Source organism: Dreissena polymorpha, chromosome 7 (assembly GCF_020536995.1).
Source record: "Dreissena polymorpha isolate Duluth1 chromosome 7, UMN_Dpol_1.0, whole genome shotgun sequence".
NCBI lineage: Eukaryota > Metazoa > Mollusca > Bivalvia > Myida > Dreissenidae > Dreissena > Dreissena polymorpha.
This window is the reverse complement of record NC_068361.1, coordinates 83,372,434-83,444,522: the sequence shown is the minus strand read 5'-3', so window position 1 is coordinate 83,444,522 and position 72,089 is coordinate 83,372,434. Positions and strand designations below refer to the sequence as shown.

The 72,089-nt window shown below is 35.7% G+C and overlaps 4 protein-coding genes and 3 long non-coding RNA genes across 7 annotated transcripts; 3 read left to right on the top strand and 4 right to left on the bottom strand.

The window, feature by feature from the left end:
- Positions 1-11,194: 11,194 nt before the first annotated feature.
- LOC127839884 (uncharacterized) lies at positions 11,195-11,710 on the bottom strand. Its single transcript, XM_052368274.1, has one exon. It carries the CDS (start codon positions 11,708-11,710, stop codon positions 11,195-11,197), a length of 516 nt encoding a protein of 171 aa, XP_052224234.1.
- An 8,533-nt stretch (positions 11,711-20,243) lies between these two features.
- LOC127838102 (uncharacterized) lies at positions 20,244-23,359 on the top strand. The gene is made up of 3 exons (XR_008029664.1): positions 20,244-20,308; positions 20,679-20,800; positions 23,242-23,359. It is a non-coding gene; the product is annotated as an uncharacterized LOC127838102 (long non-coding RNA).
- A 3,449-nt stretch (positions 23,360-26,808) lies between these two features.
- LOC127839883 (polycystic kidney disease protein 1-like 3) lies at positions 26,809-27,615 on the bottom strand. The gene has a single exon (XM_052368273.1). It carries the CDS (start codon positions 27,613-27,615, stop codon positions 26,809-26,811), a length of 807 nt encoding a protein of 268 aa, XP_052224233.1.
- Positions 27,616-31,573: 3,958 nt separating this feature from the next.
- On the top strand, positions 31,574-50,752 carry LOC127839882 (sacsin-like). The gene is made up of 5 exons (XM_052368272.1): positions 31,574-31,612; positions 31,928-32,075; positions 33,746-35,284; positions 45,587-45,748; positions 50,667-50,752. Exons 1-5 carry the CDS (start codon positions 31,574-31,576, stop codon positions 50,750-50,752), a joined length of 1,974 nt encoding a protein of 657 aa, XP_052224232.1.
- Positions 50,753-51,683: 931 nt separating this feature from the next.
- LOC127839880 (sacsin-like) lies at positions 51,684-66,691 on the top strand. The gene is made up of 3 exons (XM_052368271.1): positions 51,684-55,137; positions 66,352-66,468; positions 66,677-66,691. Exons 1-3 carry the CDS (start codon positions 52,159-52,161, stop codon positions 66,689-66,691), a joined length of 3,111 nt encoding a protein of 1,036 aa, XP_052224231.1. The 5' UTR covers positions 51,684-52,158.
- On the bottom strand, positions 55,951-64,093 carry LOC127838098 (uncharacterized). The gene is made up of 3 exons (XR_008029659.1): positions 64,028-64,093; positions 56,441-56,509; positions 55,951-56,106 (listed from the first exon to the last, which is right to left on the bottom strand). It is a non-coding gene; the product is annotated as an uncharacterized LOC127838098 (long non-coding RNA).
- LOC127838105 (uncharacterized) lies at positions 65,215-65,723 on the bottom strand. Its single transcript, XR_008029668.1, has 2 exons — positions 65,650-65,723; positions 65,215-65,315 (listed from the first exon to the last, which is right to left on the bottom strand). It is a non-coding gene; the product is annotated as an uncharacterized LOC127838105 (long non-coding RNA).
- Positions 66,692-72,089: the final 5,398 nt, after the last annotated feature.

Below are 72,089 nucleotides of genomic sequence, written 5' to 3'. Positions count from 1 at the left end.
CGATTTACTATCTCAGATTATCAACAATTAAACTAGATGAGTTTATAAAATTAACATACAAACATGAATACCTTACATTTGAAGAATATGAAGAAATTGTGGCCTAGACATAGTTCTCACACTTTTAATGGGTAACCGTTGTCATGTGTATCTAAATAATGATAATATCGTTTGTGAGCAAAGATAAAACAATGAAAACTTAAATATAAATCGAAATCAGTTTGCTGAAGGAAAACGATGTTCACCGTTTAGACATAATCGGTAGATTACATCTAATTATTTGGAGTTCTTTCCCCTAGATGTAATTTTCCCCTATGACGTCAATTTATGAACGATGCATTTCCCAGCAAAAAATGTCTTTGTATTGAACAATTAAAGCAAATCAGTTTGTAAACATCGTAAGAGTTCAACAATCGCAATGATATTGTAACAAAGTTGGCTAGTTTTCAATGTCGCTTCTGGGGATCTAACCCGCAGCACAACCTTCTGCAATCAAAGACGACACTCTACCACTAGGCTTTTAGCAAGATTCTGAAATTTTTCGATCCCTCGTCAGAGCAACCAAACCAAAAATTAAGTGAAATATTGCCGACTCGGTATTATTGAGTCAGTTCATGAGAGATAATGGTAGATGCAACATCTCTCACGACCCCTAGCATCGCCTTAAGCAGTATTCAATTCTCAACAAGAAAGTGCTGGAGTCATTAATCCCGAAGGACCAAAAAAAAACTTGATTAATGTTCGAAATAAAATCATTTGATTAATGACAATACTAGTATTTGAGCCAGGTCACAGAGAAAGGGCAGTCTAATCAGTATCCAATTAAACTATTTGTTATTGTCAGAAAATCGCTTTTAAGCAAACAGCTTTCAAGCGACTGCAGGCTGATCTGGATCTTAACTGGCCACAATCGCCTTAATGTCTCTTTAACTGTGACACAGTTCATTTGACTTAAAAATGATATTTAATACTAAAATAGAAAGAAGAAATAATACAAATAGTACAGCTGCTATACCAATGATTCCTGCACTTTTGAGTGGAAGCATGAAACTTGGCACAATTATTCTTTGACCCATTACAAACAAATCTTGATATGGATCCAGATCAGCAGCCACCCAGGAAGGCTGTGGTCAACGATTTTCAAAATGGCCGCCAAAATGGCCGCCATTCCAACTTTATTCCAAAATATCACCATAACTAGTCGTTTAAAGTGCATTGTATGTGATGAAGACTTATAGTAAATTATATACTGTCTATCCAGCAATGACCTTGAGATGACCTTGATGTAAATTGTCAAGGTCAAATATCTCATTTCACTTTTTATAATGGGTTGAACATGTAAATATGTTTTTTTTCTTTATTTGCCCATGTTTTGACAGGAAAAAGTATGCATTACCGTTAATATGATTCTGTTTGATCGCGTAAACATACACATAATTGATGCACTGCTATATGGGGGATTATACAGGGCATTGTCAAAAATAACAAGGTCAAGTTGAAAAGTATGCCAGCCTAACTGATGTTAGTTATAAAACATGATTTCATCCAATTGGCAATATCATTTTGGTGGATGTGCGATGAAAAAAGGCATGTTATTCCGGGAAGCAACGGCCTTCACAGAAACAGAGAGCTGTACACTTAAGGCTGGCCTTGCTACACTTGCACAGTTCCCATGCAAGCTTTCTTACATCCACAGTGAATAAGCTCATAGCACATATCTTGGGCTTGTCCTAGGGTAGTCCACCTTGGCTTCCACGTACCCGTGCCTGGTTCCCCCAGAGCGACGGGCTTGGTAGTGTTTGATTTGCCTGTAGAGCTTTCCCCCAAACATGGCCTCCTTGGTACACCGCTCGCAGTGTTGAGTGAGAGCTGATTGTGTTGGTGGAATACTCTCCAGTGCCTTTGATCTTCTTGAGAAAAGATGTCCCCGAGCGTCGTTAACTGCCATCAGATCACTTGTCCTGTCGTACATCAGTATGACTAATCTCTCACAGAGATTGAGATTATTACCGGTCATTCCTATGGGTGCGTCAGATAGTTCCAGGAACATATTGGTTATATCTGGGTATACGTCCCATGTGTACCAAGCTGATTTTACCCCGACCACAAAAGAAAGAGGTAACATCGCATCCTGTCAATTCATGGAAAATAGACATTGACCTACATTTCATTGGACCTAGTGAGTTGGCAATCTCATGTACTGCTATGTAACGTTGGTGTTTGCCAACACCAAACAACATCCATATTTCAGAGTCTGGAATTCTGTGGAAATTAGATAAAATAATGACTAAGACATCTGTATCTGACGCAGTGATCATAATTCTCCTGTGACCTGATAGGGCCGCATCATACAGGTGAAGTACCATCCTTGTATCAGCCTCCTCATGAGTGCATGGCTCAATGATTGTATTTGCTATCCTTGGAGGGGCACATAAAACCTGTTCACCTGAAGTGCAATAGATTTCTTTTCCATCTTCCGAAAGAGTCAATGACTGCTGAGCGAGAAACTGAAAAAGTTCCGTTTTGTTCTCGTCAACTCGAAGAAACGACTGCTAATTGTTGGGTACACGGTTTGAAGAGGTGACACGTCGTCTTGAGCCATGTCCTCTTCTTTCTCTGGTGGCTGATTTAAGACTATCTGCAATGTATCGGTCCCAGATTAAATCCAATCTTTTTACATGGATAAGTCTTTCTGAGAGATGTGACAAAAACACATTGTAAGCATAGTCCTGAAATGTTTTTGAACCTCTAGGTTGTAACATTTGAACCAACATCGCCCCGTCTAGAATGTTAACCGCAACTCTTGGGGTTGTTTCTAAACGGCGTGAATGTGATTCTAGTACACTAAGAAGATCAGCCTTTGTTCCTGATCTCATTTCCCCATTTTTGGCAAAAAGTGGATATGGTTGGTTTTCATACTTGAAAAACTCATCCAGGTTTCCTTCCCGAGACTGGCATGCAATATACAGCCTGGAAAAAGGGCACAGTCATCTTTTAATATTGCAAGTTGGGGTTTTGTCTTGTTTGACACCTTTGTAAATTGGAACAATGCCAATTTGTTTCTCTTGATGGGCTCGCTTATAGGAACAGATCTTTTGATGAATCGTTCATCTTGAAACCTATAGTACTGCTCCTTACCGAGTTGCAGAGCTTGCTTAACAGAATCCACTACAACTTTATCCATGATATCTTTTGTATCAATAGTAAGAAGGTTCCCACTGTCCTCTGTAAAAGGGTAACCCATGTCTGTGATTATTGATACGAGACCAGCATTTTTTTTAAACTTTGCCTGAACAGCAGGAGTCTGTTTATGTTGTTTCTGAAATACATTTTCCGTAATTTGATGACCTTCACATTCCTCAATCATTCTTGACATTTCCGGACCAGCCACCATCCATCGTGTCAGAGCGGATGGATTGTCGGTCAGACCAACAGCCCCACCATCACCTTTAACTACAGCATTACATTGTTCATGTGCCTGATCAAGGGCCATAGCTGAAAACGGGCGAGTAGTCTTATAGGCTACGAAATCCCCAGATAAAAACTCCTGATACACTGCTGGCAGAGTGACTGACAAAGAGCTCATGTCCCTAATAGGAACAGACAACCATCTGGCATAGTTGGTGTGGTCTAAGCTAAATACCCATGGAATCAGTTGTATCAGAGACTCAACATATTTGGTAAAGTTTCCACTTCGTATCGAGTTAATTAAGCTGAATATACATAGCTCAAGTTCAAGTACATGTGACCAATACAGAAACTGTGGTTGCTCAGATTTCATTTTGGTACACCAATCTAAAAAATCCAGTACAGCTTCATCTTCTGTAGTCACCTGTTTGTAGTGATCATATGCTTGATTTCTTAAGATGAACAAAGCAGCCGCTGTGACCTGAAGAGCATGCCTTGTCCTCGTCAGATGTGTAACCTTGATAAATGAGTCCGCCACCCCACTAGTTGCAATTTCTGCCGTGCATATGGCTGTAGTCCACCCGCTACACTCTAACCAATTCCCCAGGGTCTTGAATGCTGCCATTTCAATATGGAGTCCACCCGACATTATGACAAATTTATCTTCACCGTGGGTATAAGGGAAGTTCCACTGAATTGATTTTGCCATAGCAAATAATGGTTGATCCATGGTGATAACGGGAACTTGACCCGGGTTCAGCAGTTGTATGGTGTTGCTGATAACATTCATAGAATGCTTTATCATTGCGATGGAATGTGCACAATCAAGAAAGAGAGGCATGAGGGTGACAGTTGTTTTCATATTATTAAATGGCATTTGTTTAGAAGCATGATATGCACCCCATAGTCATCTATGTCCAGCTCAGGTTTGTCCAACAAATGTTTTAGGTTATTCAGCCATTCATACTCCTTCAGTATCAAAGGATCTTTTTCAGGAACTTCGGAACGTACAGCTGGACCAACTATGTGCGGAACAATTTGCTCCTTCTGTGAAATAATAGTAGGTCGAACGTTGGTGTATCTATCTGGCAAAGCTGTAATCTTCTTTCCAGCAATCAGTCTTTCATCAATTACAGGGTTAAATCTTGGTGCACCTTCAAACCCCAATTTTGGGTGCTGCATAATAGAAATGCTTGTTCCATGAAATGAATCCATAGAAGTTGTACTGCTAGGATTATGGTCAATGTTATCCACCGCTGCTGTAGTAAATAAATGGTTAGAAAGCTTTGGTGGGCACACAATCCCATCTTCCTCATACTTGGCGCATACACTGTTTGCAACACCTGTGGAAATGGACAGCAAACGGTCATACGATATGCATAAGCCATTATCGTACAATGTGTCTATCAGAGTCCGCTTTCTTGTCTCACCATGAACTTTAAGAGCAAGATAGATTGGAAGTGGGGTCTCGCGATCCTTACTATGACGACGAAAAGCACCAGTCCCACTAGATTTTAGGCTATTGAAAACAATAAGATGTGATATGGCAATAGAGGCACATGACTGTGTATGTTCACCTTCAGAGTGGTCTTTAATATTGGGACCATCAAGAATCATACTTATCGAAGCTGCTAGAGTTTGAGGAGCAGATTTGATTTGGCAGTCTTCTGAAAAATTGCCAGTGAATTGTTGCTTTTGCTGAAACACATCACGCCGCACTATTTTGGTAACTTTGATTAGGAGCAGAGCCTCCGAGTCAAAATCTTGTTCTGATACCTGTTTCAGGACTGATCCAACGTCTTTATCGAATGCAAGTATGACTCTACCCTTTTCAGTGTATTCTCTCAGACTAGGCAAAGCCGACAATAGACGATTTTTAAGCCTTGTAGTGTGCACCTCAGTTACACCTTTTAGCCCTAGTTCATTCAGCCGGATGCAGTACATCTTGTTAAGAAAAGACATATGAAAGACTGGTAGTTTAAGGCCTTCACTGTTTTCTATACAATGTTCCATGTACGATACAAGATCTGCAAATGCCAAACCATGCATTGAGCTTTCTTTCGAACTTTGCGCTGTTTCTTTTGCAGCTTATTGTCCGCGTCTGTAAAGTGCAGAAAGACATTTTTTGTGGTATTGGGCTTCAATAGCAACCATGTCACCAACTGAAAGTTTAGCCAAAAGTTGTGTATCTTGAAGCTCTATAGCATAGTTTCTCACGTTGAAGTCAAGTTCAAAGGTAGAGGCTCTATGGAGGCCATCAAGTCCTGCTGGCTCATTACAGAAAATGCAATTGCTCACAGTTGATTTCAGAAGACTCGCCCTTATGTACTTTTCAGATATAAATTCGGTTGAATCTTCAATCTTCCTTTTACGAAGTCTTTCTACTTTCTCATTACTTATTTTATCTTTACACGACTTATGCCATGATGCACGATTTTTCAGCATAGTGTTTCCTATTCCAGTCCCATCATCTAATAGCTGAATGTCTATATTAAATGGCAAACAATTAAAATCATTGAAGTGCTTTAGGTTTTCAGACACATAACTATACCCAGCCCCGATGTCTTTTCTTAATGAGTTAGCGGGGCATTAAAGAGGCTGGTTGTTATGTTCTTGACATAAAATACACAATTTCCAGTTAAAATATTGATGTGAGGCACTGGCTTCCGTACGATCGTGTTCATTCTGTGAGTTGCTTGCCATTCTAAAAGTAAGTCTTTTTCGATCTGTCCCTACTTTACATATAATATTAGTATAATATTTTTAATATTACAATAACCCTTGGAAATTTGTAGTGAACCTTTCAACATAGGTTGAATAATTCGTTCGTATAAAGCAAATCAGAATTGACCTATATTGCTACTTTTCACTGAGAGGACACTATTTATAGTATATTCCGCTAATATTGATCTTCATTTACGTCAGATGTACGTCATAGTCATATCCTCTCTTGCTGATAAATATTTTGGGATGGTGTGTGTGCTTTTAAATACACAAGAACATGATATCATTTTTGAGGGAAAATAAAAAATGTAGGAAAATGACAGTCTCATTTGGTGTGCACAATGTTGCTGTTTTCATGATGTTTCCAAATGCTAGTACTATTATTTCAATCTATACCCATTTGAAAGACCAAAAAGGAGTGGGGATAATGGTCCACACATAGTTAACTCCTATCTGGTTTGGTTTAATAGCCAAATAAGGTCAATTTTGATTTCAGGTTTTATACAACCGCCATTTTGGCGGCCATTTTTAAAATGCCCGCCACAAGCGCCACAGATACATGCCGACCTGGATCCATATCCAAAATTGTTCAGGATAGATTGGAGCATAAGTGTGCCAAATTTCATGCTTCCACTAAAAATTGCAGGATTCGATGAAAAATTTGACCGAGGCAGCTGCACTAAAACCCGTAATATGAGTAAAGACTTTGTAATCAATGTTTTCAGGACAGCTTGGTGATCTGCAAATCCCATGTGATATGTTGATATCGGGTATCATAGTCATTCAATAAGTCGCAAAATGCTCGAATACAATTTACAAAGCAAAATGTGACTTAAATTGATAAATAAAAATACCAGTTTTGCCGTGTCAAGCTGTCAAGATCCAGAAAGTCCTGCATTCACATCGAATGTATCCTTCGAATTCAATCCATTGTTGACATTAGCGGAGATTTAGTTAATAAATAACTCATATATCCTAAATGACAGTTTCTAAATAGCCAAACAAGCCGATGTATGCTGTAAGTAAGTTTTGACACGAGTGTGAAGATTCTCTCATGGGCGTGGCCAATGTTGTATGACCTTGAGCGGTCCGTCTAAAATGCGTATATGACTCATATCCGCGGATATGAACGAAAAGTGCGAATATGAACGAATATAGGCAATATTTATGCGTTTTTTTAGTTCTGTTATGAACAAATCACTGTTGAGTTAAAAATTCACAATATGTGATAAATATGTTAAGACTGCCTCAAAATAGAGCAATTTAATAAAAGCGGTGGTCTGACTGGTCGTTCATATACGCGGATATTAATTTGGAGTTACTGAAATTAAAATGCCAATGAAAAACGCTTTTAAATTCATTCGATCGTAACATTACACATTAGCGACGTGTTTTTTTTTGGTCACAGAACGATGTTCATATAACAAAAGTAAAGGAAAATACATTTTAAAAGCCATTATCTGTTCAGTCATATCCGCCGATATGAGTCATATACGCATTTTAGTCGTAACCTATGTTGAGGCATGAACGACAACTCTGCTGGAGAATGTTACCAATGCTAATCAGCGAGATATGCCGATTAGAAAATCGACACTATATCAATCGGACTGGCTCGGTCTTTTACATAGCTCGCCATTGTGAATAATTTTTCCATGGTGTGATAACTTAGACGATGCTGAAGCAGCATCGTCAAAAAGTACGAGCGGTTACGGTGGGTTTCATGCAAAAATCCCTTAATTTAACGAGTTTATCATGGTTCGAATACCTAGATGAATGCTTTATAATCGTACCCTTGTCAATTGCAAAATCCACGAAGGAAACAAACAATATTTATTATACATGTAGTTGTATTAGTTATGGATCATATTGCATATGTTTTTATACAATGTTGACATCATGTTTGCTATATTGTATCAAATGAAGTTTGACTTTTTCTTATTCGTGAACGTGTCCTCTTTGAACATTGGTAAACAATATATTTTAAGGACTCACATTGGGAAGAAGGGTCATAATCAGGCTATTTTCTGAAATGCCCTTTTAGTTTCGTTTTTGAACGTTTCGACAGGATGATGTTTTGTCAATTTGATATTAATAACATTCGTTGTGATCTGCTAGAGAAATCTTATTTACTAGGTAATGCTGTCTTAACAATTGGTTTAATTATTATTGCAAATTAGCTTAGCATTGCAATTTTAATTGTTTAGTATTGATATGCAGCTAAACATAGTTTGGTTTAAAACGTTTTCAGGTGAATATCCAATACACTACAAGTCGAGTGGGGCGTTTAATTCAGCACAACATCGTGTAACTTATAAACATACTTGAAATTGGCGATTTTCTCGCGGTTGTTTGAGTATATAATTTTAATGCATATCAATTTTGGCTCAATGATAGTCCAATACATACTGTAACGTATAACTTAATGTGTTTATAATCAGCATCTCTTTAGCAAACTGTACCAATTTGTTTTGTAATACGCCATTCTCAATTTAATAGCTTCTTGTTAATATTGATTTCTACCGATGCTATCGATGCATCAATTTCCGGAGCCCTAATAAAGTTCTAGAAATTGCATAGTGTTATTACATACGTACCTGTTGACCAATATATAATTTCTTTGAAAAGGGCAACCTATGTAACTATAAGCGAATGAAAATCGTTTCATACTATTAACGTGAAGTTAATGCACATGTTCGGGTACCGCAATCAATCGAAATATTTTAACTACTAGTCTTAGTCAGTAAGGATAACAGGACCCTTGTATAAATTAATATTAACCGTACAACTACATGTATGCTAATAGTCAAATCAGTCAACTACAGCGATTAAATCATTAACGTGCTGATGATGAATACATACTTTTGACAGTTACTGCATCGACCTTAAACAATACTAAACGAATTATTCGTTGGAAATATTTTAAAACCCTTACGTGGTGATTGTGAAACTAAATTTTCACAGCTATTGTAATGACTTACATTATTGACCAAAGGCCAAAGTATTGTTCTATTTAAGTCGAAGATATATACCTTCTTAGACACTTCATTGTCCAATAAATTAATATTTGAAACTAATTTATCGCAAATCAATCATTTGCAATCATTAAACCAATTATAAGTAATGCAATTATACTTGTTTCAATAGTCTTTTGCTAACCGTTGATTATGCGATACACGGTCTGTTAAAAACGTAAAGCACTTTGATCACAACATAACGACATGTTCATTCCACTAGAGAGACATTGCTTCTTGTCACTGGAATGTGTAGTGAAATGCTGCGGACATAAAAAACGGTACCGGATTTATTTTTAGCAAATTAATGGTGGATAAGAAGGATATAGTGACCGCAATTAATTAATTATATCGATTTGTATTCATACATTTATTAGTTGATTATACAACATTTCAGACGTTGCACTAAAAAGGTCATCTGTCAAACGTCGCCATCTTGTACAAATAATTGTGCAGTTAAATATTGGGACAAAGTTAAAACTGCGCTCATCCTTTGGTTGTTTTTAACATCACTGTTTGCTTGTTTTATCGAATCAATCAGAAAGGCCGAAAACGTGACTTTGGCCTCACTTAAAGGTTACGTGCATATACCTTATAATTTTTATATTATGAATGTTCATGTTTTAGCTTGCCAATTCGGGTATAATGGTCTGGGCAATGGGGTTAAATTTTTATTATACCTTTTCGAGTATACATATCTATGGAGGTAAAACATTTGTGTCATCGCAAATGTATTCTTGCAACACTGCTATTGTATGTGCGTCTGGTTGGAGCAATTAATGAAAGTAGAACTATTGCTCGTACCGGTATGTATTGTTTTCCATTTGTAACATTTCAATCAAGAGTGTTGTTGACAAAGTGTTGTTATACAACCGTAAAGTGTTGGATACTAATGTTTGCATGTTTATATTTTAAATTTTAATGTAAGTTTTTATTGGTGCTTTGATTGTTTAGCTCTTTTGATAATGTTTATTTTGGTAGAAAAACTGTAAACGTAATTCAATATCCAATGTAATGCATTGTTTTGGTGATTACAAAAACTCACAAATATTTTCTTTTTGATACCTCATTCATGCAACATTCACTAGGCTTTCGTCTAGACTCTTACAAAGCTAAATAATTACAGTTTCAGATCTCCGGTTGAGATCTTTAACTGTTCAATTCATGTGTCTGCAATTAACTGACTAGATTGCTTTCAATCATTATCGACCACTGTTATAAATACGTAGAGAAAGTTGAAAACGTATTTGAAAACGCATTGTATTTGATAACGATAATCGATTTCTGTAATTGCACTTGCTTACAAGTTAAACGTCACCATGCATTAACAAGAGGTAACTCATTACTCAATGTATTTTTCAAAAGTCAAAGTATTGAGTATAACGCAACACGAACATAAAATACGTAAAAATTTCGATCCACAATTTAGGTATTACAAAAAAATGTCTGGATTTGTATTTTTTGAACTTGCAAAACAAAGTTAAAGGCTTTTCAATTGGTTGAATGGGCACGCAACGCATCATCAGTTGGTCTATTATGAGCCACCTATACATAAAAGAGGACTTGAAAAAAGAAATAAGCAGAATCAAGCATTACAAATGAAAACCGGGTATTAAAATACATTTAAACCGGCCTTCTTGACCTCGTTCTTTTTAGTAATAAACGTGAATTCTTTTTCGTCATTCTGAAGTGTACGTCATATTCACTCTTACAAGCAATACAACAGCTGCCTAATGGTTATGATGTTAATGCGGTATATATATACACGTGGAATTGAGTTATTGCGTACGAGTAAATATTATGCGAAATATATTTTATCTAAGGGTCGCCTTTTCGGTCTCGTTTTTTAAATAAAATACAATTATGATAATATTAAACATGTGTTTTTTAAATATTGGTCCTGCCCAATAGAAAACATGTCAAATCTTGATTTTATGGGTGTATAAACTTCCTTGTTTTATTAATGTGGTTAACAACAACAAGTTAGACGTATAATATAGAACTAAGGCAATCAAGTTGTTTGTTCCCACTAAAACCGCCAAACAAGTAGTCTACGTAGGTAGGTCATTGGACGTAGGTAGGTCATTGGACGTAGGTAGGTCATTGGACGTAGGTAGGTCATTGGACGTAGGTAGGTCATTGGACGTAGGTAGGTCATTGGACGTAGGTAGGTCATTGGACGTAGGTAGGTCATTGGACGTAGGTAGGTCATTGGACGTAGGTAGGTCATTGGACGTAGGTAGGTCATTGGACGTAGGTAGGTCATTGGACGTAGGTAGGTCATTGGACGTAGGTAGGTCATTGGACGTAGGTAGGTCATTGGACGTAGGTAGGTCATTGGACGTAGGTAGGTCATTGGACGTAGGTAGGTCATTGGACGTAGGTAGGTCATTGGACGTAGGTAGGTCATTGGACGTAGGTAGGTCATTGGACGTAGGTAGGTCATTGGACGTAGGTAGGTCATTGGACGTAGGTAGGTCTGCGTAGTAGGTCATTGGACGTAGGTAGGTCATTGGACGTAGGTAGGTCATTGGACGTAGGTAGGTCATTGGACGTAGGTAGGTCATTGGACGTAGGTAGGTCATTGGACTGTCTTTGTCGTTAATCTTCTTAACAATATTTAATTACGCGCAAAAATCTTCGTAATTTCTATTTAACATTCTGTATGTTCTTCGGTTAATTTCATGTAAATTTAGCAAATATGATACAATTTAGCAACGATTTTCCCAAACTAAGTAGTCATTAAGTGATTTGAGCAAATATGATCAACTACTCAACCTGATATCCGAAAGAAAAAGTTATGGGTTAGCCCCGCAAACTTTGGGCTGGTAGGGTGAGTGGACAAAAATGCAACTTTGGTACGCCTTATCACATACACCATACATAACATACAAAGGCTGTGCTAAAGTATAATGTAAAGCATATCAGTTTGTGCATTACTTCAAGACGAGCTACATTAACAATTATTTTCGATCGTCTTAAATGCGCATACCGAGGTCTCACACAATTACATTTCCAAATATAAGATCAACTTTATTTTGAATTTATTGAATGGTTGTTTTAAACATAAGTCTCGTTTATACACAAGATCACCAAAATATGTATTTTTCATAAATATGAACAATTGTCCTGCAGACACTTCGCGGTCGCGGAAAGAAGTAGTAGTTACAGTTGTACGATCGATATTAATAAATTGTACATATCGATTGAGAAACTATAGAGTGGTATACTATTCATTGAATTTGCTAATAAATTGTTCATTTCGATTTAGGTTCTATAGTGTGGTAAAATATTCATAAAATTTCCAAATTGTTAAAGAATGAGTTTGTTGCAACTATAGGAGTGTAAGCAAATGCTCGTGGTATTTATAATGCGACAGTAATCCAAGTGTTAATTGACACCGAAGAGTTAAACGAAAATGTAAATTCTTAACTTTATTGGTGAAATAAAAAAAGGTGTTTGAAAATTCAAAAGTGTTAAAATTTCCTATCTACTTTTATTAGTTATAGTGTGTATATCGTTATGTCACATATTTTCGCAATAAACTTTCGATTTCACATCGCGAAATTTTATTACCGAATATACTGAAAATATGAACTTTTTTCAAGTAATGTCATATACCAGTCGTGATATTTTAATCAATATAAACTAATAATTGTAAAACAAATACGGTATTTTGGAACTTTCTTTCTTCGTCATTCGTGGTTGACGGTCCCTTAAATGGTAGAGTAATGTATATATCGTCAAAATGAATAACATACATTTGGTTTAGAGTGAAATTTTAAACTGCGTTGTATCTTAAAGTGTGAATGTTTCGTAAGTGTAGAAATGCATATATATACGCTACTTAAATCTGCGTGAACAATATTATTATCTTTCTTCTACGCACTGAGTTATTTAAATGCAATTTGGAGCTCACGATGTTTAAAACACATAATATTGCGAAGTACTTGCTCCAAGCATTTGAAAGTTATTGTAATAACGCTCATATCTAAATATAGCGGTGTCATATGCATGTGTTTGTGTAAATATTGTTCCTCTATTTGAAGGCAAATATTTTCATAGGTGTTGCTCAATAACGCTAGTGTTATATTTACTCATATATTTATCATATATATCCGTACAAGAAGGTTTGTTTCGCCTCAAAAGATATTCTCCGATATCGTGTTAAACGCTTCCTCTACTAGTGAAACATAAACAATTACAAATTGTAGTGGAAGTTGTCCCTTTAATAATGTATTCACTTTTAAAAGTGCCTTTTCACAGATTTTGGCATTTTTTTAACTTATTCATTAAATGCTTTATATCGATAAATGTAAACATTGGATCGTAAAAGCTCCAGAAAAAAATCAAGAATAAAATTTAAAAAAAAGAAAAGAACATTGCCCGGACCAGGTTTCGAACCAGTGACCCCTGGAATCCTGCCAGAGTCCTGAAGTAAAAACGCTTTATCCTACTGAGCTATTCCGCCGAGTACACTTACTCGACGTATTTTATACCTTATATAAGCAATCTTCGTAGTTTCACAAAATTTAACGACAAAAACAGAACTCTCCAAATTATTCAATCGTTTCGCGTTGCAACGCTTTATAATTTTTAGGTTTTAAAATCGTCAAAAGATGCATATAATGGCTATATTAGACCATGGTAAATGTTCAGTATTACTGTTTCCTCACAAATATCATAACTAAAACGAAAATTTGCGAATCTGAAACAACTTTTTTCAATTTTGTCAATTTACCAAAGCGTGAAAAGATCCCTTTAAAGGGGCCTTTTCACAGATTTTGGCATTTTTAAAACTTATTCATTAAATGCTTTATATTGATAAATGTAAACATTGGATCACAAAAGCTCCAGTAAAAAATCAAGAAAACAATTAAAAAAAGGAAAAGAACATTGCCCGGAGCAGGTTTCGAACCAGTGACCCCGGGAGTCCTGCCAGAGTCCTGAAGTAAAAACGCTTTAGCCTACTGAGCTATTCCGCCGAGTACCTATTCTAGACGTATTTTATACCTTATATAAGCAATCTTCGTAGTTTCACAAAATTTAACGACAAAAACAGAACTCTCCAAATTATTCAATCGTTTCGCGTTGCAACGCTTTATAATTTTTAGGTTTTAAAATCGTCAAAAGATGCATATAATGGCTATATTAGAGCATGGTTAGTGTTCAGTATTACTGTTTCCTCACAAATATCATAACTAAAACGAAAACTTACGAATCTGAAACAACTTTTTTCAATTTTGTCAATTTACCAAAGCGTGAAAAGATCCCTTTAATACTTTGGTCCCATTGTATACAATGCGCATACGGACTGTATTGAGCTGAATTTTCTGAAATCGTTGGCACGATATGTGGGTTTTAGAAAACAAGAAGGACGCTCTGATCACGCCACTGCGATATGTGCATTCTGCCGTAACACGTGTCATTGGTTACACTCATATTGATATTAATTTATTTATAGGACCGGTGGAAAATGGTAAAATGCATGTTTTTAATTTCATGCATAAAATGTATTTGATACAATACGGGGAAGAGTATTGCTTGATCATTAAAATTATAAACGCCCGTTTAGGTTTAAATCAAAATTAAAAACCGCATTGTATACAAAAAGTAAACTTATCTTAAGTTAAGAAACATATCTGCAATTCTACCGACATCAGAGCGACAACTAATAATAGATATCGTCTAACCAGGCACTTAATTAAATATTGAGATTACGTTATAAAAACATAATACGCAGCGTTATAGATCATTTTTGACCCATGGGGTAAATACCCCCACTTTTCACAGCATGAGGGTACTAGTAAATGGTCAAATTTTGCCTTGCTTGAAGGGTAACTTGCTAAAAGTAAAACAAGAATATAGCCGGGGTACAGACACACTACTTTAATCATGTTAAACACAATAAACCATTAACTATGTGTATTCCTTCATAGTAGTAGGTTTCTTAAAGTGTTTTTTTACATACCCTTGGTTTATAGGCCCGTGAGCCAAGGAAAACATTTTTGCCAACTTTCAACACTTGTTTTATTAGAGTTTAAGTGTGTGTCCTTTTTGATTTGAAAACAGAGGAAATTCAATCATTCAGTATTGGCAGTACAATGTTTTTACTCGATACAACTTTTGCCGTATAAACTGAATCAATTTTACTTTGAGAAGTAATTTGTTTCAGCTTCAAAGAAGCCATGCTGACCTCTTCATGTAAATAAACACATAAGCCCTTGACTGTTTGTTAAAAAAAATCAATACTTAATTTACCATGCGTCTAGATGATACAGAGTATACATACCGACTGTTCTAGATAAGCTGCGTATCAGCGTAATATACGCATTAAAAATATCAAGATACGCTCAATTTATCATTTCCTTGCGTACATTTAAGCAAGCCAATCTAGACTTACGCAAATGACGTAAATTCTCTGCGTACAACCTAAACAAAAAATATACCCAGCTGAGTGTCTTTCGCCAAAATATGAGACTGGTTATCGTAAAAAGTAGAGCTAATTTGTGCGCTGGATTGTAGAAATAGTAAGCCGGTCGGTATGTATACTCTGTATCATCTAGACGCATGGTAAATTAAGTATTGATTTGTTTAATGGTTTATTGTGTTTAACATAATTAAAGTAGTGTGTCTGTACCCCGGCTATATTTTTGTTTTACTTTTAGCAAATTACCCTTCAAGCAAGGCAAAATTTGACCATTTACCCCATGCTGTGAAAAGTGGGGGTATATACCCCCATGGGTCAAAAATTATCTATAACGCTGCTGAATAATACGCAATATTTAAAAATACTCGTTCCAAGCATATTTTTTTAGCGCGATACTACACTTGTTATATGCACGCATATATTTCGAATAAATTTATACATCTATAAAATAAACTAATTTTAAGTTATAGTTGCACTTGTCCCTTTAATAATTCGTTGACGTTTGAAACTTTGGTCCAATTGAATACAAAGCGATACCGCATTGAATACAGCAGAGTTTTCAAAAATCGTTGCGCCTGTTATCTGGTTTTTTAAAAATGAAGGTCACTCTTTCACGCCTGTGCGATATGTTCACCATGCTGAAACACATTGCTTGAGTGCAGTCGATGTGTTGAAATGCGAGGGAACTTTGCATGAAAGGTACTGTCTTTATGTGTGTAGATGTGTTTAAATTGTTTGGATTAAATCCATGCGCATATTTGTGTATGACGTAGTATTATATACAGTATAAATGATATTGTTTTATGGCCTAGAAACATATTATAACGAAGCTGTGTGTGTGGAAATAATAATGCTTGAGAACAGTTTATTTTGTCTTCATTTTATCTCGTTATTTATAGCTATACATGTGAAGGCACTTTTATATTGTTCTGATGAGTTCGCCAAAGTGACTCTTACACTCACTAGTAAAGTTGCATATTATTTATTATGCACATGCGGTAAATATACATTTGTGGAATGCTGTTACTAATGCGTGTGTATGCAAATTATGCTATGCGGACTGTATGTTATGTTAGTGTTGTACTGTGTATCTGTTTATGTATATAAAATACAATCGAATACGATCTTGTTAGTTGCACTTCTTACATCAACTAATCGATATGAATATTAGATTAAGCACATACTTTCAAGTGTGTATAAACTGGCATTTGTCATTACGGAAGTTAACGGCAGCAAACATACACAAAGACTGTGTTGAAGTAAACTATATCAGTTTCTGTTTACGGAAATTAATCTTCGATTTGATATATCGATTACTAGTATATTGACAAATTTGTGAGATTTTCCTTCAAGTGGCCTATTGTCGGTTTATGCTGTTAGAATTTATAAAAATGATGTTTCTTTTCATATAACGTTTAGCGAAGTATTTATTTTTCATAAATACGTTTTGCAGGCGGTAAATAGCGAACGTAGTTTAACCGTTATGTATTTAATGTACACAAAGAACGCTGCTATCATTAAAAGCATGCGCGTTCTCGAATCTGGTATGTACTGAAGTGTAGTAAAATTGTCTTGTAAGTGCCCGATGTTTCAAACGTTAGTACAAATCAACTGGAGGCGTGTATTGTAAAGGTCTTTAAATTTCGATTTCTCATATATATAAATAGATAAATTTGTAAGTGAATAGATGAAATATGTATTGCTTTAATACATGTCTATAATTTGAGTAAATATGCCATTCAAATGTTCATGATTTAACCTTAAAGAAACAACAACGTCGTAAACTACTGCAAATGGGCAATATAAACAAATCGTAACTTAAGATACATATAAGGGGTTTCCCAAAACGTAATCGCCTTTTGCGAAGTAAATAACGTTATATGCCCCGTTATTATTCGATTGCCAATTATTTAATTAACGGGACAAAATACATACAATTAATTGCATTGTTACTTGTATAAATTTCACAGTAATATAAAGTACGAGAAGAAACTTCAAAGGCCAAAATAAGATTCACTTCATTTATAAAATTTACACATGACAACACAAATAGCTTTAATTGGCATATATAATGCCAACATCATCGAAACAGAATGCAACATAAATCTTTCAGAGTTATGAAGTTAAGCAAACTAACCACATATATTAACATGAAAGAGAAAAATGAATCAAACATATGAACATAAAAGATCTAAATTGAAATTAACGCTTTCACATTTAAACAGTAACATTTGGTCTTAGTCATATTTCTGCTCTAATTGTCACTCTGATTATTTGTTTTTGTTACACTTTTTTAATCGATTTTTCAATTTAATAATAGACAGTGACCGCTTATGCGGTAATTACCCCTATAACCCTATGAAGTTTATTATAGGGTGTAATGGGCCATCGTATGAGATAAAGATCAATCGTACGACAACAAAAATGGGGCCGTTTATTTCCTAATTGTTTCGCACTTTTGTCAGTGTAATGCCAGAATAATTGATTAGTTTTAGTCAACATTTAAGGAACAGGTGGGGAAATGACTATATATTTATTATTTATTAAAGTCTCTTCCAATATAATACAATTTTCACAATGTTCAATGTAAATTAAAAGCACAATCATAATATTGGTCATTAACTTTATGAATTATAAGTGACATTTTGCTTTACAAAACTTTCTTTTTTTACATTATTAAAGTTAGATTACCACCCTTAACCTTATCTAAAAAAATGCCATAAGATTTCCAGTTCAAAAAACTGAAATTTGTATATTGTGGCCCTAGCGCCTAAGATAATAAATGTCCTAAAAGAGCCTTTATCAGCCATGGTCAGACCATGAGTGAACTGTTAATGGTAATAATCTAATCTTGGATAAAATGTTACAATAACCTTTTAAAATCAGATTTCCAAGTTTGTACAATGAAACTATTATTTCAATTTAAAATCTCACTGTTCCATGATAATCAGATATTGTCACTGATCATAATGTCAATTAACAGTACATATTTACACTATAGTATGAGTATTTATCAATAGATGTGAGTATTAATACAGGCACTGCCCTTAAAGATCCCTACAATTTTTACACACATCCATTTATAAAAAAATCCATTTAATTGCCTGTTAAATGCTTGGTAAATAATAACGTATCTGTAAAATCTAGATAGATTGCATTAAAGCTGCGACTAAAGTCTTTAAATATCAGGGTTTGAAGTTTAAAATCCTGGTAATAAAATTAAAGGTATGGCGAGAGAGCGGGCGATCGTTGGTGCGGGCTCCGTCAAACAGGCTGTTTTCGGTAAATAACTTCAGTTTTCTTCGACCAATCTTGATAAAACGTTGGATACAGCAACCTTGCATGATGATTTAGCCCAGGATTGTATTTTGGTTGTTTCTCTGTCACCTATACTAAGCATAGAAAATGACACAGCCTTAATAGTTAAAGTTTGGATTGATATTTTGTTTCAGGTAGCTCACATGCAGACCCAAATTCCGATTGCTAAACTATTTAAATATAACAGAAATTAATAATGAAAACGTTAAAACCCTGCTCCCGTGTCGTTTCCATGGTTCGAGTATTTTTATTTCATTACAAATGTTAAAAACAAATGCTCTCGTTACTCATTCTGAATTTTGTAACAGCCTGATACTTTCTGTAATGTGTTGTAAGGGGAAAATATATTATCAACCACTAGTCAAACCTATACCACGTTAGCTAGCGATCTAGAACAGTTCTATATCAGAGACCAAAGACTCACGCTTGCACAATCATGAATAAACAATAATATAATATTGTGATAAAGCATTTATATTTAGCAACATTAAAAATGTGATCGATATTTTTTTCAATAGCTTTATAAGTGTATCATCAACGGGTTTGATATCAAAATCAATAACAAAGGGCGGTCGATAATAATTCTATATAATGCTTTGATTAAAGTTTTCGATTATGTCATGTAGTGTTTCAAAACATTTAATGTTTTCAAAGTTTTATCTTTTGAGAATATAGAATATAGAGAAGAAACCATGATCCCTGGTAGAACAAGCCTGATGCTGAATTTGATTATTAGTTAGATCTGCTTTAATTTAATGCAGTAACCTTAATTGGTTCTTACATGACTCCAATCTATTTTTTTATATACGGAAGATTTGATGATATTTTGGTCATGGGGCGTGGTCACAAAACAAGTATTTTTACGGCGTGTTCTGTGTATAAATATTAGAAGTGTACAATTTCTTTAGTATCTTAGTTGTTATACCCAAAAATAAAATATCGCTGTCATAGTATTTATAAAGCATAAGGTATTATATCAACACACACGTGAAAGGATCTGCATATTTCCCAATCATTAATTGATAATATTTTTCAATGAAGTCTAATGCGCACTTACGCGAAATAACATGCCAAACAAACAGTTGCCTTACAAGAAGTAAGATACAAATGACATGAACAACTAAAAACTGTCTCTAAACTGAAACAAATGCACTGTGAACCATACGCATTCTAAGAACTGGCTCGTCGTTTTGCTGACAGATGTCTTGTTTTCAGACAGTAACAAATTGCTTAGCACATACAAGAATGGATTGTTTTCTTATTTGTCTAAACTAGTTAACACGCTATTACAAATCACCAACTAGATTATTGTCGTTTTTCTATGTCATGCTTAACGAAGCACTGTTTGTCTTTTGTTTTACAGAATGAACTTCATGAGCGTATAACAATACCAGACACACTGCACTCGTAAACATGGGTAAGTTAAACGTAGTATAACTAGTTTTTGTACATACATGTTATTATCTAATTATCTGAAATATATCATAAGCATGATGCGTTATTTAGTAAGTGAATATACTACATATCATGTAGTATCTGTTTTAATCGCATACTTTCCTACAATTCTTAACTGTTGTTCTTACCTTGACTTACCAGCTAGTGACCCAAATTACAACTTATTATTGGCTGTATTCAAAATGGAACATTCTGTTTATAATACGTTTTAAAGGTGGTTGATTTAACGTAATAGTTCCAAATTATGCATTTATTAAAAAAACAACTAAATAGATGTGAACAATCCAATGCACATCATCGTCTCGTCTCTATATTGTCAAATTGTATCAAAGCATCTTCGAGCGGAAGGCCAAGGAAACGAAGGCCGGAATTCTCCGGTATGGAGCAGCCGCCTCTTATCAAACAGCTCAGAGGCATTCTGTCAAAGTACCCAGACGGCGGACAGATTCTTAAAGTAGGGACCTTCACTCAAATAATTTTTCTTTATTTTTGTTCAAAATTACACTTTATAAAATACCACTTAAGATTCGCATGTTACTTCTTTATACATTTACTCGAACGTCGAATTATGCAATTAAAATTAATTGTTTTCGTCAATTCACATCTATTTAAAAAACAATGCTGGACGGAAACATTAATCGGATAACTAATATATCTGATTGTAATACAATATTATTTTTTAATGCAACCTAAATGATATCTAGGATGAATATAACTTTGTTATTAAATAGCATTACAATGGCGATTTTAGGAATAAATCAATACCAAATTATAGATCTCGCCCAAATATGTTCAAGTTTTTCGAACTACTTAAAAGTTCAAATAAAATAGTGTTAAGAAAAATAGCCATTTTCTGTTTAAAATGCGTGAAATTGTTTTATGTATGTAGGATAAATTGTATATTTTACACAAAGACAATAAGCTTAGAATAATGTTATACGTGTTGCAATTATTAAACTACATTTTTAGCGAGGCTGTTTTCGGAGAAAACCCGAGCTATTGTCATAGCCAGCCCCTCGTCCGCCGTCCGCCGTAGGCGTCGTGCTAAAACCTTAACATTGGCCATAACTTTTTAAATATTGAAGATAGCACCTTGATATTTGGCATGCTTGTGTATCTCATGGAGCTGCACATTTTGAGTGGTAAAATTTCACGGTGAACATCATCCTTCAAGGTCTAGGGTCGAAAAAACAAAGTCAGGGGAAGTAATAAGCTATAAATGGACATAGTTTTCTGACCTGCCCACGTATATATTTTGGTTAAATAAATCAAAGCGGCGCAGTAGGCGGCATTGTGTTTCTGACAAACACATTGTGGTGAAAGGTCAAGGTCAAGGTCATCCTTTACGGTCTACGGTAAAAAATACAAATTTAAGGGAAGTAACACGCTTTTAAAAGGGAAATAATTATTCAATATTGAACATAGCCACTTTATATATTTGGCATGGATGTGTATCTCACGGAGCTGCACATTTCGAGTGGTCAATCACAGTCACGGTAGTGGCTTTTAATTATTTGCTACTAAAAATAGAGATTTGTTAGAGACAACTATTTTCAAGGGAAGTAATTATATTATTATAAATCTCATATTATATATTTCCTTACCAAGAATTGAAGTTCTTTTCACAGTTACTGTACAGATTTATTTTTTTTGATTATTTATTACTCAAAACTCAAACTTATAACTCAAATGGTTGATTTGTCAAAGTTTTTTTAATGATATAATTATAATTTCTTTGATGTTCATTACATACCTGTGGACTTATGTCCATAGATACATGATCAACTCTGGCTATGATCTCTTTTAAACCACAGGCCTTGGTTGTCAGTGATGTCTGACATGGTCATAGTTGACTGTGAGACCCTCTTCCCCATCGGTTGGATTAGACAAAATTCAAGGGAAGTAATAAGCTTTAAAGGGAGATGATTTCTATACCTGCCAAATGATAAATAGCAATTTTATTTCAAAGCGGCGCAATAGGGGGCATTGTGTTTCTGATTTGTGAATGCTAGTTTTCATAAAATGCCAGTGGACTTATGTCCATACATACGTGAGGATCTCTTTGATAAACCACAGGCCTTGGTTGTCAGTGATGTCTGACTTGGTCATTTTTGACTGTCTACAGACCTCCCCCCCCCCCCCCGGTTGGATTGGACAAAATCCATGGAGAAGTAATAAAGCTTTAAAGGGAGATGATGTCTATACCTGCCAAATAATTAAAAATTTATTTCAAAGTGGCGCAGTAGGGGGCATTGTGTTTCTGACAAACACATCTCTTGTTGGGTCACTAGGTCAAAGGTCAAGGTCACTGTGACCTCTAAAATAAATTCTGACAAGCTTTCGCAGCCGAGCGTGGCACCCTTTATGCGGTGCTCTTGTTACATTATGTGATCACTATGTATTAACCTCATCCATGTGACATTCTCACTACAACATGTTGTATTTCGTTCCTTTTTAAATTGATATTTCTTCGAAATAATGTTTGTTTTGTTTTTAATTTAAACGCATGCTGTTATTGCATATGTATGTTTATGACGATGCGCTGTATATATGCTTAGGTCGAAAAAAAAATACATTCTGTTCTGTTCTGTTCTATTAAAACTTTTTTTTATATATGCTCTCAAAATGATGCCTGGTTAATGTAAACGCAATTATTCAAAATCGGCACGTGTAAATATAATTACTTGATTCAATATTCGGTTTTTCTTATTATTAGGAATTCATTCAATATTTTGCTTGGATTATTTTAATGAATTTATTGATTGTGAGGCTGTCCTGATTTTTGAGGAATTTATACAAAATGTCGCTTTCTTTTCTGATATTATGGAATTGATTCAAAATGCTATTTTTAGATTTTGAGTTATTGCTTTGAAATATCGCTTTTCTGATTTTAAGGAATTGATTCAAAATGCCGATGATGCGGGTGCGTCGGAGTTGAAGATTATGCTTGAAAGCAGGAGGATTAACAGAAATTTGACGGACGAATCTGCAGAGTTTACGAAATTCTTTCAGGTTTGGAATGGTTTGATATTTACTGTTTCTTATTGTATATTGAGAATACATTCAAGACAGTATTCATGTTATCAAACCATTGATAACAGTACTTATTTGTACTTGTATAAGGTAAATTTTAGATTGGTATTGCCAGACCGTCCGACAGAAAGATTGTTTGTCCAGGGCGTAACTCGTATTCTAGAAGGTTTAAACTTTAAACATTTTTGGAAGTTTGATACGCTTCCCACAAAGGCGACGAGTTTTGATTCCGGCTTCTCCATAAAGCAAAAGCTTAAATCAAAATTTAAACGCATTTAGAAATAAAAACATATTGCTGGAAATTTCAGCTTAAATTGTGTAAATGGGCATTGGTGTTTGGACACTTTGCGAGACTTCACATACTGCAGGCGCGGAAGGGCCTCAGAGTAATTTAAATACACACACTTCACGAGACAACAGATAGCACAAGGGAAACAGCATTGAACAATAACCATACATTTTTCCTGCTATATTTTTAAAGGTATTAAAGTTTAAAAAAATATATATCTTTGAATATTCTTACATTTAAATTGTGTATAGGGAATATCTGTAAAACAAAAGTACAGGTATCAGTTTGAAATTTCATATTTGGGTAGATCTGAAAGAGGGGAACTAAGGAACACAAGAGCAATTACTGTCGCTTCAATATTTTGAAAATAAGTGCCGTTTTGTTAATTATTTTGATCAAGTTGAACGACCAATGCTCTCAAACAAAGCGCCATGACTTAAATGTAACATAACGCATATATTTATTCAACAATGTTCCAAACTTGTTTAAGTAAACATTATGTCCCCCTTCTAAGAAGAGGGGGTATATTGTTTTGCTGGATGTCAGTCGGTCTGTCTGTCTGTCGGTAGACCAGTTCGTTTCCGATCAATAACTTGTGAACGGATTTACCAATTGGCTTGCTAATTCCCATGTTCATTGGCCTTTGCCAGTAGATGACTCCTATAGAAATTTGTGTCACTAGGTCGAATGTCAAAATCACTGTCACACTTAAAGTGAAAAATGTTTCCAATTAATAACTTGTGAACGGATTCACCAATTGGCTTGATACTTCCTATGTGCATAGGCCTTTGTCAGTAGATGACCCCTATTGAAATAGGGTCACTAGGCAGTGATATGTTTGCCCAAAATTCCAACCTTTTACACGCTGTTTCCCAAAAAGTAAAAACGGCTGTTTGCCAATGGCAAAAGTAACATCCTCCCCCACCAAAAAAAATATCTGACCATAATGCCCCCCAAAATATGCAAAACTTCTACAATAAACTCAATAATTGGTTTATCGAGTTTATTATACAGCAATTTAATTCCTTGGCACTTTGTGACATATATTTTAGAATGCAGTTTAACATGCACTTATAAACAATGAGTATACTGTAATTTATAATCATAATAATAATTTTTTCCCCCAATTTCATGGTATATCGCTCTTTTTTCCCAATCAAAAAGGCACAGGCTGTAAAATATAAAGCAAACAAAGCACTGCTAGGTCAAAGGTCAAGGTCACTGTCACATTAAGAGTGAAGTGTTTCCGATCAATAACTTGTGAACGGAGGGACCGATTGGCTCGATACTTCCAATGTGCATTGGCTTTGGACAGTTGATGGCCCCTATTGTAATTAGGGTCAATAGGTCAAAGGTCAAGATCACTGTCACACTAAGTGTGAAATCGTTTCTGATCAATACCTCGTAAACTGATCGCCGATTGGCTTGATACTTACGATGTGCATTGACCTTGGACAGTATATGACCCCTGTTGTAATTTGGGTCACTAGGTCAAAGGTCAATTTCACTTTCACATTAAGCGTGAAAATTATTTCCGATTATTAACTTGTTAATGGGGTGACTTATTGGCTTGATTCTTCCCATTTGCATTGGCGTTGGGCAGTAGATGGCCCCTAATGAAATTGGGGTCACAAGGTCAAGGTCACTTTCACACTAAGTATGAAAATAGTTTCCGATCAATATCTCGTCAAGGAATGGACCGTTTGGCTTGATACTTTACATGTGCATTGGCATCGAACATGATATGGCCCCTATTGAAATTGTGGTCATTTGGGGTGGGGGCATATGTCTCCGACCGCGGAGCTCTTGTTTGAGTAAAATCAGACAATCGTTGTTTACATGCACATCACATTTTCATCAAACTATATTGGTGAATATATTGTTATGGTTGTTATGTCACGTGTTAAGTAATTGAAATTAGACTCTTCGTTCAACAACGATCGTTCGTTTTAAATATCAGTTATATAACTGCCTTAACATTTTATCATTAAGTCAAGGTCATAAGTCTGAGATAACATGGAGACAAATTTTTATTGAACAGTCGCATCACGTTGATTTAAATAATGTCATAGCACTTATACTCTAATGAGACATCACTCTAGTGCAGTTTTATTTCGGAAGTTATTGTGGTACATTTCAAGCTTTTTCTTCTTGTTAAATAATTTAATTATGGCCCCCTTCGAAGATTCGATATTGCTTTGCTCATGTCGGTCTGTCGGTCGGTCGGTCGGTCTGTCGGTCCGTCCACCAGGTGGTTGTCAGACGATAACTCAAGAACGCTTGGACCTAGGATCATAAAACTTCATAGGTACATTGATCATGACTCGCAGATGACCCCTATTGATTTTGAGGTCACTAGGTCAAAGGTCAAGGTCACGGTGACCCGTAATAGTAAAATGGTTTTTGAATGATAACTCAAGAACGCATACGCCTAGGATCATGAAACTTCATGGGTATAGTGATTATGATTCGCAGATGACCCCTATTGATTTTGAGGTCACAAGGTCAAAGTTCAAGGTCACGGTGACCCGAAATAGTAAAATGGTTTCCGGATGATAACTCAAGAATGCATACGCCTAGGATCATGAAACTTCATGTGTAGATTGATCATGACTCGCAGATGACCCCTATTGATTTTGAGGTCACTAGGTCAAAGGTCAAGGTCACGGTGACCCGAAATAGTAAAATGGTTTTCGGATTATAACTCAAGAACGCATATGTCTAGGATCATGAAACTTCACAGGTAGATTAATCATGACTGGCAGATGACCCCTATTGATTTTTAGGTCACAAGGTAAAAGGTCAAGGTCACGGTGACCCGAAATAGTAAAATGATTTTCGGATGATAACTCAAGAACGCTTTTGCCTAGGATCATGACACTTCATAGGTACATTGATCGTGACTCGCAGATGACCCCTATTGATTTTGAGGTCACTAGGTCAAAGGTCAAGGTCACAGTGACAAAAAACGTATTAAAACCATGGCTGCCACTACAACGGACAGCCCATATGGGGGGCATGCATGTTTTACAAACAGCCCTTGTTAAACAAATGTTGGTACTCATTTCCGTCATTTATATAATACTTTATTCTGTTGATATAACCCTGAACATTATTTTGTATCGCTGGACTCAGTTTTCTCAGTCAGTAGAGCGCTTGTTGTATCGCTGGACTGAGCTTTTTTCAGATTGTAGACTGCTTGTCTTACTCGGTTCAGCTATCTTAGTTGGTAGACTGCTAGTATCACCGGACTCAGCTATCTCAGTTGGTAGACCGCTTACGTGGCTGCACTCAGCTATCTCAGTTGGTAGAGCGCTTGTATCGCTGGACCCAACTTTCTCAGTTGGTAGAGCGCTGGTATCGCCGGACTCAGCTTTCCCAGTTGGAAAAGCGCTTGTATAGCTGGACTCAGCTTTCTCAGTTTGTTCAGTGCTTGTATGGCGTGACTTATCTATCTCAGTTGGTAGAGAGGTTGTATAGATGGATTTCGCTATCTCAGCGCTTGTATTGCTGGACTCGGCTATCTCAGTCAGTAGATCGCTTGTATGGCTGCAGTCAGCTATCTCAGTCGGTAGAGCGCTTGTATCGCTGGACTCGGCTATCTCAGTTGGTTCAGTGCTTGTATGGCTTGACTTAGCTATCTCAGTTGGTAGAGCAGTTGTATCGCTGGACACAGCTATCTCAATCGGTAGAGCGCTTGTATGGCTGCAATCAGCTATCTCAGTCGGTAGAGTGCATGTATCACCGGACTCAGCTATCTCAGTTGCTAGAGCGCTTGTATCGTTGCACTCAGCTATCTCAGTTGGTTGAGCAGTTGTATCACAGGTCCCGTATTTCGCAGTTCGTAAAGCGCTCGTTTCACTCGACTCGGCTATCTCAGTTGGTAGATTGCTTCTGTGGCTGCATTCAGTTATCTCAGTTGGTATAGCGCTTGTGAGAATGGACATAACTATCTCGGTTGATATAGCGTTTGTATCACTGGACTCAACTACCTCGGTTGGAAGAGCGGTTGTATCACTGGATTCAACTATCTTAGTCGGAAGAGCAAATGTTTCGCTGGACTATGCTTTCCCCGTTGGTAAAGCGCTTGAATTGCCGCACCCATTTATCTTAGTTAGTAGATCGCTTGTATGGCCGGACTCAGCTATCTGAGTTGGTAGAGCGCTTCTTTCAATGGTTTTAGCTTTCTCAGTTGGTAGAGCACTCGTTTCACTTTACTCGGCTATCTCATTTAGTAGAGCGCTTGTTTCACTTCACTCAGCTATCTCAGTTGGTATATCGCTTGTTTCACTTGACTCGACTATCTCAGTTAGTAGAGCGCTTGTATTTCCGGACTCTGCTTTCTGAATTGTTAGAGTACTAGTACGGCTGCACTAAGCTATCATAGTTGATAAAGCGCTTGTATCACTGTGCTTAGCAATCAGATATGTTAGGTTATACAACTGCACCCATAAGTCTCAGTTGGTAGAGCGCGTGTTTGACTGGAATCAGCTATCTTAGTTGGTAGAATGCCTGTATGCCTGGGCTAAGCTATTTTAGTTGGTATAGCGATTGTATTGCCGGACTCAGCTTTCTAAGTTTATAGAGCAGTTGTATCGCCGGATTCAGCTGTCTCAGTTGGTAGAGCGCATGTATCGCCGGACTCAGCTATCTCAGTTGGTACAGCGCATGTATCGCCGGACTCAGCTATCTAAGTTGGTGGAGCGCATGTATCGCCAAACTCAGCTATCTCAGTTGGTAGAGCGCTTGTATCACTGGACTCAACCCTTTCAGTCGATAGAGCGCTTGTATTGCTGGACTCAGCTAGCTCAGTTGGTTTAGAGCATGTATTGCCGGACTCAGCTATCTCAGTTGGTAGAGCGCTTGTATTGTTGCACTCAGCTATCTCAGTTGGTAGAGTGCTTGTATCACTAGACTCAGCTTTCTCAGTTGGTAATGTTCTTTTATCACTCTACTCAGCTTTCTCAATTGGTCGACTGCTTGTATCACTGGATTCAACTATCTCTGTTTGTAGAGCGCTTGTATCGCCGAACTCATCTATCTCCGTTGGTAGAGCGCTTGAATCACCGGACTCAGCTTTCTCGGTTGGTAGAGCGCTTGTATCATTTTACTCAGCTGTTTCAGTTGGTAGAGCGCTTGTATCACTGTGTCACGTAATTATGTATCGTTCGTGGAAAACACACAGTAACAAACAAAGTTCAATTCCGTTTTCATCGTGATTTATTTATGTTGAATATATTCTAACACAACGCTTACTATTGTTCATGAAATACAAGTTTACAGCGCGGCGGCAAACATGACCACCACGTCAAAAAGACGTGACAACTCTCAAAGTTCTTTTCCAAATCTAACCGCAGAATCTCCGTCTTACCACAATAACACAGCATTTTATTACAAGGTACATAAACATAAAATTAAGATATTTCCTATCCCATTCTTGATTGGTTGACTGTACTTTTCCCCCGATTTTCTAAACCCACCCCTTCCAATAACCCTTATTGATTGGATGGATGCTCATGCAACCGTCACAGCAGAAAAGTGCAATACACAATTATAACTTTGGGAACAGGAAACCTCATTTCATTAAGCATACTTGATCATATAACCAGATGTTATCTATGGACAAACGTAAACCTGACACTTCTATAATCAATTATGTAAACCCCGATACACATTCGATACACATTCACTCTGAACTTGTATCTGTTATGTACCTTGGGAAATTGGAATTACACTTATATAATCAATTATTTAAATTTCATTATATACCCTATCTGAAATGGGACTCGTTATGTATTGGTTTGAAGTAATACGAGCCAAATTGTTAATCAAGGACTAATACAAATCAACACATGTTCCCGATAACTGAACTACATTGGAGAAATGAAACCATACTTCAATAATCAATTTTTCAAACTTCATTACATCCTATCCGAAGATTCTATTTCCTAAATTAGTTTATTTATACAACAATAATCAATTTTTCAAACTTCATTACATGTCACATCCGCTGTTATGTTAATTCCTAAATACCCGCAACATACAGCAACGTTACATACTCAAACATATTATTCAAATATTTCCCTATTATTAAATCTATCTGTACTTAAATTATTATCATAAGAATAAACAATAAGCATATACCGTTATGTCACAACTGGACAGGTTGATCAGTCGGTAGAGGGCTTATATCATCGAACTCTTAGTTTATTGAAAGCTTGTACCGCTGGACTCGTAAGTAAAGTAGGTCCTTGCGCGCATTTAGGCTGAATTTTGATGCGAAGAATGTCCCAGCACAACTTTCTAATTAACGTATCTTTACTCAATGGACACATTTAAGTTTTAACTGAAACACATTCAATGTTTACGTGCTATTGAGCTTTAGGTGGGGAGAGAGAGAAGTCGCAGCTATCTCAGCTGGTAGAGCGCTTGTATGGTTGCACTCAGATATCTTAATTGGTAGAGCGCTTGTATGGCTGGACTCAGCTATCTAAGTCGGTAGAGCGCTTGTATGGTTGGGCTTAGCTCATTTGGTAGAGCGGTTGTATGGCTGGACTCAGCTATCTCAGTTGGTAGAGCGCTTGTATCACTGCACTAAATTGGTTGAGTTCTTGTATCGCTGGACTCAACTATATCAGTTGGTAGAATGTTTGTATCACTGGGCTCAGCTATCTCGGTTGGTAGTGCGTTTGTATCGCTGCACTCACCTATCTCAGTTGGTAGAGCGCTTGAATCGCTGCACTCACCAATCTAAGTTGGTAGAGCGCTTGTATCGCTGCATTCAGCTATCTCAATTGGTTGAGTGCTTATATCGCTGGACTTAGCTATATCAGTTGGTAGAATGTTTGTATAACTGGGCTAAGCTATTTCGGTTGGTAGTGCGCTTGTGTCATTGGACTCATTTATCTCAGTTAATAGAGCGCCTGTATCGCTTGAATCAGCTGTTCTGTGACGAAACACAACAGTTTAAGGTAGACGCTCTTGATTTTTAGGACGACAATTCGCACGTGGTGGTCTATTTAAAAAGCATCGACATGTAATTTCGGATTGTGTGTTGATCATACATAAGTGGAAAATCTTCAAAAGGAATACGATAAATCGCTCCGACCGGTCATACGTAAATCGTTGGTCAGTATGATTAGCATTCGATATAAACGTTTCCAAATAATAGTGTGGTTTAAAACAAATTTAGATGAATGGATGGAAGAACGGAAAATGGAATTGCATATATTGTTGTTGTTGTATTGTTATAAGTATTGGATCAAAGTTGTCATTGAGATAAGCGTGTCGTTTACTAAAGTTTTTGCTTTGTTGACTTGTGTTAAATCTCAAAGAGTGTAATTCTAATCTACAGTACGGTTTCAGTTTCAATCGTAAGTTTAATTATTTTAATTGTGTGCTCCTTTATATCTCAATGTTCTATTCCTTCGTAGATTTGTGGCTTGATTTTATTGTTCAACGTTGGCTTTGACTCGATTTGGACGCCATTTTGTTAAGTATAAGCCGCGCTATCCGATTCTTTTCAGATAGGAAAAATCGGCCCGGTAAGGCGGGTCGATATTATTATATTCGCCCGCCGGATACGAATAACTCGCGACATTATTGTGTTAGTATGGATAGTAAAAATATGTACCTATACGATTGTATCGCAGGACTGTGCAAGCTCAATCGGTTGAGCTCTTGTATCGCTGGGCTTAGCTAGCTCAGTCGATAGAGTGCTTGTATCGCTGGGCTGTGCTAGCTCAGTCTGTAGAGCGCTTGACCGACAATCATGTTCGTTACCTTTTCATCACGGCCTATGCAAATTACTTGTGTTGGTATTGGTCACACATTTTTTTATTGATCACTACCTCTGATTTAATTCGAATGAAATATACTGACATAAAATTGGCGCTTACTATCGGTATGGCGCTCATCTGGACTACGCTTGTCCTGGAAATGCGAGTAGGTTAACGCCGTGACTTGATATTTAAAACGGCATTAACTAACACGGTAATTTTTCTCTACGATAGCTTCGTCTCGCTACTTAACTGAATTAAAAAGTCTTGGTATGATCATAAATATCTTCTTCCCCATAGATCGTTTAAGCGAAGATGCCCCATGATAAATAAACTTCACCGTATATATACACAATAATTGTACGTCGGGGAAAGATGTTTAAATGTTTTAATGTAGTGTTTTTCAGCTTACGGGTAAATGCACAACGTAAATTGCGTTAAGAAGGGCACACTGTATATTCATGTATGATTTTCATTGTAGGCACCAGCCCTTTGTATTTACAATGATGCCGAGTTCACAGAAGAAGACTGGAGAGGAATTCGGATGATTTACAGCAGCGTCAAGGAAGAAGACAGTCTCAAAGTTGGACGATTTGGACTGGGATTCAAATCTGTTTTCCATATGACAGGTACTGCTAAAGCGTATCTATAAAATAGTTATTTGCTTATATTACATATTTTATAGATACAGTTTTTAAACACGAGTCAATTACTTCAAAATAAAAGTTAATATTTCGTTTTAACAGGACTGTCTTTTAATTAGGGATGTCAACGAACATCCGAATATCCGAATATTCGGTCCCGGACCGAATATTCGGATACTGTTTTCCGAATCGAATATTCGGAAGAAAAAAAGAAAAAAAAGCGAGTAATTTCAAAGACTTTGTATTCGTAAAATTTGCTTCAAACATTGCCAAAAAAGTTGTTCCTCGTGTCATAATGTTTATTCCGGTTGGCGCGATAATGCGTCGCTATGGTGATGACAGTATACCGGTCATAAATGCCGCTAACAAAGACAGACACTTTGTGTCAAAATTATGATAGGTGCAAATCGCGTCGGCAATCAAAACACCGACCTGCACTTGATCCAATGACTCGAATTACATTTAAAATTATCAAAGATTAAATGAGTAAAGAAAAAGCCAACTTTGTGTAAAAAACAAATAAGACCGTATGGCAATTAAAACACCGACCCGTCCTGATCTAATAACTCGAATTACATTTAAAATGATCAAAGATTAAATGAGTAAAGAAAGGTGTGAAAAACAAAACAGATCGTATGATTATAATCACGTTGTCTAATCAAAAAAGCTTTTAGAAAATAATTTACTCAACCTCTAATGAGTATTTGCGTATCGTATGGTCCAAAAATTAATTAATTACTCAATATTCAATCAGGTATTATACTTAAAGAAATGTTTTTGGTATTGAACCCTCATTTAATTGAAAATATTATAATTGCTACACGCATAAAGTAAATATCTGTCCAAGCAAAATGCCACCTACGCCTTCTGATGCTTGGAAGTATTTTACGACATCATCCGATAAGAAGTCGCCGATCCAAGTGTCTTTTAAACGTGGCAACTTTAAAAGACTGACTGTTTAGTCTGTTAAACAGGTTCAAAGTGTGTTGTGGCTATGTACATAATTCGTTTAAGTTCAGCTTTAATTATATGTAGATCTAACTGTTTTGTCATGTAATTATTTTGTCGTCATGTAATATTATGTTCTCGTTCTATTGTTGATGTACGATATTAATAGTTTAAAAACAGTTTTTGTCATTCAATTTTAACAATAAAAAGTAATCAACAAATCAGCTTCGAATTAGCGACGGCAACGCTGTGTCAATATTTAGTCACTTCCGGCGAACTTCCGGTAAAAACGAAAGTAGAATTCATGGAGTAATGGTACGGTAAACAAAGTTGACTTTTTTCCAACAGATGTTGACCGAATATCCGAATATTCGTTCGGAAGGGTGACCGAATATTCGAATACCGAAATCGATATTCGTTGCCATCCCTACTTTTAATTAATAAGTATTACTTATCAGAACTGATGTGACAATAAGCATATATATTTATATATAAAAGGATATTTTGTTTCAATGGCTCTTTAATGACCTGGGCAAGTAAACAACAATCGCTTCTTGATAAAATATGTAATCAAATCATTAAAAAGCCATCGCCCGTTTCGTTGTTTTTAACTCTGTACATTCCCTAATTAAACACGTTCAGTCCTTTTTACTTTATATGCATACGTCTTTATAACAAATGTTGTGTATACGTACTTTACTTTACAGACTATCCGTGTGTTGTAAGTGGCAACACAATGCTTCTTATCGATCCCCTGGGACCTGCAAATAAGGTTAATGCAATATTTAATATTGCTGAACTTAATGACACTGACGGCATCGACACGAGCGATGTTTTGCGTGCACTTGAGGGAAAATATGAATTTAATAATTCCGTTGTTGAGAAGGGGGGATACTTTCGCGGAACAATGTTCTGGTTTCCTCTTAGAGAAAAAGCTTCGCCCATTTCAGATGATGTTTATGATGTCGGTAAAGTCGAAAAGTTGTTTGGTAGTCTTAGTTCTGAATCATCAAGCATTCTTATCTTCCTTAAATCACTCGTGTGTTTACACCTGTTAAAAATATCACAGTCAGGAAAAGAAGAATACGTTTTACGAGTACAAATTCAAAATGAGAAAGAAATTCAGACAAGAAGACAGTCGTTTTTCTCTTGTACAAAGAGTGCATCGTCTAAGCAGGATGTGGCAAGCATTTTCAAAATGACGATTAAGGAAGAATCAACTACTAGGCCTGTGCAGTTAACACAGTGGCTTGTTGTAAACTATTACATAGTGCATAATGCGTCAAATGATTTCAAGAGGCTTATTAAGAACCCGAAGTTAGGTTTAAGTCCATGTGTAGGGGTCGCTGCGAAGATTGAGCCATTCACTGCGGTTGAAGGACACATATTTTGCTTTTTACCTCTTCCAAAAGAAGGAACGAAACTTACAGGCTTACCATTTCATGTCAATGGTTTCTTTGCACTTAACCAGAACAGACACCATTTGAAGTGGGCAACCGACGATCAGGATCACCAATACGTGAGTGAGGAGATTCTTTGGAATGAGAAACTTTTGACTGAGGCACTGCCTTTAGCATTCCAGAAGGCCCTCGATACATCCATGAGCAATGCGGTGACGTATGGAAACAAGGCGTCTTTGGTCGAAGGAGTTTATTTGTGGATTCCCAATTTGGAAACAGTTCTTGATAAATGGAAACTTTTTTTTATGACCGCATTACAGTTGTTTGAGGACAAAAATATTGTGTTTTGTGAACACTTTAATACTTGGAAACGTGTTTCGGATGCGTTTTTTACCACGTTTTCAAACCTTCCTCACAAATTAGAGTTTGTTACGGCAGCAGTGCGAAAGGCAATCGGTTCTTGCGGGCAAAGCCCAGTTGTGGTACCAGAACACATTTTTCTTACATTGAATTTGTTGTTTGGACACCAAATTAATGACATATCGCCATTTAATTTGGCTGTTATCTTGAGGAACAATTCGAATTACAAATTCATGACTGATAAAGAAAAACAAGCTCTCGCTGTGTATCTTACAAGTGAAGGAAACAGTCATACATTGGAAGGTCTTGATCTGTTATTGTTGGCGTCGGGAGAATGGGACACCTTCAAACATAATGGTAGTACAAAATACATTTGTTCTGTGAGTGAAGTAGACATGTTTCCGGGAAGTGAAAGAATGTTCATCATTCCGTATGCAAGACTGGATCAATGTACAAAGGAAGCAATGCACCTCATATGCGAACAAAGTAAGTGTATTATTGTTGATGATGCAAGTGCCGTTAATGGTACAATATGTGTGTACCTGTAGCGAGTATAACATCATGTTGTGGATGGGTAAACAGGGTCAGTATCTATCTTTTTTCCGTACAATACTATTAAGGCTTCAAATTTGGACATTATAATCATAATCAGCGTGTATAATCTCAATCTCATAAACTGCTTAAGTCGTTATCAAATCATTGTGTATTTTTTTGTTTGGATGAAATAATGACTGAAGAAAGTAGCATGGCTTGTAATTTTGAATAAGCTAAATAACGCTTCATAAATCCGATCATCTTGCCAGAAAACGCGTCTACACAGTTAAAGTTTAAGAAGATGTGTTGTAATTTGGAGTTTTGACCACAATAAAATTAATAGTTCATGGTTTAATAAAATCAATATACAACTTACAAGAACACTATGCACCCATAAAAAGAAAAACAAAATGTCATCAAAACGCTTTCAAACGTAATGAACATCAAGCGATCGAGTTTTTTATTCGTAAAATCACCAATGGTTTGAAATCATCTAAGACGTGTTCCTTCTTATACATCTATACAGCTTAAAATATATATCCGATAGAACGTGTTTGTGATTTTGAAGTATTTGTTACTATATTCCATATTTTATTGTTGCAGCTATTACTGAGTTATTTCGTTGAAAATAAATGTATTTCCATATAATTATATTTTGAAAATAAGTGCCCGAATTATTTACTTTTTTGTCCGTAACGGAATCTTACATAAATGAACTTATCAGTCAACAGTATCATATTGCTCATAAATGACAATGAAACTATTATATATGATATATATATATATATATATATATATATATATATATATATATATATATATATATATATATTGTATATATATAGTGGAGCTATCCTACTCACCCCGGCGTCGGCGTGAGCGTTAGCGTGAGCGTGCAAATGATAAAGTTTGCGTACCACTTCAAATATTTTCTATGTCCCTTGACATATGGCTTTTATACTTTGCATACTTCTTTACCAACATGACCCAAATCTATGAACAAGAGCAGACAACTGTATCAAGCATTTGTAAGAATTATGGCCCTTTTTTCACTAAGAATATGCATATTATTGATAAATCTATGTTAAAGTTTGCGTACCACCTCAAATATTATCTATGTCTCTTGACATATTGTTTTCATATTTTGCATGCTTCTTTACCAACACGACCGAAATCTATAAACAAAAGCATACAACTGTATCAAGTATTTTGTAAGAATTATTGCCCTTTTTATGCCCCCTTTCGAAGAAAAGGGGGTATATAGTTTTCGCACTGTCCGTCTGTCTATAAGTCTTTCTGTCAGTCTGTCACACTTTTCTTGTCCGCTCTCTAATTCAAATAGTTTTCATCCGATCTTTACGAAACTTGGTAAGAAGTTGTATCTATACAATATCTAGGTCAAGTTCAAATATGGGTCATGCCGGGTCAAAAACTAGGTCACGGGGTCGAAAAAACAAATCCATGGGAAGTAATATGCTTTAAATGGACATAATTATCTGACCTGCCAAATTATATATATTTGTTAAATAAATCAAAGCGGCGCAGTAGGCGGCATTGTGTTTCTGACAAACACATCGTGGTAAAAGGTCAAGGTCAAGGTCATCCTTCAAGGTCTAAGGTCAAAAATACAAATCCAAGGGAAGTAATAAGCTTTAAAGGGAGATAATTATTCAATTGAGCATAGCAACTAAATATTTGGCATGCATGTGTATCTCATGGAGCTGCACATTTTGAGTTGTGAATCTACAGTCACGGTAGTGGCTTTTAATTATTTGCTACTAAAAATAGAGATGTGTTAGAGACAATTATTTTCAAGAGAAGTTATTTATTTAATTATAAATCTCAGTTTATATATTTCCTTACCAAGAATTTACGTTCTTTTCACAGTTACTTACAGATTTTTTATTTTGATTATTTATAACTCAAATGATTGATTTGTCAAAGGTTTTTTTCAATGATATAATTATCATTTCTTTCCTGTACTAATTTGTGAATGGTAGGGTTCATTACATACCTGTGGACTTATGTCCATAGATATATGATGAACTCTGGCTATGATCTCTTTGAAAAACCACAGGCCTTGGTTGTCAGTGATGTCTGACTTGGTCATTTTTGACTGTCTAAAGACCCCCCTCCCCCGCACCCCGGTTGGATTGGACAAAATCCAAGGAAAGTAGTAAGCTTTAAAGGGAGATGATTTCTATACCTGCCAAATGATAAATATAAATTTTATTTCAAAGCGGCGCAGTAGAGGGCATTGTGTTTCTGACGAACACATGTCTTGTTTCACTTAGAAAATTGAAAATTTGGTAAAGTTTTGTGTTTAGGTCCACTTTATTCATAAAGTATCAATGCTATTGCTTCCATACTTGCAACACTTACTAACTATAATAAGGAGACTGTGCATGCAAAGTTATGTTACTCTGACTTGCATTTTGACAGAATCTTGCCCCTTTTATACTTACATAATTGAACATTTGGTTAAGTTTTGTGTTTTGTTTCATTTTACTCCTAAAGTCTCATAGCTATTTCTTTCATACTCGGAACACTCGCTAACTATCAAAAGTGGACTGTACAGGAAAAGTTGCATAACTCTTGTTCGCATTTTAACGGAATTATTGTCCTTTTTTGACTTTGAATATTTTGTTAAATTTTGTGTTTAGATCCACTTTACTTCTAAAGTATCAAGGCTATTGCTTTCAAACGTCAAATACTTTCTTATTATTATGAGGATACTGTACCTGGCAAGTTGAATTTGACCTAGACCTTTGAATGACCTTGACTCTCAAGGTCAAATTTATAATTTTTGCTTAAATTGCCATAACTTCTTTATTTATGATCAGATTTGATGCACACTTTGACAAAACAACACTTACCTGACATACCACAATGGACTCCACCCAAACCAACCACCAGGCTCCACCCCAGAATCCCCCTCCCCCCAAAATTATTTGTTTGCCCTTTTTTCATATTTTTGAACGATAATCTAATAAATTACCACACACCCACATTATACCTCCCTTTCCACCCCCATCCCACCCAAAAATATTTTTTTAGCTTATCAGGTGAGCTTTTGTTATCGGTCTTTGTCCGTCGTCTGTGCGTCCGTCCGTCCACATTTGTTTTTAAACATGCTAGAGGCCACATTTCTGGTTCGATCTTCATGAAACTTGGTCAAAAGATTTGTTCCATTGATACCTCGATTGAGTTCGAAACTGGGTCATGCTGGATCAAAAACTAGGTCACTAGGTAAAAAAAAGAAAAAGTTTGTAAACACTGTAGAAGTCATATTTCAGGCCCAATCTTCATGTAACTTTGTCAAAATGTGTGTCTTTATGATATGTTGGTTAAGTTCAAAAGTGCGTTTGGTGCGTTGAAAAAAATGGCCGCCAGTGGGCGGGGCAGTTTTTATTATTTGGCTATTGAGAAACCTTGTAAACACTCTAGAGGCCACATTTCTTGTCCGATCTTCATGAAACTTGGTCATAACATTTGTCCCAATGATACCTCGATCGAGTTCAAAACTGAATAATGCTGGGTCAAAAACTAGGTCACTAGGTCAAAAAAAAGAAAAACCTTGTTAACACTGTAGAAGTCACATTTCATACCCAATCTTCATGTAATTTTGTCAAAATGTTTGTCTTAATGATATGTTGGTTGAGTTCAAAAGTGGTTCTGGTCCGTTGAAAAACATGGCCGCCAGTGGGCGGGCCAGTTTTCTTTATTTGGCTATAGAGAAACCTTGTAAACACTCTAGACGCCACATTTCTTGTCCAATCTTCGAAACTGGGTCATGCTTGGTCAAAAACTAGGTCACTAGGTCAAACAACAACAACATTGTAAACACTGTAGAAGTCACATTTTATGCCCAATCTTCATATAACTTTGTCTAAATATTTGTCTTAATGATATGTTGGTTGAGTTCAAAAGTTGTTCCGGTCCGTTAACAAACATGGCCGCCAGTGGGCGGGGCAGTTTCCCTATTTGGCTATCAAGAAACCAAGTGAACACTCCAGAAGTCACAATTTTTGCCCAATCATCATGAAACTTAGTCAAAACATTGGGTATATTGATATCTCGGACGAGTTCGAAAATGGTCCAGATCGATGAAAAAACATGGCCGCCAGTGGGCGGGGCAGTTTTCCCTAATTGTATATAGTGAAAACATGTGAACACTCTAGAAGTCACATGGTTTGCCCAATTTTCATGAAATTTGGTCAGAACATATGTTTCCTAGATACGAGAGTTGAGTTTGCAAATGGTTTCGGCCCTTTAAAAATGGCTGCCAGGGGGGGGGGGTTGGCGCCTTTTCCTTATATTTATATGGTAAAAAAAGCTTGAGAATACTCTAGAAGTCAATGTGAACACTCTAGAAGTCACATGTTTGGCCCAATATTCATGAAATTTAGTCAGAACTTTTGTTTCCTAGATACGAGAGTTGATCTGTTGAATGGTTCCGGTCCGTTGAAAAACATGGTTGCCAGGGGGGGGGGATGGTGGCGCCTTTTCCTTATATAAATAGAGTAAAAAAAGCTTGAGAACACTAATGAAGTCACATTTTTTACCCTATCATCCTGAAACTTGGTGAAAACATTTGTTTTATTTATATCTTAGATGAGTTAAAAAATGGTGCCGATTAGTTTAAAAACATGGCCGCCAGGGGGGAGGCAGTTTTCTTTAGATGACTAAAGAGAACCCTTGTGAACATTCTAAAAGTACATTTTTTGCCTAATCATCGTGAAATTTTGTCAAGACATTGGTTTTATTGATATCTCGGACAGGTTGGAAAATGACTCAGACCGGTGAAAACCCCCCACACTTATTAGCTCACCTGATTGCTCAGGTGAGATTTTAGGATCGGTCTTTGTCCGTCGACCGTTTGTCCGTCCACGTTTGGTTTGTAAACACTCTAGCATTCACATTTCTCAATCATTCTTTATCAAAGTTCCTGAGAAGCTATATGGCCACAAGATCTCAGTCAAGTTTGATAATGAGCAAAATCGTATAATAAATGCCAGAATTTGTGCCCTTAGATTGTCAAAATTGTCATAATATTATACAAAATCCTTGTTAACACTCTAGAGGTCACAATTTTGTTTCAGATTTTATGAATCTTGTTCATAATATTTATTTTTGTAAGCAAAGTTTGATGTTTGGTCATGAGATGTCAAAATATAGGTCACCAGGTCAAATCTTACAAAAAACTCGTTAACACTCGATACGCCATAGTTTTGGTTCTATAATGATAACTTGACCAGGATGTTTGTCTGGACAATATCTAGGTCAAGTTTGATGTTTTGGTAGTGTGGGGACAAAATCTAGGTCATGGGGTCTAATCTTACAAAAACCTTGTAAACACACTAGAGGCCAAAGTTTGGGTCTAATTATGATGATACTTGATCAGGATGTTTTTCTTGATGATATCTAGGCAAAGTTTGACATTGATTCATGTGGGGTCAAATCTTGATCACAAGGTCCAAATCTTACAAAAACCTTGTAAACACATGTAGAAAATGCATTACTTGCAAATGTTTGCAAAAAAAACATGCAAATGGACAGTACTCAATCAGAATTAATGATATGTTCACACTGCACAAGTAAACAGAAGAGAACTAATGCTCTAGAGTACTAAATTTTCAACTAAGCAATTAATAAGGCGTTGTAAAAAAGGTGAGCGAACTAGGGCCATCTGGGTCCTCTTGTTTTTAAACATGCTAAAAAAACACAAATATTTATTTATTTCATTATTGATGGACCGTCCAACCATCCTACCCAAGGTATTGCTATCAAACTTAAAATAAAATCTTATTAGTTTGTTTTATGTCTTGACAAATATTCAATAGATTGTGGAAAATATACCTGAACTCAGAATCGTCTATAAAGTACAACTTCTTTAAAACATAAGCCATCAATATGTTTCAATTATGGTCCTCTTCCACTTAGAATACGACTATATTACATTGACCTTATTGAATATGAACAATTTACCAATGATGGCCTACGTTATACTGTCAAGCACACGAATAGTCGAGCGCGCTGTCTTCTAACAGCTCTTGTTTAAATGGTCTCCAATAATTAAAACGTCTTTAGAACTAGATAATCCAATATGAATCCAATATAAATATGCGTTCAAGAATTTCGGACAACTGACCAAACAAGCCAACTGGATTATCCACATCACACCAACTGGCCAGTAACAATCGGTCAACTGGGTAAACATTCAAACTGGCTTTCCACATCAGGCCATTAAAAACAATACAAATACAAACAAAAAGGGCTTAAAAGTACAAAAACCTCATGTTTGCTATTTGCCATTATAACAGCAATCAACTAATCTTTTCAGATGTACATTTCACTACAAATGATGCATGACATTATAACTATTACTAACCAAAATGACTTTCACAAATGTACATTTAATGAATTCGATTATCTAACCACAGTGAAAACATTGTTCTACCACATTATATTCACAGTATTCTTATTTGCAAATTGATGAATCGTTATTAACACTTACAGAGGAACCACCAACTCCGCGATAGTGAAGACCATATTTGTAAGACCATTACCCAGAACAAATACTCGCTTATTGTTTATGGTAGAATTACTAACGTTCTTATATACACTTTAAAGAAATGATTTTAATTACAGAAATAAGCATGTCTTAACATATTCAGTTAATGAGATACAATATCTGCAAAACACGGATGCCTTTCCGTTGAATCGTACACGACTCTTTAGCTGTTCTTCATATGAATGGAGTGTTTCATTTTCTTGACTTATCCTTTTGGATTTTTCAACTTCACATTCACAATGCGTATCTACAAAACACAATATCTTAGTGCTTTCCAGCAAAAGCGCACTTGTACTAAAGAAAACCAGCATATGATAAGAAAACATTTTTGTTTCTTAAGCCCCAAAAGAACAATCGCTTTCAGAAACAAAGAGCAATAACAATGTTTTAATACGCCAGGCATTATAGATTCTTTCAGTGCTATTTAATATTTTCAAATGAACCTAGACAAAACTAATTTAAACCATCGATCCATTAAACGGATAAGTTGCCGTGGACATATTATATTTATTATTATTATATAGTCGCCGCTTCGTCTGTCCGTCCGTGTGTCTGTGTGTCCGTCCGTGCACAAGTTTTGTCCGGGCTATTTCTCAGCAACTAATGACCGGAATTTAATGAAACTTTATGGGAAGCATATTATCAGCGGGTTCTGTTCGGATGATTTTTCACAGAGTTATGGCCCTTTGAAATTTTCCATTAACTGTACATATAGTGCAATTCTTGTCCGGGCTATTTCTCAGCAACTAATGACTAGAATGCAATGAAACTTTATGGGAAGCTTCACTACCAAGAGGAGATGTGCATGTTATCAGCCGGTTCTCGTCGGATGATTTTTCACAGAGTTATGGCCCTTTGAAATTTTCCATTGTACATATAGTGCAATTCTTGTCCGAGCTATTTCTTAGCAACTAATGACTGGAATTCAATGAAACTTTATGGGAAGCTTCACTACCAAGAGGAGATGTGCATATTATCAGCCGGTTCTCGTCGGATGATTTTTCACAGAGTAATGGCCCTTTGAAATTTTCTATAAACTGTACATATAGTGCAATTCTTGTCGGGGCTATTTCTCCCCAACTTCTGACTGGAATTCAATGAAGCTTTATGGGAAGCTTAACTACCTTGAGGAGATGCGCATGTTATTTGTGGGTTCTGGTTAGATGATTTATTTAGAGAGTTATGGCCCTTTGAAATTTTTATGTTGCTAAACCATCCATCGTATTATTTTGTCCAAAGTTATGCCCCTCAAGACGTTTCCTTTTATCTGAATATATAGTGCAATATTGTGACAAAAAAACCTTTGGGGAGCATCACCCGTCTCCGACGGTTTCTTGTTCCAGAGGGTACAGGAAGTCTAAAAAACGTGCAGAAAAAACACTGAATGCTAATAAATAAGACAATCCATGCGTACAATTTATGCTCATGTAATTCACGGGTGTTGGGTAAATTTTGTGGAGCTAAATTACTATTATCACAATGAAAGTTTAGTTTTTTATTAACGAAAATGCTAAATTTAAGCAAAAACCAAATTTTGATTTTATTATGCAATCATATAAATTCTGCACTACCATATCGAACATAAGGTCAATATAGCCATTTTATACTGGCACAAAGAAATTACCCCCAAAAAGCTAAGGCTAACCATGCACAAGCAATGCACTCGTTTATTTATAATTCGTAAATAATAACATCGTCCATTAGTTACAGAGATGTTCCGAACACATAAAAATTCATGCCTTTACCCATTTACATCTGACTTTAAAGGCCTTATCGCTGATAAGGTCACCCCATCATTAACCAGGTTTTCCGAAGGAAAAAACTGGTTATTAGATTGGCGAATGCGGGCGGGCTGGCGGGCTGGCTGGCTGGCTGGCGGGCTGGCGGGCTGGCGGAATAAGCTTGTCCGGGCCATAACTATGTCGTTCATTGTCAGATTTTAAAATCATTTGGCACATTTGTTCACCATCATTGGACGGTGTGTCGCGCGAAATAATTACGTCGATATCTCCAAGGTCAAGGTCACACTTTGAGTTCAAAGGTCAAAAATGGCCATAAATGAGCTTGTCCGAGCCATAACTATGTCGTTCATCGTCAGATTTTAAAATCATTTGGCACATTTGTTCACCATCATTGGACGGTGTGTCGCGCGAAATAATTACGTCGATATCTCCAAGGTCAAGGTCACACTTTGAGTTCAAAGGTCAAAAATGGCCATAAATGAGCTTGTCCTGGCCATAACTATGTCATTCATTGTGAGATTTTAAAATCATTTGGCACATTTGTTCACCATCATGGGACGGTGTGTCCCACGAAAGAATCACGTCAATATCTCCAATGTCAAGGTCGCCACGACGAAAAATAGATTTAAAAAAAAAAAACTTACAAAGGGGGTTACTTTTTTTTGGTCATTTCAAAAGTTCAGTTTGAGTTTTCTCCCTTTATCAGATTTTTTTTTCACAATGAAAACCTGGTTTTGTGACAATTTTGTCCCTTGTCTTTATACTTGCACTAAGAAATTATCACAACCAAGAAAATCACTGGCACCAGCTAAACTTTTCGGGGGCGCGGTTATATAATTAGTAGAAGCAAAATTCGTATGCATGTTAAGCAAAATTCGTATGCATGTTATGAACATGACTTTACGTTATACGCATGCGATATATAGTTTCTATAACTGCTTTTAAAGTTATAGCTATACATATGGGCAGAATCGTAAGAAAACGTGTTTTGATTGAGAATATAACTGAAAATCCGGTTGAAATCGGTTGAAAACAAACAATATAGCGATTTTTATTTTTGGGTCGAGTACGGTAAAGTACGAAAACAACCTAATTACTATTCATGATTCGACACGAAAATTCAAACCTAAACGAACAAAATTGCGGATACGGGCGAAAATAGAGGAGAGAAGGTGAGAACAAATGCAAATACATCTGTTGCAGACAGAAACTGAGTTGCAAGGCTACGTTTTTGCTAAATTTATGTATTTATCTTCCATTTGCTAATAATGTTTAGCGAAAGCTAAATATAGATATAATTTGCATAACTCGCGACGCTGCAATGATTTTCGCCTATTGTATGTTTTTATGGTCATTTTAATATTATTGTATCGATTCAAAACCGATTTTGACCAGGTTTTCGATGTCAACCTTGATAAAAAGATATGTCAATGAATTTATGTAAAGTTTATTTCTCGCTATACGATTTATATGCAAAACAACGATATACTCCGCGAACTGAGATGTTAAGTACAGTCCTCATTGACGATTGTTCTAGGGGTTAGTTCGAATCCTATTGAAAACGTGCTACGGACACAAAATATTTGTTAGAATTCTAGGCATTTTGTGTAAATGATTTCACCGATATGTCATTGCAACTTGATAAAAATTTATTCGAAAATAGGACACATCTTTTGTTAAATAAGGCGTATATATTAAGTGAAAACAATGTCAATATTCTTCTTTGAAATTAAACAAAAGTATTAATGGCTTTAAATGATTCGTAGGTTTATGTCATGAATCTCGAGTAAATAATCACATTTATTCTGGGCGTTATTTTAAAACAATTAGCAGCACCTATTAATGATCAAATACGTGAATCATGTACGTGAATTTAATTCTTGTTGCAACAATGTTACCGCATTTATGATTAACCTTGTGTTTTTTTTATATATTCAGAGCACTACCCAATTCGGGATTTAGATGACGCCATTTTGAAACAATTGCTGCTAAGAACGCTCCAGTCACATTTGGGACCATCATTGATTATGACTGAGAGGTCAAATCTGACCATAAACTGGCTTGGACTTGTTTGGTTGTCTATATCTAACCGTGGAATCCGTAAGTTTTTAGATGTTCCAATATTTCCAGTTCTAGAAGCCGGATCCTTTGATTCGAAATATAAAATAAAACTTGTCCCTCTGCACAAGTCTGATTTACTTCTGAAGACTGAACAAACTGGCAACAAATGCTTGGATAATGACGTTGAACGAAGCTTATGCTTGCTTGGAATTACAGTTATAACTCAGTTGCCAAGTTGGTTATCGTGTGATATGATAAAAGAGTTCGTTTTGCGTCCAACGATAGAAGATGTAAAACAGCTATTGCAAAGGAAAGCAAGATCCATTGACCAGCAAACGATAGACTCGTTTAACAAAAATGCGACGATGTCAAACAGATCTCAATTTCTTGACTTCTTGTCACAGTTTGGCTTATTCGACGGCGATTTGGTTTATTTATTGCGAAAACTATTGTTGTTTAGATCTATCAAACAATTAGAAATATGTATTTTCGTTGATTCCCACACACATTTTGTACACGAATCTGAAAAAGACAAGTTCCCTAAGAATATTGAATTTCCTGATAACTGTATCATAGTTAGAGGAAAGGAAGAGGTCATAGTCAAACAACTAGATTGTAAGAAACTGACTTTGCACGAATTTATGCGTTTACATGAAAGTTTTACTACACGTTTGAGATCACTTCTTCGTGATGGATATACAGACGGTCTGTCCGTGCCTAAAGAATTGTTGCAAAATGCTGATGATGCGGGTGCTACAGAAATTTGTTTCGTGTATGATGAGCGTAAACATTCAGATTCCCGGGAGAGATTACTTAGCAAAAGTCTATCCGACTTTCAAGGTAGTGCATTGTGGTGTTATAACAATAAAGTCTTTTCCGAAAAAGACCTCCGGAATATCATAAAGTTTAACAATTCTGCTAAATCCGAAGATGTAACAACAATTGGTAAATTTGGGCTTGGTTTCAATGCTGTCTACAACATAACTGACATTCCAAGCTTTATATCTGGTGCGGACATGGTGATTTTCGATCCGCACGAAAAATACCTGGATGATAATAGTACTTTGAAACGGTCTAATGGGAAAAGAATACCTTTATCAAAACGAACTTTGGTTAAGCGACACACCGATCAATTCAAGCCGTTTCAGGGTATGTTCGGTTGCAATGTGTTAGATGATCCTTTTGAACCTTATCAAGGAACATTGTTTCGATTTCCACTACGAACAGCTCAACAAGCTGACCAGAGTGAAATTTGTAAAACGGTATATTCGCACAGTGAAGTTCAATCTTTATTAGAGATGTTAATGAAATCGGCGGAAAAATTGTTACTATTTTGTCAAAACGTATTGTCAATAAAACTTTTTCACATATCGGCTCATGCTACGGCATCAAATGAAATGAAGACTATTTATATGGTACAGAAGGACTCCTTTATGCATACTGGTAAAAGCTGCACTAGACTTGAGACTGGTATTCTGAAAAAGGTTGCGTCAGTCCATGAAAATCAATGTGATTTCGGCATGGAAGAGCATCATACTGTAAACATTAGACAAACCTTTTATGAACACGCTTCGTTATTTCCTAATATAATTTACTCTGGAGCCGATCTAAACGTTACATGGCTTGTAACATGGGTATCAAAAAATGGACCAAAACAGTTACAAACCGTAGACACAGTTCCTCTTGTTGCTGTTGCAACACCGTGTAAAACGGAAGATGATTGGACATGTCAGCCATTGGAAACACTGACTAAGGGAAACTATGATACAGGCCATATGTTTTGTTTCCTTCCGTTGCCAATTAAAACTGGATTGTCGTTTCATATCAATGGTTGTTTTAGAGTTTCGGATGATAGGCAGAGACTTACCCTGCTGAATGAAGATGACAAAACGAGTGGATCGAAGTGCATTTCTCATGCTTGGAATATATTTCTTCTTCAGGATCCTTTAGTATCAGCACTCCTGAGTCATATTCAGATAACGAACAGTTTTTGTCAAAGGAACGAAGATGCATACCGTGTATGGCCTCATAATTTCAATCCGGATTTGTTTCCCTTTGTTGCAAGCTTGTACAGAGCTGTTGTAGATCAGAATCAACCAGTTTTCCGAGACCAAAGAAACAGCATGTCATTCAATAAAATTCTGATTCTGGAAAAGATCACTTTTAACTCGCATTTTGGTGCATTTTTTGACTTTTTGTTGAATGTACCGTTTGTAAAAGATAGGACCGTTGTTGATGTTCCTGACTTTGTCTGTAATAACCTGCGTTTATTTAACAAAGACAAAACGTCCATTGTCGAGCGTGCATTTATTTCCAAGACCGACGCACTAGTCCACTTCCTCCATCACATCAGTGATCCGTATTGGGCGAATAAAGAAAGTGTTCGCAACAACATGCTCGCCTGGACAATAATGGAAGCCGATAAAAAAATTAAACAGTGTTTTAAAACTATTGCTTGCATAACAACCCAACCATTTGGTAGATTACGATCAGTTTTAGATCTCGTCCATCCGGAATCGCAACTTGCAAAGATGTTCTTTGAAACCGATGAACGGTTTATCACTAAATGTGAAAAATTAAATGAGCCAAAGATATATACCAAGCTTGTAGAATTCGGAATGAATTGTGGAAGTTTACCAACTGATCTCATTTTTGACAGGTGCGCAAGTTTGGAAGATTTAGCAAAGAAATGTATGGAGTGTGCAAGAATTCGTATGGGATATTTACTGAAATATTTGGCGGAATCTAACATTCCTAAAGATACGTTTGACCAGCTCCGATGTCGTAGAATTCTACCCGTTTTACAAAAACCTTGTGAATGGAGTTTCACTTGGGAAGCCGACACGAATGAAAACCATTTAGTTTGTGAGCTTGTTGTGAACTGTTCAAAACACATAAGCAAAAAGAATCCAATACTTGTGCTCGGTAAACCTGGTGATTTGTTTAGACAGGACTGCTACTCTACTGTTGGATCTGTTCAGAGCATAGTAGATGAAAAGGATTGGATAAGTTCCACTCTACTTAAGAATCTCGGTGTTAAAAATAGTCATCATCTGACTATTCCAGTGGTAATGGAACAATTGCAAACAGTTGGAAATGAGTTTGAAGATGGAAAATAAACAGGAGAAACTCATAAAATAGTCGACAACATATACAAAGCATTAGATGGTCTGACCAATAATATGCCAAAGGATGCGTTCCAAAATATGATTGCTTCTGACTTTAGCTCTACGCTTTCGAAACCCATTATTGAAGTCGATAAAACGTTGGTTTCCACAGACAAAGTTGCAAAGTGTTCGCGTCGATCATGTCCGCCTTACCTTTATGGGCTTCCAGATTTGGTAGCTGTCTCACGCTGGAGAATTTTTGAAAAACTAGGAGTCAAGGAATGCTTCAGTGTTAGCGATATCATACATGTTTTAGAAATAAAAGCACAAGAAAACAAACAAAACGTACACCTCAATATCAAAGAAATTGTCAATATTTTAGAAAATTTAGTCCAGTGTATGAATCGAGAGGAGAAAACATATGACGATATAAAACAATACGAAGAATGCATTATTGCGCCAGACAGAGAGGGTCGTTTTCTTCCAACAAGCCAACTTGCACTGGAAGATATTGAAATGCCAACGAAAACAAGACTTTCTCTGTTGCATGATGACATTTCTCCTAGTCTTGGTAAGGCTATTGGAGTAAGATCAAAACGACTGCAACTTATAAGGCAAAACACGCGAGAAATCCCGTTTGGGCAACGTGAAAAGCTAACAACACGCTTGAATAATTTACTAAAGGAGTTTCCGCGTGATGAAACTATAATGAAGGAACTGATACAGAATGCTGATGACGCATGTGCACGTGAAATTCATTTTATTAAGTACTATAAAAACAAGAGAGTTGGGAAATCGTTGGAACACGGACACGGTCTTCAACCTGCGTTGTGCGTCTATAATGATAGCTGTTTCTCTGAAAACGATTTTGAAGGGATTCAAAATTTAGGCATAGGAAGTAAAACTAACGATCCTTCAAAGACAGGCCAATTCGGAGTTGGATTTAATGCCGTTTATCACATAACGGACACACCTTCTTTTCTTACAAAGGGACCAGGACTAGGCGAACATGGTCATGTGTGCATGTTTGATCCATTATTCAAACATATTACAGACATTTCAGATGGTCAACCGGGTATTCGATATAATGTTGACGATTTGAAGGACGATTTTCCAGATACCACTATCGGTTTCCCGCCAATGCCTGGTACACGTGGAACAATGTTTCGTCTCCCATTGCGACAAGAGGAATCAGTAATAAGCAATTCGTGCCTTACAACATTGGATGTTGACCGTATTCTCGATAGTTTTATCAATGTTATGCCAGACTGTTTGCATTTCCTGAAACATATCAGGCAGATGAAAATTATGAAGTACGAAAACGGAAAGTATACAGAAGAATATAAAGTGGAGTCTGAATTGTTAGATGGCGAAGACAATAAACGACAGGCTGATTTTTTTAATGCGGTGAACGAAATAATAATTTCCAATTTGTCAAAGAAGGAGAACATTTTAATTGAAAAACCATTCAATGTACTTTACAAGCTGCGAATACATGATACAAAAAAGATTGACACTACATGGTTAGTTGTACATCAGTTTGGAGCAAACATTGATAGTGGGACACGATTAGAATTTATTCAAAACCTTCTTAGAAATGATGACCTCTCCCTTCTCCCACTTGGCGGCGTTTCATTAAAGTTGTGTTCAGGAAACGTAAAAGATTTTATTCAAAGCTCTCTGAAACGTATAGAACAGGAAAAGGAGATTGCAAAACAAACGAAAACCTACCATAAACCAAACAACAATCTGACTTGGGACGTGACTGATGGAAAAGTATACTGTTTTCTTCCTCTCCCTGTGTTAACTGGGCTTCCTGTAAATATTAACGGTCACTTTTCACTTGATAGAGCAAGGCGAGGACTCTGGGAGGAAGGTTATCGTATGGAATGGAATAGGTTTCTTCTTTCCACCGTTGTCACTGAAGCTACGATAAGCGCTTTGAATTTTCTGAAAGCATATTGGATTGATAGGAACATGAACCTACTTGTCAACGGGTGGTTACTTCGGAATTGCGTTCAAATATATTTCAATCACTTTCCCAGGCACGAATGCACACAACACAGTTATTGGCAGTTTTTTGTGGAAGAATTTTACCGTTGTGTAATTGAAAATCAAATACATCTCTTCCCATGTGTTTCAGAGACGCAAACAAAACAAGGTGAGATACGCGACCAACGTTTTCGTATTGAATGGATATATTTGGCCACCAATCTGAAATGCATTAAAGGAGCTGTAGTAGATACTTTGTGGAAAAAATGTGATTCCAAAGAACAAGAGTTCTTAATAAAGAACATGCTAGAGGACATGAATGTAAAAGTCTCCTCAGTCAATCAAGTTGTTGTTGAAACAATGGAAAAGGCAGGCCAAAAAATCATTCTGAAAACAGATCCATGGACTGTAATGCAAATAGTTAAAGACAGAGTTGGTACTGTTAATTGTTACCTTCAAGAAACTGTAATAGGAAAAATAAACGTTGCAATTAGCATTTTGTGCTATATACTACAGTATGATCGTTTTGGCGACGAAATTATTGATCTACCACTGTGCATTACAAAAGATAACATTTTACGTAAATACAGCAAAGAAAGAACCGTGTTTTGTTCTAAATATTGTGCCATATTACCAGGTTCATTCGAGCGGTTTTTACATAACGACCTTGTATCAATACTGTATCGATGTAAACTTTTTGAATCCTCAGTATTTTTACACTTCACATTTGTCAATTTTGTCGAGTTATTGCCGTTGTCTTACGATCCAGTGATTCTCTGCAGTGGGGAAAACGTAAAATGGAAATTCAGCGGTCATAATCCTATGGAACCTAGCACTGTTCGCCTGCTATGGGAATTTATTTTGGATGAGTCCAAACGCCCAACGGCAGAAGAAAAAAAACAGAATGTGAATGTATTCGAAAGGAATTTAGAAGCAATATCAGGGTGGGCATTTTTGCCATCACTGGTTACTATACAAGATCATTGCATATATGAATTGATACCGATCGAGCGAGCGTACACTCTTCTGTCGGGTTCCTATCATGCCGCTATACGGCCTATTGCAGAAAAAGCCAATATTGGAACATTGGATTCGAGCGTTTTCAAGGAAAAGACACAAATTGACAATGAAGTTATTGATAAATTGAAAGATTTAATAGCTTCGCCATGGAACCCAGATCAAGTTCTTTTATGTTTTCACTATCACAAATCTAAACTGTTATCTTGCAATGTAACAAGTGATGAAGCCTTTAAATTTTTGCGTGTTTTCAATCAAAGTACTGATATCCTCACAAGGAAACTTGCAGGACGGGCAAAAATCCTTCTTCGAGAACTTCCTTTGTATGAAACAATGCAACAAGGATCGTTCGTCAGTCTCGATAAAGTTGTAGATATTGTCGTGTCAAGCAGTGAAATGCCACCAGAAGGCTTAAACGAGTGGGCGTATAGTCAAGGAAAAGTGGTTGTAAAGGAAAACATTCTTTTGAAAGATCTTTACAATTTCCTCGAATTACCACACAAAAACGACTTAGATTTGTATGTTCGAAATATTTTGCCAAACATGACTCATATGCCAAGACAATTTTGGTTGGCTCATGTCGTATATGTGAAAGATCATATGTTGTTGACTCAATTGGGAAGACATTTTTCCAAAATGCAAAAGCGATTAATTGAGTTGGTAAAAAATCTTCCATTCATAGACATTGAAGGACGATTTTATTGTGCGCATGAGCTTTATGACAGGTCTCACCCCGTATTTGCTACAATGTTGTCAGAAGAGCAATTTTTACCTGCGCATTTTATGGACGCCATTTGGAAAGATTTTATGGAAATTATCGGGTTAAACATTCGCCCTACAGGCGCCATGATGCTGGATTATGCTAGGCAAATCGCACGAAATGGTGCAATGGGTGTGAATGAAGATTTATTCGCCGCATCTGATGTGATTGTGTCGTGTTTATTTGGAGATTTTGATGACACGTTTGAAAGGGATGTGTTTAGCAGCATTAAAGGTATAAAGTTTGTTGTTCCATACACAATTTCGTCGGAAATGGAAAACATTTTTCAAGCGTATTGCTCTAAACAATTTTTCATCTGTTTTGAGGGATCTTGTAGTGGCACATCTGCAGACATTTGCTGGACAAGCGCTTCTCTCACCAAACGAGATCCAGATGAGAAATTAATGAACTTTTTAGAGATAACTCAAGAACCTAAAGTCGATTCTGTGATAAAACATTGTCAGAATATTTGTAGTGTTTTCGAAGATGATTTTAAGAGGGAACAAACCCAACACCAAAATAAGGTTTTTTACATGGAGAGTATATACAGGTTTCTGGAACTTAATTTGCGCCAAATAAACGCAAGACTTTTGGAAAGCAATCCTGTCATTTTGATACCGAAAGAAGCCATGGCCAAAGCGTCAAATGTATTTGTTTCAGCACCAGAAAGAGTAGAACTTCGACCATATCTATACAAAGTACCTCACCAATTTCAGCGTTATATTGAGTTGTTCAAGATACTTGGTGCATCGCCTGAGCCAACGTGCCTTCAGTATGCCACTGTTTTGCGAATGATAAAAGACCAATTCGTCAACGAAGAGCCTCCTGCTAATATATTGGATGTAGTTTCAAAAGCTATTCAGTATTTCTTCGAAAGTATTCCTACCAAAACTGGAGAGGTACAAAAACACTTGGAAAATATTACGCATCTGTACTTGCCAAACCAAAAACGAATGCTTATGAAGTCGTGTGAATTAACTGTATCGGATAACGACTTGTATAGACAGGAATTAGAAGAAAGGTGCCACTTAAATATTTTTCTAGGTTTTACTGAGTTAAACATTCGGTTTAATCATTTGATAGACCCATTTGAACTTCTCCCCAAAGCACTGAAACCACGTTTACTTACTAATGATGTCGAAGAAGTGATTTCCACAGAAAATATGATAGAAGTATATAGTGCAGAGGCAGAACATGTTCAACGTTTTTTATGTTCAGATCAGTTTTTTGAAGGACTGTGCAGATTAATAAAACATGATGAAGTACAGCATGGTGTATATAATCAAAACTTTGATGATGAATTACAATATAATATATTGTTAAATATTGGTATTAAAGAGGTATCAGGTTTGAAAATTGTGTTGCGTTACCAAGGTCATATTGTAGAAGGTGTTGAGATTGAAAACGAGTATAACTTACAACAAACGTCAAGGGTTGACTTGGAGTCGGGAAATGCAAGTGTATATTACTGTCTTTATTATCAAACAGAGAATTCTGAAAATACTGGGAATATGAATAGTGCCTTAAGGGCAGGTTTAATGTTTTTTATAGAGATGTGCACACACAAACACTTACCGAGAGAATCGCTTTTGCTGTTACAACAGATTTTAGACTTAAATAGGGAACCCGATAAAATAAGTCGATTTTTAGACAGAAAACATATAAGAAATTTAGATAATATTTCAAGAAGAAATGTGGTTGTATTTCCATTTCCTGGTACCTATGTGGAGGAAAGATTTTACCGATTTATGGTCCAGCAGATAACACCGTTTCGAGAACACGAGTATAAATATGTTGCTTTAGAAATAGAAAACGATGAAAATGACGACGATGCAAATGCGACCCGTTTCATATATGCACATATCGAGAAATTAATCCAGTCGGACAATTCTTCAACGTTGAATCTTAGATATTTGGTTAATATTGGATATAGCCGTGGAGGAACTATTGTTGTGCCGATATTTCGACTTTTTAAATTCATACCCTTAACTACAGTCACCAGCCAGGAAGTTGTGGAATACCACTCTGAACCTATCTCGTCCATTCCGTTTGATACAAACTGTCAGCGTATTATGGATGAGCTACAAGAAGCCTTTGAAAACTTCAACATTCAGGACAGAAGACGAATAATCCGGCGCATGCTGTTGAGATGGCACCCAGATAGAAATCCAGACCATGAAGAATATTCAAAGCGTGTCTTTTTTTTCATTCAGAACTGTATTCTTAGACTCGAACGTGGCGAACAACTAAATCTACAACCGGAGCCGCAAATGCCAGACATGCGCGGTTCGCGATACTGGAACGTTTGCGTAGATGCAACAAATACAGGCCACGTTCATACGAGAGGTTACCAAGAAAATCTACAAGAGTTCAATAGGTTCAATAGAAGAGGGCCTCATAGGTTGTCTAAGTATTCTCCCGTTCCAAGCCTAGGGGAATATAGACGCTGGATAGGACAAGCTAAACTCGACTTTCAAACTGGTCAATCTCACTTGAATAGCGCAGAAAACCACCCTGACACATATAACTGGATATGTTATAATTGCCATCAGGTAACTCACAATTTATATAATCTTTTTCTTGTTATCCAAAACAAACAACGTTTGAGAAGGGTCTATTGGAGTCCATCAGTCAGTCGGTCGGTCGGTCAGTTGTAAAGTGGTAAACATTTGGGTAGGGAAATACTTTCTCATTTCTCTAACAACTCAAAACATGAAGAGGAGAAGTTCAACATACTTAATTCCCCATGATCAAAACATTATCGAGTAATTTGCCCTCGATGATAGCAACCAAAGCGGTGCGTGGTAGTAGTCACGTTTACGACAATCCTCTTGCCAATAAATACATGCAAATCACTTGAAATTGTTTGAAACACATTTTTTTAAGTGATGAGGGAAGTTTTTACTGATTGACAAACATTTCGTTTTTGTTATCATTAATTCATGTATCGTGTCATTATAATAGTTTTAGTTGTTTTTTTAATCTTTGTTTCTATTGCCCTTCTCAAGAGGGGTTATGTAATGACAACTTGCCCTTGTCCGGTCGTCGACTTTTGTATCGTGCGTAACGCCAAATATTTAATGGCAAGATGGATAAGTCTTTAAAAATTGTACATCGCGTTGCGAACGTGTTTGCTTGGGTATTTTGGGCAGGTTATTTTAGGCGCACCCCGATTGAGTCTTTTAATAAAAAGGAACATTTGGAAAAAAAATTAAACGTTCTACTGCACGAGTTATGAAACTTATAAAAATATAAATCATAATATTTTTGTTTGGATCTGGCTATCTTTGTACAAGGCCTTCCGACATCAGTGAAGATATTGCCATGTCTTTGTAAAAAATGATCTCGAATATTACTTATGTAACTTTATGTATTTTTCCTCCAAATGTTTATTTGATTAAATGGAAAACACAAAGTCGTGGGTTCTTCTTTACTTATTTCTTTTCAGTTCAGTGTTACATAAATATAAATTAATTCAGGAATACAATCATTCTGATCCGAAGAAGGAATCAATAGACGTCCTGCAAATAAACAATAACACACATATAACACATAATTATAAATATTGCTGTCTTGCTGTAAAATAATATGATATATATGAAAAGTATTTATAACAGCAAATATAACAACAATATATAGATAAATATATTAACAAATGATGAAACAATCATTTGACGCATTAGTACTAATTACAACATAAGATTAATTACAGAATAAAATATCTATCCATCAAGAATAATGTTGTGGCGACCAGACCGACAGATTGACCTAGACATCCAAATACATATCTCAAAACACAAATACATATGTGAAACACATACATACATATACACAGTTCAACACACATTTACTCACAAATTTATGGAATCTGGCGTCGCAGCGCTTCTTCCGAATCCGTGTCCGCAAGTGATGTTACTCTGCAAGCTGTTAAAAAGTGCACACATATTAATAAAGGAAAATGTGATTTTAAATAGAACCCATCTTGGACCATAGAAGAATTACAAATCTCATAAATACGTTAAATTGCTGATCTTAAATAAATCTTTATGACAGTTGACAAGCATGTGCAACAGCATTACAATCAGTAATTACTTAATTACACATTTGTACATACCTATTGTATAATGATACCTAATAATTAAAAAAAGTTCAAAGTTGACAGATGTTCACTAGTCTCTTGACATATTTGTTCTGGCGCGCGAGCTTGTGAAACAATACCGTACATTACACAAAAGAAGTCACCACGGAAAACAGGTTACATACAACTATACTAAAATTTTGATGTGAAATCCACCCTGTCACATACTCCCCCTGTCAGTTAAATGACGTCTCGTCATTTAGTCAGAAAATAAATATAACTACAATCTCCATCAAAGATACAGTTGTATTCAACCACTATGTCAAATAACCATTCTAGAATAACCAAACTGTCATTCAAAAATAAAATCGCCTATATTCGGCCCCCCTTTGACAAAAGATCGTGTCCTCACGATACTAAACCTACTGTCATTAGTCTAGGAATGTCCTTTGTCAATGGTCATATATTCACAACACAGCCCATTTAACATTCAACTTAAACAAATCTCTGGACCCACATTGACTACTAAAAGATGATAAAATAAAAGGTATATACATTTACATTTATGACATCATACTTACCTTGCCCACTAACTCGGTCTAATTGTACTGCCCAATTAAAGATAAATAATGTTACATACTTACCTGTACCATGAGTTCAATCAATGAACATGTCATGTCTCTTTGCTATTTTCCATGTACAAGACTAATACTTAGTACAACATCTATTTCATTTAAATAGATATACCATACACAATATAAGGGAAATAAATTCTCAAAAAAATGTCATATAGATATACGTGTAAAAACATAAATAAAACATAGAAAAATATTATATGACTTCATATAATTGCTCACTGCATAACGGCTTTCACTATGCTATTTACAACATCCGAATCAAGTTCATCTAATACACCTGAAGATACCATAACTTCTAATGCATGAACCTTGTAGTTTCTTGGTCTTAAAACCATTTGACTTATCTGATAATCACGATATCTAACTGGTGGCTTTATAATCCTTGTAGACTTTCGCGGTAAAGGCTTAGGCTGAGCCTGTATTTCACTTTCACTCATCTGTTCAATATCATCTGTACCCAGTCCTGCATGTACATCTACTTGTACTTCACTAGCACTACCTCTATTCTCCAATGCGTCTCTATGATTTGCTATAATATCTACTAAAGGCTGAACCTGGTTGTCTGTCTGACTACCTTGACCTTGAAAATTCGTACTGGTACCGCTTTTCACACTAACTCTAGGTTTTGGTTTAGGATGCGCATCCTGGTGTTTATTTAAACTACCTAGACAAGATTTCTTTGCCTCATACTTATGGGCTTTTCTACTATCATGTGTACAAAGTACACAATCATCATCATCATCATCATCTTCATCATCTCTATTTCCTTGATCACATTCTTTAACATGACCATTACTATCACATACCTTATCCATGACGTCACTATCTACTTTGTTTTCTACTAACATATCTATATCTCCCCCATCTACTTTCTGACTATCCTTTGGATCTGCTTTGACATGTCCATCTACTAGTCCAGAAATATCCTCTACACTAACATATTGTCTTCTGTCATCACCATGTTCTATTGGGTACAAATGATTACGATGTATAGTACGTTCCATTCCAGCCTGTGACCTTATCCTGTACACAGGAATATCCTCCCTTGGCTGTTCAATTACTGTGTAAGTGTCCATTTCAAACTTGTCTGCTATTTTGTGTTTATTTTCGTGAAACAGAGTCATTAATAAAACTTTGTCTCCAACAAACAGTTTAGCTGCTTTAGCTTTCTTGTCATATTCAGATTTTTGCTTATCTCTTGCAGTATCTGCATACTGTTTTGCCACTTCATGTGAGTGCTTTAACCTATTTCTCAACTGATCTAAATACTCCTTAGATGTCTGATTTGTCTTACTGTCGATATCAACAGCTTCAAATAATGAATCAATTGGTAGTTTAGGCGTTCTTCATAACATCAACTCAAAAGGCGACACTTTAGTGCTTTCATGTTGGGTACAATTGTAAGCGTAAACCAAAGATGGAATATGCGCTTTCCAATTTGGCTTCTTATCAGGATCCAGTGAACCAAGCATGTAAAGTAATGTTCGGTTCCACCGTTCTGTGCAACCATTACCCATTAGGTGGTATGGTGTAGTTCTTGATTTCTTTATCCCCATCAAATTACATAATTCCTTTATCAAATCTGATTCAAAGTTAGCCCCTTGATCAGTGTGAAGTGTTGTAGGAATACCATAATTTACAATAAAATTATTATAAAACGCTTCAGCTGTTGTTTTTGCTGTTTCATTGCGCGTTGGAATAGCCGATGCATATTTTGTGAAGTGGTCTGTGATTACCAATATATTACCATATCCTTTTGAAGGTTCTAATGTGAGATAATCCATAGACACTAATTCCAATGGATATGTTGTCACAATGTTTACAAGTTCACTTCTAATGTTTGTGGATGTTTTTCTTCTGAGGCATCTGTCACACTTTGAGACCCAAGCTTCCACATCTGAGGTTATGTTTGGCCAGTAATACCTCTCTTTTAATAAAGACAATGTCCTGTCTCTCCCTGGATGACCAATCTGATCATGTAATCCTAGTAACACATCTTTTCTAAATATAGATGGTAAAACCAACTGTCTCAATGTTTTGTCGTTATTTTTAATTTCCCTATACAGTATTCCTCTTATCATTTTGAAATTATTAAATTGTTTTCTCATACATTTGTCCTCTTTTGTGTTATATTGATGAATGTTTGGCAAAACCCGACCAATAACTGCTCTTCTCCACCTTTCAATTAACCAATCATTTCTCTGAGCAGTTCTTATCTGCCTCATTTCAACTTGTGCCATGGGCTGGCCAGGCATATCAGTAGCCTCCACTCTGTTCACATTACATGTGATTGTCTCAATGTATGGTGGTTTGTCAGTAGAACCACAAATGGCTTTAACTGTGAGATCATCAATTTTAATGACTTCTTCTGAGTTTCTAGCCTTGATACGTTCATGTGGGTATCTACTCATTCCATCTGCATCTGCATTTCTCAATCCTGGTCTATATTGTATTTCAAAATTAAATTCTCCCAATGCTGATGCCCATCTTTGACCGGTAGCGTCTAATTTTGCAGAAGTTAGAACATAAGAAAGAGGGTTGTTGTCGGTATAAACTAGGAAATGTTGTATTGCTGAATAATCTTTAAACTTTTCTGTAACTGACCATTTGAGTGCTAGAAATTCCAACTTAAAGGCTGAGTAATTCTTTTCTGATCTGGTCAATGACCAGCTTGCAAAGGCCATAACTTTACCATCTTGGTACAACACAGCTCCAAGTCCTGTTCCACTAGCATCAGTGTGCAACTCAAATTTCTTAGAAAAGTCAGGATAAGCTAAAATTGGTGGTGAACTTAATACTGTTTTCAAGTTATCAAAAATATTTTGTTCAGTTTCAGTCCATGTCCATGTTTTCTGCATTTTCTTTGAGCCTTTCTTAATTGATGATGGAGGAAATAAGTCACTTAATGGTTTGGTTATCTTTGAAAAGTCTTTTATAAATCTTCGATAGTAACCGGCAAATACAATAAAAGATCTCAACTCATCTGCGTACCGAGGAGTAGGCCAGTTCTTTATCTTCTCTATCTTTGCAGGGTCTGTCTCAATGCCTTCACTGCTGACTACATGACCAAGAAAATGTACTTTAGTTTGAAAGAAATGACACTTGTCTGCTGCTAATTTCAAATTACATTCTGCTAGTCTGGTCAAAACTTGGTCAAGACGTTGAATATGTTGCTCATATGAATCTGAAAATATTATCAAATCATCCAAATAAATTATACAGATTTTCATGTTTAAATCTCCAAGACATTCATCCATAAGCCTCTGATACGTAGCTGGACTATTTGAAAGACCAAAAGGCATCTTGTTAAACTCATAGAAACCTAATGGTCCTACTGTGAAAGCTGTCCGCTCTTTATGCTGTTCTTCTATTTCTACCTGGTGGTAGCCAGACTTCATGTCTATAATTGAAAAATACTTGGCACCATTTAATACATCAAACACTTCTTCTATTCTAGGAAGTGCATATGCATCTTTCACTGAAATATTTTTTAACTGCCTATAATCAACACACATCCGCAAAGAACCATTCTTTTTTCTGACAAGTACTACATTAGAACTATATGGTGACTCTGATTTTCTTATGATGCCAGCTGATTATAACTGTTCAAGATGATTCCTTATCTCATCAACCTTCCCAGGTGGTATGCGTCTGTGTCTCTGCTTAAAAGGTGTATTATCAATCAAATCAATCCTGTGTTTGATTAAGTTACAATTTCCAATATCCTCTTCATTTTTAGAAAATACATCCACATTTGTTAGTAATAAATTCTTAATTTCTTGTAATTGTTCCTCATTCAACTGTTTACTTTCATCAATTTTCAAATTGTTAATTAAATTTGTTTCTGTCTTTTTTTCCTCATTCAAAACATCATCGCAATAACTACAGGCTGAAGTTCACAAATAATAGTTTTTGGTGCAATCACCACACTGTTGGTAGTCAAGTTTGAGACATTGACGATTATATGTCCATTTTTCCTATAACTGTAATTCACAAGTCCTGGGGTGATATCCACAAAGTCAGGTAATCCACTTTCAGTACTATCAGATGTCATAGCAGGTGTTGTTTGTAAATCAAGTTCCTTGTCTGTGTAACAATATATATCCTTCGACTCATTCGGTCCTAAAATATTTTTTGAAGTTCCAGCTGATTTTAATAAAGCAATTCTGTTATTATTTCGTTGAAGTTTCTTGTCTCATAGATGCATACACCTGAAAGCCAAAAACCAATGTGTGTGAAGCTTAGCTTTTTGTAAAAATTGATGTCCAAATGTTTCTTTGCATTCATGTAAAGGTTCGACAAGTATATTTGTCCCTAATATTATTGGAGTTTTCAAAGAGTATTTGGTATCTGCTGTTACCAAAAACAAACAGCTAATAGGCTTTGCCTCTGGTAGGCCATCAATGACCTTCAACTCTGCTTCAATGTATCCAATGTATGGGAGCTGTTGTCCATCGGCACATTCAATATTTAAAATACTGTCTAAAGATTTCAATTCATTTTTTAAATTTTCTTTCCAAAATGATTCTGCTATGACGCTGACACAACTAACGCTATCCAATAAAGCCTGCGTATTTACATCATTTACTAGTACATTTACTTCATTTATCTCTCCCACTAATTTGGGGTCTTGTTTTACCTTAGTGCCCCCAATTGACCCTACCTTGCAGGCACCTATACTTTTGGGCATTCATTATGCATATGACCCTTTTCATTACAACGATAACAAGTTGGCGTGAATGTTCTAGAAGCAACCGGCCTTCGTGGTTGATATCTTAAATTTCCTCGACCCTGTCCCCTGTGTGGTACATCACCTCTACCTCCTCCTCCTCTGTTAAAGTTGTTTCCTCCTCCTCCTCGGTTAAAGTTGTTTCTCCCGCCTTGATTAAAGTTGTAGCGTAACGGCTGGTGTTGTCCTGCATATTGTTGATACGTTGGTTGTTGTGCATTGTGTCTCAATTCTTCTTTAAGTTGAATTCTTTCTTTTTCCAGGATATCTATTCTTGAGTTGAGTTTTCCTAATAAAGATTTAACTTCTTCCATATCTGTCTGTTTTCTTTCGTCAATGTTTACAGCAGCATTGCATTTTTTCTGTTCTGGTTTTTCAGTTTTCATTTCCTGTTCAATCTTCCTCAATTCTATTTTAAATTTATCATAATCACTTATGATGTCAAATTTGTAAGCTGCTCTTTGTTTCATTTCTTTCTTAAGACCTTGATAAACAACACTCTTCAAGCTATCTTCATCTCCTATCTGTATGCCTCCTAGCTTTATTGCCTGTGTATAAATTTCTTTCACTCTTGAAGTATATCCAGCTATGCTTTCACGGTCTAGTTGTTGACTGGCATAAAATTTCCTTAGAATTGTTTCCTTTGTATCTACTGCTCCAAATGTACTTTCGAATTTCTGGATTACTTTCTGTACACTGGCCTTTGGACCTAATCTTCGCAGAATGTCTCCCGCTGTGCCCATCAGTGCTCTTCTGAGTCCTAACAAGATCTGTTCTTCACTGAATATCTGTTCAACTATCAATGACTCCAGCTCGAACTTAAAAGTAGGCCATGTGACCTCTCCTTTTCCCTCATCTCCATAAAACTTTTAAAGTTTAGGGAAATGGTATGATGCCAGGTGATGTTTCTGTTTCACTTCATCTTTCTCCTCTGATATTGTACTCGGGTTCCAATGTTCATCTTCATAAACAGTGTTGTCTTCTTCCATCATTAACTTTAGCAATTGTTCCTTATTCACTTTTGGATTCTTTAATTTCATAGCATGAAATGCATCCAACAACAATTTATCTTCTTCTGAGATGGCTGTTGTTATCTGTTCCTCACCAACAGTCTCAATTTCTTCAATTTCACTTTTCTTTGAAGCCATTATTCTCAAATGGAATTACTCACACAAGTTATAAACACTATGTCAAAATGTTTAAACAATAAAGCGTCAATCACTAAATGTCACCAAAAATAATCACTTTCTTAACTGTCACACATACATAACTAGTGTCACTTAGAGTCAATGTCTTTCACTTTAGATATTCACATATTATTGTCAGCGTTTCCCATCACTGTTTATAAATGTGTCTTAAACATTTTAATTACACATTATAAAATACAAACACAACACAATATATAAAACACTGTCAGTATGCAAACACATGTAAAAAAATGAGATTTCAATTTAATTAACAATTGTCAAAATCTATTTTCTGTCAACACCAGTAAAGTTAATTTATTATTAATTAATCAAACTATTATTCAAAACATAAACAAGTACCAACTGCAGTCCATAAATTAAATAAATTGTTTACTGTAAACAGAAACTAGTGTCAGTAAAGTTGTAATTAGTTTTCAATTCAATTTAAATAGTTCAATTAATAATTATCATTCAAGAAACCAAAGCCTCTACTAATCTAATATAACTATGGCAACTCTATACTAAATACACATTCACTGTCAATGTACCAAGCAACAACCTTTACACAAAAACAAAACAGTTTTATCAGTTATCAGTCTAAACACAACACAATACTGACCTGTAAATTGTTATCAGTCTAAACACAACACAATACTGACCTGTAAATTTCAGCAACGTTGATCGCATATGTCGTCTGCAATTTAATTACCTACCTAATGACGAATGTTCTTTAAAGCCAGGCAGTGTGAAGTTAAACTATTATTGAATGTTATTATACTTATTATTTATAAATTATTAACCCATAAATACCTTAAAACAATGTTTGTTTATAACCACTTCTCAATTTTTGCACGAATGTACTTTTCCTATTTAAACCAGACCAGTTTAAGACAAGTTATTTATAGACCGGTAATTCCCAAAAGGTCACAGTCTCTTTAGTCAGTCAACCAATGAAATCGCTCGAAACTTGGCGGGCTAATTAATATGCAAAAATAGTCCTGTCAGGTGGAATCCCAAAGAAAATCGCTACACCAGACTAAAAATAGTTCTACTTAAAAAATTAATAACTTTTAAAAAAATCTATGAAAATTAACTAGAGTTTTGCAAACATACTGGACAATACCAGCTTCAAATATTTGCAAAGAAATATTTACTTTTTCTCAACTTATAATCACTTATCAAATATGTAAACAATCATGTATAATGAACACTAGTGCACATGCCCCAATTCTGGAATTTGATGTTTTGTTTCTGAAAAATGGTTCAAGACAGCTTCATATGTTGATAGGATAGTTTGTTGTTTTTTTTGTTGTTTTTTTTAGAGCTTACACCAATTGTTAGTGCAATGGGATTATTAAATAATATGGAATGTTAATAAATTAACCACACCCAGAAAGGATAATTAACTTACTTGTGCAGTGATTACAGATTTGACAAAAGGATAAAATTCATAAAATAATCAATAAAAGTGTGTTTAATGTACCAATTATGCTCAATATCAAACAATAGGTACTCAAAAATACCCGAAACAGCAGTCGGTCCGCCACTTGTTATTAAAACACAATTATTTCCAAGTCCACACTGTTCCTTTGTTAACCTCAAAATGTCACAATATCATCTCAGTGTCACATTATAGTTTATTCCTCCTTATTCTCGTCCTTGATACCCTGTTTGGCTTGTCCTAACGTACTGGAATGCTGCTCCGTGTTCTCGTCATCGATACCCCGTTTGTCTTGTCCTAATGTACTGGAATGCTGCTCCCCAAACGATCACCTGCCACCGTGCGTTGAACCCTCCAGCAGGATTCCTCAGACTGGTTTGAAGTCTCAGATCAATTTCAAAATGTTCCTAAGCAATTACCAAATTACTTACAATATTGACTTAAACTTTTAATTAAAAAAACAAACACTGAATGTCACAACCCGTTGGGCGCCATTGTAACTTTATGTATTTTTCCTCCAAATGTTTATTTGATTAAATGGAAAACACAAAGTCGTGGGTTATTCTTTACTTATTTCTTTCCAGTTCAGTGTTACAAAAATATAAATTAATTCAGGAATACAATCATTCTGATCCGAAGAAGGAATCAATAGACGTCCTGCAAATAAACAATAACACACATATAACACATAATTATAAATATTGCTGTCTTGCTGTAAAATAATATGATATATATGAAAAGTATTTATAACAGCAAATATAACAACAATATATAGATAAATATATTAACAAATGATGAAACAATCATTTGACGCATTAGTACTAATTACAACATAAGATTAATTACAGAATAAAATATCTTTCCATCAAGAATAATGTTGTGGCGACCAGACCGACTGATTGACCTAGACATCCAAATACATATCTCAAAACACAAATACATATGTGAAACACATACACACATATACACAGTTCAACACACATTTACTCACAAATTTATGGAATCTGGCGTCGCAGCGCTTCATCGGAATCCGTGTCCGCAAGTGATGTTACTCTGCAAGCTGTTAAAAAGTGCACACATATTAATAAAGGAAAATGTGATTTTAAATAGAACCCATCTTGAACCATAGAAGAATTACAAATCTCATAAATACGTTAAATTGCTGATCTTAAATAAATCTTTATGACAGTTGACAAGCATGTGCAACAGCATTACAATCAGTAATTACTTATTTACACATTTGTACATACCTATTGTATAATGATACCTAATAATTAAAAAAAAATTAAAGTTGACAGATGTTCACTAGTCTCTTGACATATTTGTTCCGTATGGCGCGCGAGCTCGTAAAAAAATACCGTACATTACACAAAAGACGTAACCACATAAAACAGGTTACATACAACTATACTAAAATTTTGATGTGAAATCCACCCTGTCACACTTATAATGCTGCTTGTATATTGATTTCGTTGGAGATTTCGCGACAAAATAGGAATTACAAGGACTTGTGGACATATGACTTGGTGATATCTTTACAACCCCCAAACACTCTACTGGATTACATTTCATATTAAAAAGATTAACAACTTAATAAACGTATCTTAGTATTTACACGATCACCGTTCATAATAAAGTTTCATTTTATCACAATAATAGTAACATTTACCGTTTTCGGTCTTGTAATATACAGGCGTGTGAGAAGGCTCTGAAAGCTGCATGGTTTAAGAAAGACGCCAACAAATGCCGTTTGCGGGAGCATAGTCTTGTTAGGATCGCAGAAGGACTAGACGGTGAAATTGTTCAAAAGGTAATGCTATTCATTATTGGAATAGAATATTCACTAAATGATGTATATAATAAGAACATTTCCAACTTAAAAACGGACCTTTGTGCTATCTTTTTTATGGAGCATAAAAATTCAACTGACTCAACATTTTAACAAATAATAGTTTCAATTAATCGAAAGGTAGTTAATTACAAACCTTAGAAGAAATCATCTGTTCATATCAAGCTAGCATCAGTGCAATTAACTGAATATCGCTTTAGGCAACTGAATTTGAGGACCGTCTCAGTCTTCAAGGACAAGCCAATTTCAGACTTCGTTATCCGGATAGTGTAAACAGCTGTCAAATCCCTTCCGATGTGTTCAGTAAGGAAAACGCCACGTACGCTGTAACCACTACAAAGACGATCATAGAACTGGTTGAGGAATTAAGCAGATAAGTTCAAAACTGAAAATTTTCGGTATTATTGCAAATGAAAATAACATACCAGCATTTATAATAATGGGAAATCGTTGCAAAGAAAAAAAAAATAAATAAATTTTTACATTTGCATTTAAGTTTTCTTTTTGGATGTAAGCATTATACAGGAAATGTGCCATTATTTAAGTATAGTTCAGGATTGTACTAAAATTGTGCATTTCTTCGGAAGTTGTCGTCGTAGATATGATCCATTGAAATGATGCATTTATACTTGTTCATCTGAAGATTTGCCTAAGGAAACCTAGTAAACGCATGGTCACCGTAAAATCTACTTGGTTGAAAATGCATACGATTCATAATAGAACTTGTCCGTCATCGTACCCGTAACCACAGGCTAAAGTTTGACAAACTGTTATTATGGTTGTGCATATCTCCAAATCATTATGTTATTGTTATTTTAATTTTAGTTCTCTTTATGCCTTTAAGATATGTATTGATAAAAATGTGAAAAAAATGTGCTAGTTCAGTTATTATGTCAAATTGTTTGCATGCAAATTTCCATTTAATCTAATTGTTATGTATTTGCTTGATGTACATGTATAATATTCTTCTATCAGACTGAGTTTTAAAATCATGAGATTTTGATTTTTTTTCTACAAATTAGCTAACTCGTAGTGCTATCAAAAACGCACTAAATTAAATATAAATGTCGTTGACATTTCTTGAAATAGTATGTGTGTGTAATAACTAGTTTATGAGACGTAAACAACCACGCGTGTTTATTTGTAAATATAGCATACACTTGTATTATAATTTCTATGTTGTTTTTATTGTTAAAATAATGCTAAATATTGTCAGTTATATATTTTCACTGTTTGCATGCTTGAAATATTTGTTTAAAGAATTTTTCAAATAATTTAAGCTTATAATAAATAGAATAGTAAATAGTAATAACATAGTGTTGTACAGTAGTTCTGGCGATATATGTCAGTTACACAACTGACTGACGGTATTTTGTCGGAATGGAAATATTTTGTTTCAATTACTTGAGTAACGTGATATATGTGTAAATAAATGTATAGTAGTAGTATATATATTCATATTCATTTTCCTGCTGTAAATGTTTGTATACATATTATACAAAAAAGCGGTTTTATTATTGATTAAACATTCATATGCAGTAGTTTGTTGTAAATATTTTGATGATCTACATGCAGTAAACAAGTGGTTCATACTAGTGATTGAACAGTCATATAAAATAGTTTGTTGTAAATACTTTGAAGATCTATATATGCAGTAAACAAGAGGTTTATATTAGTGATTGAACAGTCATATAAAGTAGTTTGTTGTAAATACTTTTAGGTTCTTAATGCAGTAAACAAGTGGTTCATATTAGTGATTGAACAGTCATATAAAGTAGTTTGTTGTAAATATATTGATGATCTTCCTGCAGTAAACAAGTGGTTTATATTAGTGATTGAACAGTCATATAAAGTAGTTTGTTGTAAATACATTGATGATCTATATGCAGTAAACAAGTGGTTTATACTAGTGATTGAACAGTCATATAAAGTAGTTTGTTGTAAATACTTTGAGGATCTATATATGCAGTAAACAAGTGGTTTATATTAGTGACTGAACAGTCATGTGAAGAGTTTTTTGAAAATACTTTGAGGATCTATATATGCAGTAAACAAGTGGTTCATATAAGTGATTGAACAGTCATATAAAGAAGTTTGTTGTAAATACTTTGAGGATCTATATATGCAGTAAACAAGTGGTTTATATAAGTGATTGAACAGTCATATAAAGTAGTTTGTTGTAAATACTTGTATGATCTATATGCAGTAAACAAGTGGTTTATATTAGTGATTGAGCAATCATATAAAGTAGTTTGCTGTAAATACTTTGTGGATCTATATGCAGTAAACAAGTGGTTAATATGAGTGATTGAACAATCATATAAAGTAGTTTGTTGTAAATACTTTGATGCAGTAAACAAGTGGTTTATATTAGTGATTGAACAGTCATATGAAGTAGTTTGTTGTAAATACTTTGATGATCTATATGCAATAAACAAGTGGTTCATATTAGTGATTGATAAGTCATGTGAAGTAGTTTGTTGTAAATACTTTGATGGTCTATATGCAGTAAACAAGTGGTTCATATTAGTGATTGAACAGTCATATGAAGTAGTTCGTTGTAAATACTTTGATGATCTATATGCAGTAAACAAGTGGTTCATATTAGAAATTGAACAGTCATATAAAGTAGTTTGTTGTTAATACTTTTATGATCTATATGCAGTTAACAAGTGGTTCATATTAGTGATTGAATAGTCATATAAAGTATTTTGTTGTAAATACTTTTATGATCTATATGCAGTAAACAAGTGGTTTATATTAGTAATTGAACAGTCATATAAGGTAGTTTGTTGTAAGTACTTTGATGATCTATATGCATTAAACAAGTGGTTCATATAAGTGATTGAATAGTCATATAAAGTAGTTTGTTGTAAATACTTTGATGATCTATATGCAGTTAACAAGTGGTTTATATAAGTGATTGAACAGTCATATAAAGTAGTGTGTTGTAAATACTTTGATGATCTATATGCAGTAAACAAGTGGTTTATATTAGTGATTGAATAGTCATATAAAGTAGTTTGTTGTAAATACTTTGAGGATCTATATATGCAGTAAACAAGTGGTTTATATTAGTGATTGAATAGTCATATAAAGTAGTTTGTTGTAAATACTTTGAGGATCTATATATGCAGTAAACAAGTGGTTCATATTAGTGATTGAATAGTCATATAAAGTAGTTTGTTGTAAATACTTTGAGGATCTATATATGCAGTTAACAAGTGGTTGATATTAGTGATTGAACAGTCGTATAAAGTAGTTTGTTGTAAATACTTTAAGGATCTATATGCAGTAAACAAGTGATTCATATTATGCCTCGGTCACACTGTCACGAATCAGAGCTACGAACGAGCTACGAATACTTTTCGGCAGAGTTCGTAGCTATCCTTACTTGACCGTGGCTCTCCGTACTTGATCCGTGATCAGTCGTAGTAGTTTTTGGATGTCCGTAGCGAATCTTGACAAATTTTGAACATGTTCAAAAAATTGCTACGAATTTATCGACCGTAGCGTATCCGTAGCAGTCCGTACTGATCCGTACTAGTTCGTAACGACACCGTAGTCGTCCGTACCTTTTCGTAGGCCAAAAGATTTTCAATGACTTCTACGGATTGATACGAAGAAGTACGGAGCGGTACAGTTACGCTACGTATTAGCTACGATTAGTCCACGGATATACTACGGAAAGCCACGGTTCTAGTACGTTTTACTACGGATAGGCAGGAATTCGCACGATCTTCTACGATGTACTACATTTCAGCACGAAACAGTACGGACATTACGGTCCATTACAATAAATTGCTACTGAAATACATCATTGAAATTATAAAGCAACCGTACTTGCATTTGTTGAGTTCACAATCATGAACCGCCAGCAAATTGCGTTTGCGATACATTTGTTACACTTTGATATTGATATGGCACAAAATGCAGAGGCCGTAGTCGAGCTGCTTGACGATATGCACAGAGGTTATAATGATTCAATATCGTATAACTAGTATAGCTTTGTGCTAAAGGTTACGTATTTTGAAAATATTAGAATTTGAACTAACTAGTAATACATTTTTTTTTATTTGCAGGTAAGTGTCTGCCTCATATGCCTTTTGAATCTTGCTCTTACTTTTACGTGATTAAATAATTGTTAAATTAATAGCCGACATAATACAACACAATATTACTCATACTTTCCTAAGCCTAATCTATATGTGTACATCAATAATTACATACTTTATCAGGTCAGATAAGAAAAAGGAGGTGGTGGATAAGAGACTGGCTTTTAAGACGACCCGGCTCTTGGTTTTGGATGGAGTAGGTAGACCCAGACACGGCTGATTCCATTATTTCTGTTACGCGCTGTTGCTGCCGCTTGCGTGTTCTCTTTTTGGGAGTCATTCTGTGTATGACGATACAAGAGGCTGTGGGCGCAATGTTCAATCGTAGTTCGTTCCTCCCTGTCCGTACCAGTCCGTCGCAATTCCCGCTGCTTCGTAGTGGACCGTTCTAGTTCGTACTTACCCGTACTAGACCGTAGCGGATCCGTAGTTAGATCGTACTGATTCGCGTAGCAACGTACTTTATCGTACCAGACCGTAACGGATTCGTAGTTTGATCGTACCGACTCGTGGCGCTCCGTACTAAATCGCGTCGATCTGTAGCAGTCCGTACCTTTCCGTGTTCGTTTTCCAACATTTTGATGGTAGATTCGTTGTGCTCCGTACTGAAATCGTAGCGGCCTACGAATTTTGACAATTTCGTAGTCATTCGTAGCCGATTGAATCGTAGCTTATTCGTAGCTCTGATTCGTGACAGTGTGACCGAGGCATAAGTGATTGAACAGTCATATGAAGTAGTTTGTTGTAGATACTTGGATGATCTATATGCAGTAAACAAGTAGTTCATATTAGTGATTGACAGTCATATAAAGCAGTTTGTTGTAAATACTTTGAGGTTCTAAATGCAGTAAACAAGTGGTTTATATTAGTGATTGAACAGTCATATAAAGTAGTTTGTTGTAAATACTTTGAGGATCTATGTACGCAGTAAACAAGTGGATTATATTAGTGATTGAACAGTCATATAAAGTAGTTTGTTGTAAATAGTTTAAGGATCTATATGCAGTTAACAAGTGGTTCATATTAGTGATTGAACAGTCATTTAAAGTAGTTTGTTGAAAATACTTTGATGCAGTAAACAAGTGGTTTATGTGAGTGATTGAACAGTCATATAAAGTAGTTTGTTGTAAGTACTTTGATGATCTATATGGAGTAAACACGAGGTTTATATTAGTGATTGAACCATCATATGAAGTATTTTGTTGAAAATACTTTGAGGATATATATGCAGTTTCAAAACTAGAAAGACGTTGTAACCTTAAAGCACTGTTAAACGGAATGTAAATATTTTGCATTCATAGTATTGTGTTGAATTACTTTTTGTTGTCTTGTACAATAAATGTTCACGAACAATCAAGTTTTTAACAGATATTTTTCCTTAATGTGTTTCAACTTATTGACATATTCTTTATAATTGTGCATGTGTGCAAGGATCAGTAGTGGTAAATCTTATATTGTATTATAGAG

Bases quoted from the DNA above. Each gene is read 5' to 3' on its own strand.
- LOC127839880 (XM_052368271.1), top strand. From the start codon at position 52,159: ATGCAACAAGGATCGTTCGTCAGTCTCGATAAAGTTGTAGATATTGTC. The intron at 55,138-66,351 runs GTAACTCACAAT...TGTAATATACAG, and splicing joins TATGTTATAATTGCCATCAG to GCGTGTGAGAAGGCTCTGAA.
- LOC127839882 (XM_052368272.1), top strand. From the start codon at position 31,574: ATGGCGCTCATCTGGACTACGCTTGTCCTGGAAATGCGA. The intron at 31,613-31,927 runs GTAGGTTAACGC...TTTTCATTGTAG, and splicing joins CGCTTGTCCTGGAAATGCGA to GCACCAGCCCTTTGTATTTA. The intron at 35,285-45,586 runs GTAAGTGTATTA...TTATATATTCAG, and splicing joins GCACCTCATATGCGAACAAA to AGCACTACCCAATTCGGGAT.
- LOC127839884 (XM_052368274.1), bottom strand. From the start codon at position 11,710: ATGACCTACCTACGTCCAATGACCTACCTACGTCCAATGACCTACCTA.
- LOC127839883 (XM_052368273.1), bottom strand. From the start codon at position 27,615: ATGTCCATTCTCACAAGCGCTATACCAACTGAGATAACTGAATGCAGC.